The sequence below is a fragment of the Cajanus cajan genome, chromosome 1 (assembly GCF_000230855.2).
Source record: "Cajanus cajan strain Asha chromosome 1, NIPB_CcT2T_4, whole genome shotgun sequence".
Classification (NCBI taxonomy): Eukaryota; Viridiplantae; Streptophyta; class Magnoliopsida; order Fabales; family Fabaceae; genus Cajanus; species Cajanus cajan.
In genome coordinates, this window is record NC_138517.1 from 22,341,780 (window position 1) to 22,413,868 (window position 72,089).

The 72,089-nt window shown below is 34.6% G+C and overlaps 3 protein-coding genes across 7 annotated transcripts; 2 read left to right on the plus strand and 1 right to left on the minus strand.

Annotated features, from left to right (window-relative positions):
• The first annotated feature begins 21,987 nt into the window (after positions 1-21,987).
• Positions 21,988-25,818, plus strand: LOC109805462 (co-chaperone protein p23-1). Of its 2 annotated transcripts, none has more exons than XM_020367543.3 (6): positions 21,988-22,147; positions 23,892-24,078; positions 24,159-24,327; positions 24,406-24,443; positions 24,536-24,593; positions 25,307-25,818. In XM_020367543.3, the coding sequence occupies exons 1-6, from the start codon at positions 22,143-22,145 to the stop codon at positions 25,423-25,425; spliced, it is 576 nt and encodes a 191-aa protein (XP_020223132.1). In that variant the 5' UTR covers positions 21,988-22,142; the 3' UTR covers positions 25,426-25,818. The 2 variants fall into 2 exon arrangements, with proteins under 2 accessions (XP_020223132.1, XP_020223131.1); XM_020367542.3 differs by lacking the exon at positions 21,988-22,147 and adding an exon at positions 22,191-22,228.
• Positions 25,819-39,825: 14,007 nt separating this feature from the next.
• LOC109806483 (MA3 domain-containing protein) lies at positions 39,826-45,192 on the plus strand. 4 transcript variants are annotated; one of them, XM_020368904.3, is made up of 6 exons: positions 39,828-40,046; positions 40,536-40,767; positions 41,397-41,858; positions 42,327-42,421; positions 42,558-44,397; positions 44,808-45,192. In XM_020368904.3, the coding sequence occupies exons 3-5, from the start codon at positions 41,600-41,602 to the stop codon at positions 44,388-44,390; spliced, it is 2,187 nt and encodes a 728-aa protein (XP_020224493.1). In that variant the 5' UTR covers positions 39,828-40,046; positions 40,536-40,767; positions 41,397-41,599; the 3' UTR covers positions 44,391-44,397; positions 44,808-45,192. The 4 variants fall into 4 exon arrangements, with proteins under 4 accessions (XP_029128622.1, XP_029128621.1, XP_020224493.1 ...); XM_029272789.2 differs by lacking the exon at positions 40,536-40,767 and having other exon boundaries at positions 39,826-40,046; positions 41,397-41,786; XM_029272788.2 differs by lacking the exon at positions 40,536-40,767 and having other exon boundaries at positions 39,827-40,046; positions 44,873-45,192.
• A 2,641-nt stretch (positions 45,193-47,833) lies between these two features.
• LOC109805465 (WD repeat protein) lies at positions 47,834-52,391 on the minus strand. Its single transcript, XM_020367550.3, has 2 exons — positions 51,877-52,391; positions 47,834-48,320 (listed from the first exon to the last, which is right to left on the minus strand). Exons 1-2 carry the CDS (start codon positions 52,237-52,239, stop codon positions 48,108-48,110), a joined length of 576 nt encoding a protein of 191 aa, XP_020223139.1. The 5' UTR covers positions 52,240-52,391; the 3' UTR covers positions 47,834-48,107.
• Positions 52,392-72,089: the final 19,698 nt, after the last annotated feature.

Genomic DNA, 72,089 nt, shown 5'->3' on the forward strand with positions numbered 1-72,089 from the left:
ATGTATTTTGGCTGTCATACATAGATTTAAAGACCTTGAAACCTTTTTCTGCTGGGGTCGAAAGGATTTCTTCAATTGGACCACAAAAGTCCCACCATTGGAGGAACCAGTTTGGGAACTTGTACTGAACATTTCTTTTGAAATAGATAAGCCATGAGTGGCGATTGGTTTTATTTTGATACCAGAACGTTTTAGTCTAAGCGTCAATATAATCCTAATAATTGTACCCAATAGGGTCAAAAAGCATTGAAAATTTCCGAGTATTATTCGGGTTTTGGCCAAACTGGCTAGGAGTTAAAACTTTTAATATTTGGAAGGTTGTATAGGTTATATTAGAAGGATCTTTTGGATCCTTATAATGTTTGATTGCTACAAAATCTATATCAATCAAAATAAACTCAGAACTTTCTCATTTTATTGAGGGCAAGAGGTTTAAAATGAAAACCCTCAGGAAAATTTTTTTGGGGAATTTCGTTGGGGTTTTTATCCCAAAATTCAGGTTCCATTTGAATAATAACTTAAATCTTATTTTTTGGGACATAATGAGATTGAGAAGTTTGGGGCTTTGTTGCTTGAGTTAAAGTCTGGTTTTGAGGAATTGTTTGGGCTTGTTTTTCTGGTAATTTACCAATGAGAAGATCCATAGCTCTATCTTCTCCTTCTTCTTCTTCTTCTTCTAACATTAGGTCAGCCCAAGTCTTGGTTGGAATAGAGTTTAGACTTTGAAGATTTAGTAGGGTTGAAATTGGGATTGGGATGGCATAATCTACCTTGGTTTGTTTTTGTGTTTGGTGGAGGGTTTATTGAGTAGATGTCTCAACCATTTGACTTGGTTGGGGTTGACTCAATGACTCAATTAATTCAAGGTTTTGTTTGATGGAGTAGATGACTCCGCAGATTGGATTGGCCCTGTTAAGGCCAAATGATTACCTCTGCCTCTGCCTCTGGTTGAGGCCAGTATTGCTTTCTTAGGCATCATACGGTGTCCCCTGTAAGTATTCATGAGTAAGATAATCAAGGAGAGAATTTGAGGTTCCTTTGAGATACTCAATGTCAAAATCAAAAACATTTAAAATTGTTTGCCATTTAGCAAAAATTTGTTTTGATGCAAGGTTCTTGACATCTTTTTGCAAAATTTCTTTGGTTGATTTGCAATCAACCCTAATTAAAAAATTTTGATTTAAAAGGTCATATTGAAATTTTGAAACACAAAGAACAATTGCTAAAACTTCTTTTTTAATAGTTGAATAATTTTGCTGTGCAGGGTTCCAATATTTGGAAGTATAAGCCACGATATTCTTTTTATCTCCTAACTTTTGCTTGAGGATACCCCCATATCCAAGGTCAGAAGCATCAATTTCAACGATTTTGAAAGCTTGGGGAATAGGTAAAGAGAGACAAGGAAGGTTTTTAACCAATTGCTTAACATGTTTGACAGAAGTGGTATGACTATCACTCCAAGAGGGAGGATTTTTCTTTAAACGATCATGTAGGGGTTTGATAATATTGTTTAAATTGGGAATAAAGTCTGCTACATAATTTAAACAACCCAAAAATCTTTAAAGTTGAGTTTTTTTCAATAATTTGGTTGGGGAATTTATCAGCAAATTCAATGGATCTGCTAATAGGTGTGATTTTCCCCTGATGGATGATATGGCCAAGGATCGGATCTTAGTCTGGAAGAGACTTATTTTTTAGCTTGACACAGCTAAACCATTTTGTCTGATAATTTTTCACAAAAATGTTAACATGTTTGAAGTGTTGGTCTATATATTGGGAAAAAATTAAGACATCATCAATATATACAATGACAAAGCTAGTATAGGAATTGAAAATGTCATTCATAATTTTCTGAAATTCTGAGGGAGTATTTTTTAAGCCAAAGGGCATTACGTTCCATTCGTATTGCCCAAAAGGAACAGTAAAGGTTGTTTTATACCATTCTTCTTCTTGAATTTGTATCTGCCAATAACCATATTTCATATCAAATTTTGAAAAGATTTTTACCGAGTAAAGACGGTTAAGAAGATCCTTTTTGTTAGGAATAGGATATATGATCCATCGAAGGGCTTGATTGAGAGGTTTATAGTTTATAACTAATATCGGAGTTCCCCTCTCAAGCTCGGCTTGTTTATTGACATAAAAGGCTGCACAAGAGCATGGGCTTTTGCTAGGTCGGATGAGGTTTTTGCTTAAGAGATCTTTTATCTCCTTTTGGCAATAATGGAGAAGTTGTTCATTCATTTGGATTGGTCTAGCTTTGGTTGGAATTTGATTTTCCTTGAAATCTTTTTCATAATAATGTGTTGTTTTCTATTCCAAAAAGCATGAGAAATGTCAGAAAAAACAGAGTTTTGGATTGTAAGCAAAAGATCTTTGATCTTGTTTTGGATATGGGTTTGATCAAGCTGTTGTTGAATAGACTTAAAGAAAATCTCTTCTTTCAGATAGTTAATCTGGTTGGATTTCTGTTCTATCAGGTTGATAGTCTTATTAATGGGTTTCTTAATAGATTTATCACCCTTTTGAGTAGATATAGCTTCATCATTTATTTCTAAGGGAAATAAGGCCCTAATAAAAGGAGTCCCTAGGATGACCTCGTTCCTAAGGTCCTTGACCAATAAAAAGGAGGTTTCAATTTGTTGACCTTGGTTTTCTATTGTGGCTTTGGAAAGTTTGTACTTAATCTGTAGTTTGGATCCATTAGCAGTGCTAAGTTTTTCGAAGGTTTTTTCAAAAATATTTGGTTGGAATAAGACCTTCTAGGATGCAATTCGAGTCTGCCCCAGTGTCAAAAAGGGATATGGTTTCTAGGATAAATCTTCAACGATAATCTTGATATTGATGAAGAATTTTTGAATGGTTAGACGGTTTATAAGACCCAAGAAATCACTCCAATCAACTTCATTATTCTCTAAATCGAGTTCAGAATGAGGTTCTTCTTGGTTAGAATCATCTTGTAGTTGGGAAAGAATACTTTGATGAAGGGCCTGTTGTTCCTTAATACTCCTAATTTCCCTTTTAAGATTGTTGATCTCAGCTTGAAGATCTTGGATAGTAACTGGTTTGGTGAAAGTTTTTTCTAACCTTTTGAGGATAAGATTTAAGTCATACTTATTGGTTATGACTAAATTGCTAGGTCTTTTTTCCAAAGTCTGTTTGAGTTTATTCAAAAAAACTCTCTTTTCCTCCGGGTCAGGAGTAGAACTGATTGCTTCAAACAAAAGATCTTGTTCTTTTGTTACAACATTTATGTTTGGGGTATCACTACTATCAGACGGTGAGACATCATCATCCTGCTGAACATTATGAATATCTTCACCAGAATAGTCATCCGTTGAATCTTCCTCAGAAGTTTCGACTAAAAGACTGCTAATTTGTTATTCTAATTCGGGTTCTAGATTGAGGTTGCTAATTTTCCTCTTGAGTCTACAGTACTTGCTGATATGACAAGGTCTTTTGTAGTTGTAACAAACTATTGATTTTTTCCCAGGTGGGTGTTTGGTTTCTCCTTTGGGTTCCCTTCTAGGATTCCTAAAACGTCGTTGATGTTTGTAATGAGTATTGCTAAGTTGGTCATGCCTAACCGTTTTCCTGGTTTTCTGTTTAGAACACCCAGGTAAACCAAATTGTTCACAAAAGGTACCTAAGTCTTTCCTATTTTGGTTCTTTTCTCTTGCTAATTGTAGACCCCTAAAATTGTCCGGGTCGGAAATAAGACTCGAAGACTCTCGAAGATCAAAGGAAAGTCACCCGGAAGGACTCCTGGAAGACCCTAGGATGACAATCTGTAGGTTTAGAGGTCTTAGAGTAGCAAAAAAATAAGAAAGTGGAGGGAATGAAGCCCAATACGGCCTCCCAGAAGTTCAATACGGCCGTATTGAAGTTTCTGAACTTCAATACGGCTGCATTGAACTCAATGCGGCTGCACTGAACTTCAATACGGCCGTATTGAGGTTTTTGAACTCAATACGGCTGCACTGAACTTCAATACGGCCGTATTGAGGTTTTTGAACTTCAATACGGCCGTATTGAATTCAATACGGCCGTATTGTAGTTCAAAACTTCAATACGGACCGTATTGACCCTCATAAACCGTATTGAGCCTCTTCCCTATAAATATGACGTCAATGGGACGTCATTCTACACTTTTGGACTGAGTTTTAACCCTCTTCTTGAGTATTCTGGGTTTTTTTTGAGCAGTGCTCTGCCTAGAAATCACTCGGAGAGTTGATCCGACGAAGTTTTTGAGTTCTGAGCATTTTGCTTGAGTCTCAAACTAAGTCGAAGGGAAATCCATCGGATTTCCAAGTCAAAAATTATTTTTTAGGAGGGAGCGAGCGGTCTTGTAGAGGGAGGGAACGCCAAAACGCTTCCCAATTTTTGTCAAGATATATAAGAAAGCACGCTTCAAAGGTTTATCTCTTTAAAATCCCTTCTTTTACCGCTTTCTGTGTGTACATATTTAAACTGTCATCATGTAGATAGTTAATTCATAATTGCTTAGAATAAATAGGGGTAATTTAGTAATTTCGCGCTATTATTTTTAAATAATCTGTCATAGGGAACCCGAAAGGGGCGCTGTGGGGTGCTAACACCTTCCCCACGCGTAACCGACTCCCTTACCCGACTCTGGTTGTAATGGCCGAAGTCGATTTTTGAATCGATTGCCTTAAAACTTCTTTTTCCAATGTTTTGAGTAAAACATTGGTGGCGACTCCATGAACCCTTCCTTTTTATGAAAACCGCTAATCCATGGAGGGTCCCGCTTGGGATTAACATGGATTGGTGAGCCTTTTAATAAAATTGCTCGTTTGACGAGGTCTCAGTTTGAGAATAAGTCATTCTAGCAATCCATATTTTTAAACAAATAAAAGAGTCCAACCATCCTTCGCGAATGCCGAAAGCCCGTTTCGGGCCGGTGGCGACAGATGGCGACTCCACTGGGGAAGCCTCGAGAGTCAGTCCCATTTAGTGACAGATTATTTTTAACAAATAATAGTTAAAATTACTTCATTACCCCTTTGCTTGTATAATAACACGTTTTACCTATTTGGCTTTAAATAACTGTTGTATGTTTAAATTTTTGCAATTGTTTGAAATAAAAACTGCACACAAACCTTTGCACACAACAGTTCCCTCTATACCCGGGGGCATGAGTGGTAAGCCATAGGGAGTGGATGTCAGTACGGCCGGTTGTCGAATGGGTCTATAGGTGCCCGTAGACCGTTGTCGGAAAGCATCACTCAAGGTGATAACCATGAACTCAAGTCCGACAGTGCGTTGGAGCTTTCCATCGACTTACGACGAGAGGAATTGGGTCCCTATAATGGGGGCACCTTGGGGGCCTCAGACCGGTGAGAACAGTTAGAACCACCTTGAATATGCACCTTTCTGCAGGATACCCCTACCTCGTGATTCGCTCGTGACTGTTCGTGGATGAGTGAATTGTTTGTGCATTGATTATGTGAAATTGTTTGAGCATACATTGCATTTCTTTAAACATACAACATTCTTTTTTAAAATAAGAATAAATAGGAATGAGAATCTTCCATTACATGGTGTTAACATCTACCTTCATCACATTCATATAGGTAGTTTCCCTTTTCACCCAAAAAATACAAAAAAACAAAATACCCAAAAAAAAGAAAAGAAGGGTTATTTATCCAAACCAAGCAATATCATGCATCATCTTAGGGACATCCTAAAAACATGATAATGCTTAGTTGAATAAACACAATGCATGCATATTCAACGCCATCATCTCATATCATGCATTCTTATCAAAGATCATGGAGGGATCTAGGTTTGCATTTCATACATCCCTCCCAATAAATCATTAATAAACATTAATAAAAAGAAAGAAATAATCGATGCGTATGTTCAAGATGGATCGCACGCCATTTGTTATTAAATGCAAGCCAACAACCGCGCCAAGCGAACACACGTCAACTCCGTTGTTGGTAATCAAGACAGACAAAGGGGAAGGTCCGACACCGTTAAGGATCACTGCTCCAAGACCTTTCCCCTACGAATCAAATAAGGCTGTGCCGTGGATATACGACATCCATTCTTCTGCCGACAGTGATATCTCCAACATCGCTGGACTTGGGGGCATGACTAGGAGTGGCAGGATCTACACTCCCGAAGATCTTCACGATAAAGCTCCCAAGAATAAAGGGAAAGAAAAGGAAGAGAAAACCGAGGAAGATAGAGAATCCGAGGAGGAGACTAATGAGCTGTTAAAGTATATCCGACAGAGCGAGTACTCCATCGTGGATCAACTTCATAAGACGCCAGCAAAGATTACGCTGTTGTCGTTGATCCTAAGCTCCGAACCGCATCGGCAAGCTCTGTTGAAAGTCTTGAACGAGGCATATGTGTCGCATACTATCTCCCAAGACAAATTTGAGGGGATTGTTAGTCACATCACGGCTAATGATCACCTCTCTTTCACCGATGAAGAGATCCCCGCTGAGGGACCGAACCACAACAAGCCCTTGCACATCTCTGTAAAGTGCAAGGAGTATCACATCGCAAAGGTCTTGGTGGATAATGGATCTTCCTTGAACGTAATGCCAAAGAGAACGTTCGATCAAGTGTCAATCAAGGGAGTCCAAATGCGCCCGAGCAACATGATCGTTCGAGCCTTCGACGGTTCTAAAAGAGAAGTGGTGGGAGAAGTCAATCTCCCAATCCAAATTGGGCCCACCATCTTCAACGTCGAATTCCAAGTGATGGATATTACTCTTGCATACAGCTGTCTCCTCGGCCGACCTTGGATTCATGATGCGAAAGCTGTACCCTCTACGCTCCACCAGAAAGTCAAGTTCATAGTGGGTGACAAACTGGTGACTGTACAAGCTGAAGACGATATACTCATCAGCAAGCCATCCACCATACCTTATGTGGATACAGCGGAGGAAGCTCTAGAAACCGCCTTCCAAGCATTGGAAATTGCCAATGTTGAAACGTTTCCCCGAGAAATGAAGAAGGTAGCCTCCATGCTCACCGAGAACGGATACTTGCCAGGACAAGGACTTGGCAAGGATTCCCAAGGAATTCCCAAGCTACCCGTTATCAAAGATAATCCGGGGAAACAAGGGTTAGGATACAACCCTGTTAAAGATCAAAGAACGAAGAGGAATCAAGATCCTTCTCGACGTTCTTTAAGCCAGATCTTTAGGAAGGCCGGTTCACAAGCATCAAGGCCGGTCGTCGTCATCAAGTGCTCTCCTCCTTCCGATAGGGATGTGTAAACCTGATGACTATTAGAGATTACTCCTCGGGGACAGCCCGACCCCCGAGCCTCGATAGGGCACATGTTTCCACTATGATTATAATAAAATCATTCTTCATTATTTCTTATTGCTTCTTTTCTTGCTTGCAATAAAAATTCTAAACCACATTATTTAACCCTGTTTGAATGAACATAAGTGAGGTTAAAATCGTCTTAATAAAAATAAACCCGCATCTTTTTATGTGGAAGTGTGTGACAACTTAGAGCACCTTTCCTTGGCCTCAATAAGTGCCATCATGGATAAAAAGAAATCCATTCAGGACAAAAATCCTAAAAATAAAAGAAAGCTCGGCAGGAAACCCAAAAAGGGGACTGCGCAAAAATAAGAGCAAAAGACCCGCTAGGAATCCCACAAGAGGGTGACCTAGGCAAAAATTAGGGTTACAAAATAATGAACAAAAACAAAAGCCCGCTAAAACTCCACAAATGGGTGTTTTAGGCAAAAGTTAGGGCAATCAAAAAACAGAATAAATCCATGATGGTACCACCAACTGAATTCAACAAAGGGGCTCAAGAAAAGCTATCCAAGTTGTCAAATCACAAATGTTAATAACCAAGACGTGCTTAACTTCATAAGTGTTTAATCAAACAAGCCTAAACACTTAAGCCTACCATTGGCCAAGCCATTCTTACAAAATCCATTTTTCAAAATAAAATTGAATCCCCTCTAAAACACAAACTTTCGAAAAAGAATATACCTTTCCTTTCTTTTCTCTCTTGTCCCAAACGATTTTTGAATAATCTAGTGGAAACATGGAGATATAGTGGTCAATAGGAGGGTTGACATATCTTTTAAAGGAAGGGAAGGATCATTTGGTTGATGACACCAAATCTCAATATAACACGCATCATTCCTCGGTTACATTAAATCGGCAGCACACAGCCCGTCTAGAGGAATGGCAAAAATCCAAACAGAGAAACGCATCGGTTAATTCTTTTGAAAAGTGAATCAAATAGAATTAGGTGCATCATACTGCATACATGCATACAGATGATAGGTGTAATGGAAGATCACTTATTCTCTGTTTATTGAAAAAAACAAAAAAAATATATAAACTTCAGAAAAACAATACGCCCGTATCATGTTCAGTACGCCCGTACCAAAATTAGGGTTATGAACAAATTTTCAATTCAATACGGGCATACTGAAATGGATATGGCCGTATTGGCCATAAAGAGATTTTCAAAGACCTCTTCATGAGGCAATTGCATAAAATAGAAAAATAGGAAAATTGCTTGTGTATGACAGCAGTCAACAAAAGCCGAAAACGAAAAAAGGCAAGGATACAAACAATACTCCTCAGTTTGTACAGAATAATTGAGCCTGGAGAGGCTTGCTGAAAAAATACTTCCTCAGAATAATTAAGCCTGGAGAGGCTTGCAGAAACAATACTCTCTCACCATACAGAATAACTGAGCCTGGAGAGGCTTGCCGAAATAATACTCCTTCAGAATAACTGAGCCTGGAGAGGCTTGCCGAAATAATACTCCTTCAGAATAACTGAGCCTGGAGAGGCTCGCCGAAATAATACTCTCTCAGAATAACTGAGCCTGGAGAGGCTCGCCGAAATAATACTCTCTCAGAATAACTGAGCCTGAAGAGGCTTGCCAAAATAATACTCCTCAGAGACATTTCTGTACAGAAAAAGCCAAAACCAACAAAAAAGGCAAAAATACAGAAAAAGCCAAAATCAACAAAAAATACAGCAAAAGCTGAAATCAACAAAAAAGGCAAAAACACAGAAAAAGCCAAAATCAACAAAAAGGCAAAATACAGAAAATCCAACAAATTATACAGAATAACTGAGCCTGGAGAGGCTTGCCAAAATAATACTCTCCAAAAAACATCTCAGCTTGCATTCTTGGGCTGAACAAGAAAAGCAATTCATCGTACAGAATAACTGAGCCTGGAGAGGCTTGCCGAAATAATACTCATACAGAATAACTGAGCCTGGAGAGGCTTGCCGAAATAATACTCCCACAGAATAACTGAGCCTGGAGAGGCTTGCTGAAATAATACTCCCACAAAATAACTGAGCCTGGAGAGGCTTGCTGAAATAATACTCCCACAAAATAATTAAGCCTGGAGAGGCTTGCCGAAATAATACTCTCCAAAAGACGTCTCAGCTCGCATTCTCGGGCTGAACAAAAATCCAATTCATCATACAGAATAATTGAGCCTGGAGAGGCTTGCTGAAATAATACTCCCCAACCGTACAGAATAAATGAGCCTGGAGAGGCTCGCCGAAATAATACTCTATCAGAATAATTGAGCCTGAAGAGGCTCGCAGAAATAATACTCCCCAGAGATATCTCAGCTTCCACTCACGGGCCAAATTCCCCAGTGAAAGCTATCAAACCAAGATCAGCAAAATTCCCCAAGGGAGGCTTGATCATCTAAACAGAATATCCAAGTCGAAAGGACTTAAACTTCCTCAGTGGAAGGTAGCTTTCCAAACGAAGAGTGAAGCTAAGCCTGAAGAGGCTTTCTAAATAATACTCTGGGATACATAAGAACTTCAAATCCCCAGTCGCCTACACAAGAGGCACTCCTTCAAAAAAAAAAAGGAAAATCAAAAATCCAAAATAATCATTCCCCAAGTGGAATCCGGCTCTCAGCCAATCACTGAATGTCAAGCTGATACGCCTAACAGAAGAGGCCAATTACAACCAATGACAAAATCCCCTAGCGGATAACAGCCTACACAGAGGCAACAAAATCCAAAAATCAAAAAGAGTCACCCGAATAAGGATAACCGGGATACTCCACCAACGTCGAAAGGACGTCAGCCAATCATAAGGCACCGCTTATCTCAGAAAGAGCATCTTCGTGTCTACACCCCAGGGAAACAGAAATTCCTCAATGGGCACCAACTATGCAAAAGAAAGTTGGGACACAAGAACCTATGAGTAACTGCACATCCCCTAGACGGATCCCTGCGTTATCCAGTCCTCAGTGGCACAAAAATCAAAAACAATCGTCAAAGCAGCATCGTGGACTGTGGAGACAAAATCATCACGACAAAATCCCCCAGCGAATAATAGCCTACACAGAGGCTACAAAAATCAGAAAATCAAAAGAGACACCCGAATAAAGACAACCGGGATACTCCACTTACGTCAAAAGGACGTCAGCCAAACATAAGGCATCGCTCAACTCAGAGAGAGAGCATCTGTGTCTACACCCCAAGGAGTCAGAAATTCCCCATGGGTACCAACAATGCAATGCAAGTTGGGGCACAGGAACCTATGAATGACTGCACATCCCCTAGACGGATCCCTGCGTTATCCAGCCCTCAGTGGCACAAAAATCAAAAACAATCGTCAAAGCAGCATCGTGGACTGTGGAGACAAAATCATCACGACAAAATCCCCCAGCGGATAATAGCCTACACAGAGGCTACAAAAATCAGAAAATCAAAAGAGACACCCGAATAAAGACAACCGGGATACTCCACTTACGTCAAAAGGACGTCAGCCAAACATAAGGCATCGCTCAACTCAGAGAGAGAGCATCTGTGTCTACACCCCAAGGAGTCAGAAATTCCCCATGGGTACCAACAATGCAATGCAAGTTGGGGCACAGGAACCTATGAATGACTGCACATCCCCTAGACGGATCCCTGCGTTATCCAGCCCTCAGTGGCACAAAATCAGAAAAAACGTCGAAGCAGCATCGTGGACTGTGGAGACAAAATCATCTCAAAAGCCTGGAGAGGCAATACTCAGCTACCCAGTTGTCGAGAGCACCGAGGTATGCACAAGCCTGGAGAGGCAATACTCAGCTACCCAGTTGTCGAGAGCACCGAGGTATGCACAAGCCTGGAGAGGCAATACTCAGCTACCCAGTTGTCGAGAGCACCGAGGTATGCACAAGCCTGGAGAGGCGGTACTCAGCTACCCAGTTGTCGAGAGCACCGAGGTATGCACAAGTCTGGAGAGACGGTACTCAAACAAAGTCTGGAGAGACGGTACTCAAAGTCTGGAGAGACGGTACTCAAAGAAAGTCTGGAGAGACGGTACTCAATCAAAGTCTGGAGAGACGGTACTCAATCAAAGTCTGGAGAGACGGTACTCAATCAAAGTCTGGAGAGACGGTACTCAAAGTCTGGAGAGACGGTACTCAAAGAAGGTCTGGAGAGACGGTACTCAAACAAGGTCTGGAGAGACGGTACTCAAACAAGGTCTGGAGAGACGGTACTCAAACAAAGTCTGGAGAGACGGTACTCAAACAAGGTCTGGAGAGACGGTACTCAAACAAGGTCTGGAGAGACGGTACTCAAACAAGGTCTGGAGAGACGGTACTCAAACAAGGTCTGGAGAGACGGTACTCAAACAAAGTCTGGAGAGACGGTACTCAAACAAGGTCTGGAGAGACGGTACTCAAACAAGGTCTGGAGAGACGGTACTCAAACAAGGTCTGGAGAGACGGTACTCAAACAAGGTCTGGAGAGACGGTACTCAAACAAAGTCTGGAGAGACGGTACTCAAACAAAGTCTGGAGAGACGGTACTCAAAGAAAGTCTGGAGAGACGGTACTCAATCAAAGTCTGGAGAGACGGTACTCAAGGTCTGGAGAGACAGTACTCAAGGTCTGGAGAGACAGTACTCAAAGTCTGGAGAGACGGTACTCAAGGTCTGGAGAGACAGTACTCAACCATCAGCGTCGTCAGAGGCACGTTGGTGTTCAACTTCCAGCTCGGGCGTCGAGTGAAGTTAACCCTGGAGAGGGCAAACTCAACTGCCTAGGATGTCAGAAGCACCGAAGCAGAGCCTGGAGAGGCGGTACTCACAGCTTCCAGCTTGGGCGGCAAGCGAAGCTAAGCCTGGAGAGGCGGTACTCACAACTTCCAGCTCGGGCGTCGAGTGAAGTTGAGCCTGGAGAGGCGGTACTCATGCTACCAGAGTGTTCAGAAGCACGGAGGTATGCAGCTTCCGGCTCGGGCGACGAGCGAAGCAAAGCCTGGAGAGGCTACTCAGCAATTTTCCACCGGAAGACACTACAAGTCGGAAGGATGGCCTTATTCCCCGGACAATTGGGTCAACTCCTTTACTTATCAACCGGTACACTAAAAGGTCGTTTGACTAAGTAAAGGGGGGGGCAGCTGTAGACCCCTAAAATTGTCCGGGTCGGAAATAAGACTCGAAGACTCTCGAAGATCAAAGGAAAGTCACCCGGAAGGACTCCTGGAAGACCCTAGGATGACAATCTGTAGGTTTAGAGGTCTTAGAGTAGCAAAAAAATAAGAAAGTGGAGGGAATGAAGCCCAATACGGCCTCCCAGAAGTTCAATACGGCCGTATTGAAGTTTCTGAACTTCAATACGGCTGCATTGAACTCAATGCGGCTGCACTGAACTTCAATACGGCCGTATTGAGGTTTTTGAACTCAATACGGCTGCACTGAACTTCAATACGGCCGTATTGAGGTTTTTGAACTTCAATACGGCCGTATTGAATTCAATACGGCCGTATTGTAGTTCAAAACTTCAATACGGACCGTATTGACCCTCATAAACCGTATTGAGCCTCTTCCCTATAAATATGACGTCAATGGGACGTCATTCTACACTTTTGGACTGAGTTTTAACCCTCTTCTTGAGTATTCTGGGTTTTTTTTGAGCAGTGCTCTGCCTAGAAATCACTCGGAGAGTTGATCCGACGAAGTTTTTGAGTTCTGAGCATTTTGCTTGAGTCTCAAACTAAGTCGAAGGGAAATCCATTAGATTTCCAAGTCAAAAATTATTTTTTAGGAGGGAGCGAGCGGTCTTGTAGAGGGAGGGAACGCCAAAACGCTTCCCAATTTCTGTCAAGATATATAAGAAAGCACGCTTCAAAGGTTTATCTCTTTAAAATCCCTTCTTTTACCGCTTTCTGTGTGTACATATTTAAACTGTCATCATGTAGATAGTTAATTCATAATTGCTTAGAATAAATAGGGGTAATTTAGTAATTTCGCGCTATTATTTTTAAATAATCTGTCATAGGGAACCCGAAAGGGGCGCTGTGGGGTGCTAACACCTTCCCCACGCGTAACCGACTCCCTTACCCGACTCTGGTTGTAATGGCCGAAGTCGATTTTTGAATCGATTGCCTTAAAACTTCTTTTTCCAATGTTTTGAGTAAAACATTGGTGGCGACTCCATGAACCCTTCCTTTTTATGAAAACCGCTAATCCATGGAGGGTCCCGCTTGGGATTAACATGGATTGGTGAGCCTTTTAATAAAATTGCTCGTTTGACGAGGTCTCAGTTTGAGAATAAGTCATTCTAGCAATCCATATTTTTAAACAAATAAAAGAGTCCAACCATCCTTCGCGAATGCCGAAAGCCCGTTTCGGGCCGGTGGCGACACTAATTACCTCTGAATCTTATCATTTTGGCAGATTTCTAAAGATGTTTTTTGTACAAAAGAAATTAATTGACCATAACTCAGATGGTCATAGGGGATAATATTATCAGGTGTTAAAGCCCTAATTTTATCCCTAACTTTGTCGCCTAAAGATCTAGGAAGACCGGCTAAAAATTTTTCTTTCCAAAAGGGTTGTTGACTATCTTCTCTGGTGAAAACTCTAGTGATGAAAGTATCCTTATACCACTTGAAGTCTCCTAAGGTTTTACACTTGAGGTTGGACAAAAAGTTCAGCAGATCTATCTTTCCATAAAGACGGATCTCCTATAAAATGTTGGGCTATGGTGAAAACTAAGGTATTCACAGCATCTGGAATGGCCTCTCCATTATGGAAGATTGGTTCGCCATTATCATCAATTTTGACAGCTGAAAAGATTCCTAATTTTTGTGCTTTAGTGAGATAATGATCCCACTAACCTTTAAGTTGCCATGTAAATCCTGATACTATAATATTAGCTACAGTTTCCTCAAAACTTTCGTGGGCTGTTTGGTAGGCAGTACAAACCATGGTCATATGTTGTAACATATGCATGATATTATATTCAGATTTTCCATCAATATTCCATTCGTAAACGCTGTTGGCATTGAAGCTACTATTATTAAGATCCCTATCTTCTATGGCCAAATCTAAGGCTGTAGAGGGATAAGGTTTAGTTAGACCTTTCCATTATTTTATGGAGGTGGTCATAATTGGATTAACCTGAAGAGATGGAGGATTGCTAGAATCAGAATCCTGATCCGATCCTTGGTTTAGAACACCTACAGTTCTTGTGGCCATCCTCATTTTAGGTCTAAAAGAGGCTTCTTCAGTAACTTGGGGAGTATCAGGGATGGTGGTAGCTTTAAGCAAATTATTAATTTTATTTAATAATTCACTAGCATCAGAATCAATATTGGATTTTGCCTTAGCCTTTTGCAAAGTCTGTTTTGCCTTTTGACTAAGCTTGAAAGGTTGAAATAGTGGTTTTTCTAAATGTTTTGAACTTGTAGCTTGGATAGATGGTGGCTGGCTTGATTCAGGTTTTTGGACAGCTAATTTGTCACCTAAAATCTGGAGGTACTTGTTTGTGTAATTTACCTATTCCATAAGACTTTTAATGTCTTTAGAGGTCAAATTTTCATCAACATCCTTGGTCTTAAAGGGTGCTGCCAGCACAGGATTGTTCCTGTCATCCCGAATTTGAAGGAGTTGATATTGGGTCTTGGGAGGAAGTTCAGATTGGATTTTTTCTCCATCTTTGAGGTGCCAAACAGTAACCAAATTTGTATAATGTTGTCCTATAAGGTCATGTTTGAAGGGATAATCTATGTTTTTCTTAATGGTATAAGCATGGAACCAATCAAGAAATGGTATATTGAGTTTAACACTATTGAGGAAATTATAGTAAATCTCCTGAATCTCAATTCACTTGAAACCTTGATAATTTTTCAAAAACCAAGATCTTTGGGGTTGGTTTTCCTCCAAAGAAAATTCTTTTCGGAGGGTTTCCTTATCAATTTTGAATTCAGATTGTATCCTAATGATCATTAAGGGAAGAGTAAGTTGGAGATTGGATAGACTTTTGGTCATCCTCCTCATTGTATTGGTAAATGGCTCTTGGGATGGCTGAATTTGTTTCTATTCCTCGAAGGTCAGTATTAGGAATAATTATTCTAGGAATAGCAGTTGTATTGGATTGTGATGCTACAGGAAAAGATCTTCTGGTAGAAGTGTATTCAGATCTCGTAGCTTCGATTCTTGAGAAAAAGGAATTTCTCCTATCAAAAATAATCTCTATCTTTCCTGATTTAGACTGCCTAATTTCTTGGAATTCAGGTGTTTATCTAGGTAAGGTAGGGGTTGCTCTTTCTAATTGCCACGAGATTGGAAGTTCTACCTCATCCCACTTTATGAGTTTAGGGACGGCCACATTTGCTTTTGTCATGTCAGTAACAAACAGGATAGTTTCCCTATCATTTGTTTTGAGCAGAACTCTTGAATTACAAGTGTTCATGACTTTGTATTGGATTCTATACAGAAGGGCTGCAGGGATAGATCCTTCTTTCATATTTAATCCATGTAATCTAATATTTAAAAATAATGAATCTAAGACATTCCTATCTAAAAGACTCACTGTTTTATTCAGGAAACAATTAAAGTACACAGGACCATGTCCTAGACTTGTTTTTACGGTTCCTATAAGGGAATCCTGAAAATCATTGTGCCTAATATCTCTAAGACACATTAAGATTGAAGCATTTAGTCCTTCCCTGATTAAGGGTTTAACAACTACTTGAACACAACCTATATGGAGGTATTTATACTTCCTAGCATGCTCAGCAACAGATTGTTTTGTAAGAAGGTGGAACTCCTCACCAGCTTGTGGGTTAAGAGGTATATTGTTTTCTGCAGTCTTAATTATGTGATCAGAACTGCGGACATGTTTGGTTTCATCTGGGATGTATAACTCATCCAGGGGTATTTTGGGAATTTCCTAATTATCAATGGCTTGGTTGATATCTTCAAAGCAAACTTCTTTTTCAAAGATATTGTTTTTGGGGAAACAATATCAGGGAAGGACTAAATGATGACTCCGCATTATAAACTCTAAACCCTAAACCCTAAACCTTAAACATATATATATTATCTTGATGTAAATGCCCTGAAAAATTGTGTAACTAAAGTAACATGCATTAAAGGTTGATATTTTATGAAGAGTATCATTAAATGACGCTAAAAATAATTGAATTTGTTTATATTTGAGAACCAAATTAAAGTATTTGTTTTTTTTTTCATAAAAATGTTTTTTTTTTCAGAGACGTATATGCTTAAGTACTATTAGAGAGAACAACATATAAAAATCAAAAATAATTTTATCATATTGGGTCAAACATATAGAAATCAAACATGATTGTTTACAAAATTGGAATATTTATACTCAATTTATTAACGCTAAAAATCAACTCGTTGATGTATTTAAAAAACTTCTCCTAAAGATAAACTTATTCATATTTGAGATTATCTTGGTATGAAGTTTATAAAAGATTGAATACTTAATTATTCGGATGTATTAGCAGTCATTAGACATTCATGTTTTGCTTAAAGCATGCATCCAAACACATGTTCATGTTTTCCAAAAAAAAAATTGTTCTTTAAAGTTATTTCTTTAATTGAAATACACCAATAATGTAAATATTTTATTCTTTAAAATTATTTATTTAATTTAAATACACCAATAATGTAAATATTTTTTTTTACATTTTCATCATGATCATTTTTTATTATAATGTTAATTAGTAAATAATCCTTGCAAATGCACGGATTGTTATTGGTTTGAGTATTATTTTCTTTATATCCTATAAAATAAGTATTTATATAAAACATTTATGTTTAATGAGAACAAAAGAATATTATTCTTTGTCTACCTTATCAAAATTGAAAAATCTTAAGTAGGTATAGTGGAGGGGAGGATCAAAAGGACAAAATTAAAATTGTGCATGAATATTCAACATGGATGAAACAACTGCATATAGTAAATAAGGTTTATCCAAAAAAAAATTCTTTGTGGTCAAACTTCGATCCTACATGAACATATTTAATCCTATTTTAAAAAAATAAAATAAAAACTTATCAAAATATGTGACAATAAATACTATTTCTAACAATATCTCCCACTAATAAAAGAATTATGGAAAATTATAAAATCAAGAGAAGGATTCATTAAATAAAATCTATGACTTACATTTTTTTATAATTTTTAATAAATTTTAATTAATAAAAAATACGTTAAATAGTGTCCTCTAACATTTTTCTTTGAAAAACTACAATAGATTTACTTTTATTAATTGAGAATGCATGAAAACTAAACTGAAAAGAAAAATAAAACTTTATCAACCTCTTTATTTTTCATTTGTACTTTTTTGAATGATTTTTGTAATAAATAATATGTACACTAACATTTTAAATAATGTTTGCATTATTATTCAGTTACAAATTATTTCATACGATAAAGTTATTAACTTTTATAGTGATTATCTTAGTGTAGAGTGTAAAAGTGCATATTGTTTTGCACTTTTTTTCAGTTTGCCTAAATATTTATTTATTATTATATAAAGCATTTCATATTTACAAGTATGAATCTTTAGTTATTTAATGCTTATTTTACACGGCTACACAGACTAACTTAGGTAGCAAGATAAGTAGTGATCATTAGGGTTAGTCTAATGGTTGGGTAGGAAGGGGTTGGGATAGTTAGAAACATGAAGACTTAGGTTCAATTCTCATTGCGATCATCTTTATAATCTTTCTTATCTTAAAAAAAAAAGGTAGCAAGATGAGTAAACTACATTTTATATGAATTATATTAATAATAATTATAATGATGATAATAAAATTTTAAATTTAAAATATTACACACATATATATATATAATTTTAACTCTTATTATTAGATTAATTTTAATTGTTAATAAACTATCATTTGTAACACACTATATCATATTAGTTTCTAAATTAAGAATTTTAAAATTTTCTTAAATTTTTCAATGGTTTTATTTAAGTCTTTAAACTTAAGTTACACTTTTATTTTGGTCCTTAAACACACATTGATATTATTATTTAAGTAATACATTTTTTAATTTTTTATTTAGGTGATTGGTGGATTATACTTTTTTTAAGAATTTATTTAAAATTTTCTTAATTTCAAAATAATATTGTGACATGTAATATTGCAAGTTTTAGAGTTGATGTTTTTAAGTAATTTATGTGTTGTTATGATGTTTTGTGTTGAGTGACTTTGAGATCCGAGAATGTCTTATGAATTTATGTGATTTTAAGAATTTCTCTAGACAAACGTCCAAATTGATTTTGAGGGACAAGGTTTATCAGGTTTCTATTCGGGGTACTACCTCATAAGTTCAAGTTCTTATAATTTTAGAGAAAGAAAATTCTAGAGATAGACCACGGTCTATGGACTCTTTCTCCCTTGAATATGCTTTTCTATGAAAATTCTTCTCTTTCTTAGCTGATTTTAGGTTGTTTGTTGTGATTTAGGTTGTGAAAATCTTTAATCTAAATCATGAAGTGTGTAAAACCTCATTTTCCTCCTCTTTTACCTTGGTTCCATGCTACCTCGAGGTACGTAAGGGAAGTTGGAATTCTTGTGTTAATGGATTTGTTGAGTTGTTAATTGGATTATGAGTTGAATGTTGTTAGAATCTCTGAGATTCATAGCTTTAGGGATTGATTTTGATGTGGGTTGCATGTTGAAATTTGAGGTTTTGGTGTTCTTGATGAAAAGTTAAGAAATTGATGATTTCCTTGAGGTGTTGTTGATGCACGTTTCTTTTCCTTTGATATTTGAGTTGCATGTTGTTATAATTAAAATATTTTGAGGTTGTATGCATGGATTATTGCATAAGTAGAGAAATTTTGGAGATTGGGCGATATTCATAGTTGTTGGGATGTTCTTCATATATGTAGAAATTTATGGGTTGGTAAGCCTAAGCATAGGTTTTCACTCTTAGTGTAAGAACTCGGGTGTGCCTTTAGAAAACTGAGGCTAAGCGTGAGTTTCATACTTAGTGTAAGAAAATGAAAATTTCTTATATAACTCTTCGAAAACCTAATGCTTAGTGTGAGATTTCACACTCAACATGAAAAATAAGTCAACTATTTTCTTTTTTAATTGAGTTGGTTGCTTACTTGATGAATAAGTTATATGTTGAACATTTGTTGTTTGAGTTGTTTTATTGCTAAATGATGATGAATAAGTTGTATGGATGATGTGTATGATAATAAAATATATATGTTGAAAGTTAATATGTTGTATGCTGATGATCATGTTGTGAGTTGCTAATTGAAAGTTGGGTTGAGTTGTGTAGGTCGTGTTGCTGTGTAGTTGAGATGATGAATGCTGATAATGCTTTAGTCATGGTGTTGAAAGTTGAACTTTGTTGATCAACTTAAGACTAAAGGAGAAAATGCTTTTAAAAGTTACATATTCCATTGTGTGTATATCGTGTTGTGGTACTCCGAGAATCCAATTTATTGAAAACCCTTCTTAGAAAGTTGACCCTTGAAGAGGATAACTGAATCTTCTCTAGGACCTTAGTTGGTACCGTATGTGGGTTAGGTTGAACCATATGTGTATAAATTGACCAAGTAAGTAAAGTACAAATTTGGGAACTTAGTTCCTAATTGAGTATCAGAAAGGTATAATATTTGGAGGTAATCGGTGGACTAATCCTATAGTAGGCTTAGTTAAGCTAGCTAATACCATGGTAGGCTCATACTTAGCTATTCTATCCCGATAATAGTACTAGACTTTCTTGTTTAAGTGGCAACATTTGAGAAACCAAGTTGTTGTGTTTTGGATTGATATTGTTGATCTAGCAAGTCAAAAAGATCACATTGTATTGTTGGTTCGGTAGGATCAAACCACTTAAAATATTCACCTTGTATTGTAAGGAGATCTCCTAGTAGAAATGCATGATGTCACATATAGTTGTTGCATTGTGCTTATGATGTGTTGTTTAAACCATTGTTCATATGTAATATTTATCTACAATGAACCATGTTTAGGCGTTGAATTATGAGACAATGTGTGCTGCTTGTGTTGACCTTGGGTTACTATATACTAAGTTGGTTGTGTTGTGATATTATATGTTAATAGTGTTGGAGTTGATATTGTTGACTCTAAGAGGTGATGAAGTACTATATTGTTTATAAATTATTTTCTGTATGTTGACTTTTGAGTTATAGCTTACCTTTGCGTGTTTCCATGTGGTTTGGACTCTAATAATTATACATGATATGAGAACAGAGCAGGGATAAGTTTCACAGGAAGTTGTTTTGGAGGCTAGTTTGGGATTAGCAATGCTGATGTTTTGTGATACCTTAGAGTAACTAGTTGGTAGTAAGGGTTGTTTGACCGACAACTTAAGTTGTACAATTTACTTTTATTAGATTATTGCATTTATATCATAGATGTTTATATAGTTATTTTTTTTTATTTCATATGTATGATAATAGTACATGTCTAGATATCAGTAAACTTATAATTTTAAGTTATTAGTTATTATCTGCATAAGAACAATGACAGATTGTTACATGACTTCGATGAATAAAATGGTGATTAATTCTAAATTAGTATTTTAGTCATTATAATATACATATTAAATATTAATTATATGCAACTAAAAATTATAATAAACTATATATAAATAAATATTATATTTGAAATTTGTATAAATATATATTTTAAAATATATAAATTACATTTTAAATTTATGACAACTAATTTATACTATGATATAAAATTATTTTAATTATTGATAATTTTTTTAATATTAAGATTTAATTATAAATAATTATAATAAATAAAAATTAAATTAAATAATAAATTAAAAAATATTAAAAGCATCATGATTTTAAAACTTAAAAGTACTTCTATTAAAAAATCATAAAAATGTTATTATCTAATATAACCTTTTATGTTTAATAATTTTTTAATAATTATTAATACAAAATATTCGCTCTATTTATGACTACTATTAGTCGGGTGAACATCACTTTCACTTTTTATATTTAATTTATAACAATATAAAAGCGATTTATCACTTTTGTATACAAATTTTAATATATTTTATTCTTTATTTATTATGATAATTGTACCATTCTTTTTTTTAATGAATGATAACTCAATAATTTTATTTAAGTAATTTAAATAAAAAATATTTTCTAAAAATAAAGTGCAATATAACCAATTTTCACGTCCCACGTCTCACAATACTAACAAGTCACAAAGTATGTTTTTTTTATTGATACGTATATAATAAGCTTAAATATGTTTTTAGTCTCTCAAATTTAGGATAATTTTATTTTTAGTCACTCAAATTTAAAATTGTTATTTTTAGTCCTTGTAATTTCAAAAAATTTTATTTTAATTTTTATATTCAAATTTTGTTAAGAAATTTATCAAATATTATTGCATAAAATCTACTTATTAATATTCCTATTAGTAAAAATATCACATTAAATCTAATTAATATTACATAACTGTCTTAATTAGTTACTTTTAAATATATTATTGATGATCTAAGAGACTAAAATAATAATTTTAAAATTATAGAAACTAAAAATAATAATTTTAAATTTGAAGAACAAAAAATAAATTTATCTTAAATTTAAAAGATTAAAAAGATATTTAAGGTTGTAGAATTATTGATTTTGTTTCTATTTTTATGTATTATAAAACCTCAGTAATTATAAAGTGCACACGTTGCGAGGAAACGAGGAATACAATAAAAATAAATTAAACTACTCTGAAGACTGAATTTAAATAAGAGACGGAACAAAATCATTCACCATCCGGTGGCCGAACGCTGAAGCAGAGAAAACAAAACAAAAAATCGATACTCTTCAGAAATTTTCAGAGATAAAAATATTCTAAGATGAGGTTCGCCTTTTCAACATATGCATTTTTATTTCTTAGCAACTGTTCGTCTTCTGATCACATGGTTCAACACAGAACTTTAGAGTACACCCATACTGATACTGTGTTTATCTCTTTGCTTTCGCGAATTTTAGTATTTTTTTAATTTGGATAAATTTCTTAGTACTTTGTTGTTGTGGATTTATTACTACTTCATGTTCTCCGTTTTTTTTTTGTCTGTTAAGGTTTTAGATAAAATTAATTAGGGTTATAGCATTTAAATTTTCCTTGAAATAATAATTTTGTTATATACTGATATTGTTTCTTGATCTTTATACGGTTTGTTACATATAGGTTATTTCGTAGCCTTTTTTTAAATTTTTTTTCACCTTTCTTCTTTTAAATAGGGTTTAGGTTATTGCTACTTGCTCCTTATTTTATTTTATTTTTTTCTTATTTCATTGTTAAATTGGGATCACTCTGAGTTGGTTTTTCTTTGCTATTAGTGAGAAATAGAGTAAGCAGCTAGCTCGATTTTATTTTATTTTTCATTTTGTTGCTATTCAAATTCGGAACCGTCTCTGTTGTGGTGCCCTGTTCATCCATGATCTCTATGACAAGATTATATTTGGTGTCTGAAATGTAGTTTCATTCTTAAACATATCTGTCACTTAATGATCATGGATGCAAATCATGCAATTGATGGGGATCTCCTGACATCTATTATCATGTATCTGGAATGACTCATTTTAGCTGTCTGGTGTATGGATTAATAAAACATTTTTCATATGATTTAAGCTTCCACGTGAAAAGAAAGAAATCAATGTTTTATTGAGGAACATTTAATGAAGGAAAATTTGTTTTGTAGGTAAAAGTTTCAGGTAGTAAATAAATTGTTTTAGTATTGATATCTAAGTTTGGTGGTCTGAAACGTATTCTATCAAAGTGTTTATATTTTAAATTAATTGAAGCCAAGAAATTGCATGGAAGTAGGTCAGTAATTAATTCCTTTCTTTTTTTTCACTTTTTTTTTTTTTTTTTTTTTAAATTTGTTGGGTAGATATTTGATGGGTTATCTTCTAATTTTTAGATACTTTTAGATTAATCATTTGCATGTAGATGAAGAATTAGAAAATAAAATTTCTGAATTTGGTAATAACTAATAACAATCGCATCCTTTTAGGTTTGATAAACCACATGGATCGCTCAATGCTAATGAGCTTTATCAAGAACCAAAATGATTGTTTCCCACTTTTTCTTAATGTTTCATTGGTCTTTCATTACCGCATTTAAGACTCAATTTGATGAATTTATTAACTTAACATGGGCTTTTCCACTTCAATAAGAACTTATGAAGCATGTTAATCCTGTATGGATGAGTACTTAAAAGAGATTTTGAAACCCAAATAAGTTATTTTGGGTTCATTTCACAAGCTAGAATTTAAAGTCAACGAATCCAAGCCTTTATGAAAATTTGACGCAGAATTAGATGTTTTCATAACAATTGATGGCTAACTGAATTGTCAAAACTCCAAACTTGCATAAGTGCTTCTCAAGGTATAGCTTATTTTACATGCTCTATTTGAATTAGTGCATATATTTAAACTTGGATATAATCAGTTTATTTTGCATCCAAAAACACTTTTCTTATTTGGGCTTCTGTTAATCTTCTTCTCACATCACCAAACACTTATTGGAAAGTCTACCATTATCTATTCCTCAAAAGTGCTTCTCTAACTTTCTCCTGATATATTTGATTATAATGCAGCCGCCATCCTCCTGTCAAATGGGCCCAGAGGTCTGATGTACTCTACATAACAGTTGAGTTGCCTGATGCCCAGGATGTTAAGCTCAAACTGGAGCCAGAAGGAAAATTTTATTTCTCTGCAACTGCTGGTGCAGAGAAGATTCCTTATGAAGTTGACATTGATCTGTTTGACAAGATTGATGTAAATGTAAGAGCAGCCAGCTGATGGTTTGTTAACCAAATCTTTTCCATATATCTTGTAATTGGTGTGTTACTATGTCTTCTCAGAATAGCAAAGCCAGTGCTGGTTCAAGAAATATCTGCTACTTTGTGAAAAAGGCTGAGAGCAAGTGGTGGGACAGATTGTTGAAGCAGGGAGGGAAGACTCCAATCTTCCTGAAAGTGGATTGGGATAAATGGGTTGATGAAGATGAGGAGCAAGAGCAAGATAATAAACGTTAGTGATTTTAAAAAATATTCTGAATTTAAGGTTTCATTTCCATTATTTCGTCTCATTTCCATTTTTCCTTTTCAGCTACATCTGAGATGGACTTTGGTGACATTGATTTTTCTGTAAGTACCATAGCTCAAACAATATAGTTTTACATTGGTGTTTGTTAATGTGGAACTCTCGAGTCTTGACCATAAATTCATTTTCTATGCAGAAGTTGAACATGGGAGGGGGTGAAGGATTGAATTTTGATGCTGCAAGCAATGATGATGGTGAGTATATCCAAATTTTGTCCATGCATGATATAAATGGGATAGAGCATGATCAATTTTTTCTTTTCTCATATATTTGGTTTAATTATCCCCTTGATCTTTATAGTTTCATAAACTTTACTTTTTAATCTTTATTGTTAAAAATGTCTTATTTTAATCTCTACACATACTTTTTTTTTACTTCATGTCGTTTATTGTTATAAGAACTAAATGATAAAGTTTATGAAACTATAAGTTTGTAAAAAAGAACAAAAAGGCATGTATCTGTATACTATTATCTTCTATAGTATTAATAAAAGGGATGTCTTTTTCCTGAACACTTTTGTTTTCTACCATTTTGCCGCTGAAATTTCTAAAGCCTCTCCTTTAAGATTTTTGTTTAGTTTCTTTCTTTTCTACTTTCCCGTGATTTTTTTAAGCTTTTCACATTTTCTAATTAACTACTCAACCTTTCATACACTCTAATTGTTAATGGCTCACTCATACAATTTCAATTACTTTTATCATTTATTTTTTTAACAAAATACACGGAGGCGTAAAGTGTCTTTTTATGCTAGTAGGGACTAAAATGAAATGAAATAGGTCAAGTTTTTGAAACTATAAGGAGAAATTGAGTAAAAGGGTAATTTAACCTTTATATTTCAATCCCTTTATGAACGAGTGTTCATTTTGCTCTAGATGTAGTTTACTAGTTTCTTGGTCTTTTTGTTCAGATGATGAGAGTGACACAGACGATGAAGTTACAGCAGAAGCATCATCTAGTAATGAACTAGTAGATATAAATGACCCGGGGGGCAGAGATCCAAGTGATGCACCTGATGCTAAAGCATAGAAGAATTAAGAATCGTGAACCGAAACACAGCCTTGACTGTGCAAGAAAAATCGATTCCTGAAAGCTTGCTTACAGAAAACCTTCGCAGGGTTAACTGGTGGTTCGGTGCTGTCGTGTTCAGTTATTTTCAGCTATGTGACCCGGGATTTTTGACAAGCTAGACATATATGCGTTGGCCATACATAATACTGTTTAAGAATGTTGTCTTTGTTTCTCTTAGAATGCAGTGAACAATGAGTTATGAGATCTATACTTTTCTGTGAAATTACCCTTGCTCTGAGCAATGACAAACTTACATGTAATGTTCATTTTAGCATGTGTTTGGAGCAGTTGGACGTGAACTAAACATGAAACAGCCACTTACAAAAGAATGCAAAACAGGTTTGGTTATAATTTCGGGATGATTATTTAACCAGCGTTGGTTTTAAGTCTTTAATATGATTTTAGTTTCAATAAAATTGTCAATATTTTGTTTTGAACATTTAATTTTTCTATTGTTGTGGTTTTTTGTCTTAAATATTTTTAAAAAATTTTAAAAAATAGTATTTAACGTGTAATTAGATATATTATGTCACGTGTTAGGACATTGCTAAATGATTATGTAAATTATTTTAAAACAAATTTATAAGGATTATAATTGCGATTTTATAAAAAATAATACAGAAATAAAATAAAATGAATTGTAGGCATTAATGTATACTCAATTCTTGTTTTTAATGCCAAATTATATACTTTTCAATTAAATAACTAACATTAAATTATAAGCAATGAATTCAAGTAAAATTTGAAACTAGCTTAAAATGTTGTATATTTGGGAAAGTAAAACATAATACATAAAATAATATCAATGCATACGTACTTCATAGGTAAATTTTATTAACAGGTTTTATATTTTTTCGGAGGGTTAGTTTCATATTTTTTCAGATGCAGAGACATCCTTGTGTCTAACCGTCTAGTATTTTAAAACTGAATTTCTCATCAAATCAGTGAGAATATTAGATTAGTGGATCGGATGGGTGAGTTACTAATTGAATTGAATTGTTATAATTAATATAATATTAATAAAATAACTAAATTATAGATTATTGGATCAGTAAATTAAATATAACTTTATATTTAAAATATATTATATAAATTATTAAATTTAATTGTATAATAACAAACAATAATACATGTTAAAGAGCATGCATAACTGATTGAACTCTCGGCTTGAATAGATAACCTGACTGAGTCCCGGTCGGATCGGTTCGACCGTCACTACGAGCTAAGTTTTAAAACAATGGTCTTATCTCACATCTTAAAGAGCATTTAAAAAAATCTCAATGTGTAACGTAGCAAGTTGTTTCAAAAGGTCCAAAAGTTCAGTATAGGTGATTCAGTAGTCCAGAACGGGCCATTCCCAAACTGGAAACGGGTTGTTCTAAACTATGACCTATAAAACATAGTTGAGAACGGGCCGTTCTGGAGGGAGGACGGGCCGTTCCAAACACTAAAACGGGCCATTTTGGAGGGAGTACGGGCCATTCTAGATGGAGAACGGGTCGTTCTGGATGAGTCCCAGAACAGGCCATTCTGATTTCAGAACGGGCCATTCTGCATGTGATTTTTTTAACGTGATGAAGGGGTGCAAAACGGGTCGTTCCAGATTCGGAACAGGCCGTTCTGACCATTCCGGAACTTCTATAAATAGGGATTGTGTGGTTAAGGAGAAAGTTAAGTATTTAGAGAGAAGGACTTTGGGTCTGTGAGCTCTTTTCTCTCCCAAATTTTTCTGTATGATTCCTTTTCTCCTCTACATCACTAATGCCTTCTGTCTTTTCTTGAAATTCAGATTAAGAAGCTTACTTTGGGAGGATTGAAGTTCCAGGTTGAGCTTCGGAAGGAAATTCTACTTTTTCTCAGTTATTGGCTATTTTGAGTCAATCTTCAGGTGAGAGAAGCTAGAATGCTTGTTGTTTAGGTTGCATGTGAGTTTAGAAACTCAATTGATGCATGAATGTTGAGAATCCATAAATGGATTGAAGAAAATCTCATTTTTGGGGTTTTGAGAAAAATGAGGATTTTGATGATTTTGATGCATAAGTTGGATGCATGTGAGATCTAAGTTTATTTAAGTTGTATGGAGCCTATGCATTGTGTTTTTGTGTTTGCATGTGACTGGATTTGTTGGTTTGGATGAGAGTTTTTGAACTCTCTGACTGGGATTTAGGCCAGGCGCAGGTTGAGCTCGCCGAGCGTGGAAGAGCTTAGAGTTCTCGGGTTGGTGTTAGACCAGGCGCGAGCTGACTGCGCCGAGCATGAATATGTTTATAAATAATTGATTTTAATTTATGCTTATGCATGTTTAAAGTTGAAGTTTTAGATCATGTATGTATGATATATGATGTATGGTGAGGTGTGATTCATATGTATGCTTTGTGATGATATGTATGAATGTGTGAATATGATATGACATGTGTATATGTTCATATGGGTATGTTTATTGATCATGATGGTGGGTAGACCATGTATGATGTATGATGCATTATTGCATGTGATGTCTTATGATATGTGTATGATTGTTGATTATGATGGTGGGCAAACCATGTATGATGTTTGATGCATAATTGCATGTGATGCCTTATGGCATGAGTCTAGCCTAGGACTTGAGGAGAGAAAAAATATTTTCAAACGGGAAGAACTCACATAGAGTCTCTTGAGAGTGGTGCTTGGATAGGCCACTAATATATGAGAGTGGTGCTCAGGTAGGCCACTGGATTTAGGAGAGTGGTGCTCAGATAGGCCACTAGGTTGGGTGAGTCTCCTCTAAGTCCTTAGCTAGTTTTGGAGCGGGGTATGAGGTCGAGGGTTATTCCCTTAACTAAGTACTCGGGAAGGTGAGTGGATCCTTGCCGATAGTCGGTGGGCGAACTCCACAATTGACTTGGTTATGCATGCCAAGGTCGTGGTAAGCCCGTACCCAGCTGTGCTATACCTGATGGTGGATCTGGACTTCCAATTGTGTAAGTGACATCATCCGAGTAAACCCGAGTAAGGATTATATCCTGTTTAGCTGTGACCGAGCGGGCGCATTGGGTGTGAAAACGGTTGGGGTAGTTTCGGTAGGATGGAATGTCACTTATACAGCTCTGTTGTTAGGGAGATCTCCTAGTTGTATGTGTGACGACGCATTAGATGATTGATATGCATTGATATCTATCATGAGATGCATTTATTGCATGATTATTAATATGATGAAGTGTGGTGTTTGACTTCATGATTGGTGGATTGTATTTTATGCATGAGTAGTATTGGATAGAGTGTATGGTGTGACTCTATGAATATGATTGATAGTTAGATGATTGTGTAGTATAGATTATTGTTCTATACTTGTATGATTAATTTTTGAACTCTAGCTTACCCTTCTGTTTCCATGTGGATGGACTGCGATGATCATATCTTGTATGGGAGCAGGTCAGGGCTAGCTTGGAGTTGGGGTGACCGCTGCGAGACGGGGAGTTTGATCCTCGTGTTAGAGTTACCATTTTGGGTAACGGTTTCATCTGTGCTTGACCGGCACTAGAGTCATATTATTTTTGGGATGACTGTATATATATGGTGTTCTATTTTACAACCAGAAACTTAGTTATTTTCATTCTTATTTATACCTGTATGTATGAGTTATCCAACTTAATATTTCTCTTAGTTCACTAGTAGTAGTGCGATTCCACTAAGTGTAGAAATCATGGCGGGTCGTTACACAATCTGTGTAAAGAGGAAAAATTAAATAGGTCATTATATATATATATATATATATATATATATATATATATATATATATAGTTAAGAGATTAAATGATTTCAAAAGTAATTTTTGGTAAAGTTATTTTAGTCAATAACTCATTGAGTATATTGATTTTTAACAATTTAATCGTTAAATTAAAAATTCTTAATACATACATCAAATATATAAATTTTAAAAAATTTAAAAATTATTTGATACTTCGTTTCATTAATTTAAATTAACGAATAAAAAAGGGAAGCATTTTATATGTTGATTTGAGTATATATATGTATGTATGTATATGTATATGCATATGCATATATATATATATATATATATATATATATATATATATATATATATAAGGGTTATAATAATATCAACATAATTTTTACTAAGTATTACACCACTCAATAACTTTATATTAAATGTGAATTTTGTAAATTCAACCATTAGATTGCAAGTTCTTTACTCTTAGATCATATATACAAAATTTTATATTAATTCAAGATAATTTGATACTTCAATCTTATAAAACAAAATTAACATAATATATACATTTCAAAATATACTAAAATATGAACACTTTGATTACCTTCAAGTTGTTGTTCAATTTTAACAAAATTTGATATAAACATATAAAGTGATATGATTTTTCAATCTAACAGTTGAATTTACAAAATTAACATTTAATATAAAATTATTGAGCGGTGTAATACTTAGTAAAAGTTACACCAATGTTATGATAACCCTCTTCATATATATATATAACACACACACACACACAGAGAAAGATATATATATATATATATATATATATATATATATATATATATATGTATGTATGTATATAATGAGCCATAAAAAAAGGAAATAGGTCCTTTTGATTTTATAGCCATCCAATTCTATGTTTACAATTTTGCAACCTCAACTATGATCTGCCATAATGATACACTTTGTTTGAAACAATTTTCCATCTTCCAATCAACCACTTACTTGTCTACTACGGGAGTAAACATGAAAGGGAAAGTGGTAGGTGGCTTTCAAAACAATCCCACTAGTGATGGAAGCTAGGAGGAGGAAAAAGCTTGATTCCTTCTCCAATGGCTCCACAGATCCAAGTAGCTTGGCTTGAGGTCTTTTGCTGCAACTTGACTGAATGATATGGAGGAAAATGTGGCTAGAATGTGAAGGTGAAGAGGAATTGGCGTGAAGCTCTTCTAGTGAAGAAGAAGCAACTTGTTGTGACCAAATCCACAAGGAAAGTTTCCTTGTGGAAAATGCTTAAGGAAGAGTGTTCTCCTTGATGACCCTTGAGAGAGAGAAGAGAGATTTCTAAACATGAAAACTCATATATGCTCAAAAGTGTTTACAAAATGGAGGGAAGGCTAGAAGTGGAGGGAAACTCTAGCATCTAGAATTGAATTTGAAATTTGAAATTCAAATTCAATTCCACATGGTCATGTAGTTCCCTTCATTTCACGCCATTCTTCTCATTCAAATCTGAAACGAATGTGATTTAGGGTTCATTTGCATCTAATTTAGTCATGCATGGAAAGCATGACTCAAAATAGATAGAAATGAATTCTAAATTGCATTTCATTTCAAATCAAAACCCACCTAACCTTAAAACTCCTACACTAAGAAACCTATGTATGCAAGGTCTAAAATTCATATACAATCATTTCTAAAATAGAAAAGACAAAGAAAATAAGACCAATATTGGTCATATAAAGCCCAAAGCCCATGTAGCCCCACAACTAGGTCCAACTTGGCAATTGGCACAAAACCCTAATCTAGGAAACCAAAAATACAAGGCTAAAATATACAATCAACATACATGATTTATATACATAAAAATGAACCACATGTGTGCCTCATGATAACGCCCAAGTAAATACAAGCTTGGGCCCACCACCCTCTGAACTGGCCCACTCTTCATGCATCCAGCCATAACTCTAGTCGTGAATCCCTTAACTGGACTTTTTCCATCAACTGGTAGGATCTCAACGTTCTTCTTCGCAAGGTTTTTAGAGGAATACAAGGAGTCAAATATGTGGAAAGTATTTCAGAGGTTAGGTAAAGCATGGGAGGTTTTCACTATAAATGAAAGGAACATATGGCACCAAAGATTTGGATTTGTAGGTTTCTCAACATACAAGATGGCAATGCTTTAGCATGATAACTTGACAAAATACATTTTGGCATCATAAAGATGCACATCAATACTCTAAAGTATAAGAGCGATGTATGAAAAATCTATGCTGAAAGGCCATAAAAACACAAATTTCTGGGTGGAAAGAAAACTCTATTACAAGAGAGGGGAGCAATCCGAAGGTAGATATCCTACTTATGCCCAAGCATTGCACTATAGTCAAAAGAGTGTAAAGACAAAGTGGCATGTTAAACAAAATACATTGTTATTTGATATAGGAGGTGGGAAAGGTGAATGGAATGGGCCTAAAATTAATATCCAAGAGAAAAACTTGGAATGGTTGCAAAAGAGTTAGGTGGGCAGATTGTGACACTTATCTATGTTTGACAAGCTACAAGAAGTTTTTCTTCTACAAGATATGAATGAGATTAAAATGAGGTATGGCATAGAGTTGATAACCTGAGTGGATCAAAATTTAATTCATAAAATATGACAGAAAAAGGTGAAAAAGGTATATGGTCTATGTTTCATTTGTTTGAAAAATGGAGCCCAAAGGTTTCAACCAGAAATAGGCTTGTTTGGGTGCAGTGTGGTAGCATCCCGCTCCACTTGTGGCGAGAAAAGTGTTTTCCAATGTTGCTGGTTTCTTTGGAACATTCATATCCATTAATAAGGAAACATCTTCCTTCAGTAGACTAGACTCTGCTTGCATCCTCATTAAAACTACTACAACCCAGCTAATCTTTTTTCATAATAAGATTAACTTTGTGGCATGGTTTGTCATGTGAGGGCCATAGAGGGAAGTGGCATTTTCTATTAATGATTGTAAATGTTGGATGTGATGTGGGCAACGTGCCTCTAACTCTCATTCTTCAGTGGAAAGTGACATTGCTTTTGATATTCAATAATCTTCATTAAAATGCTTGCTAAAGTTGGAAAGGGATAATGCAAACACTTAAGAGGGGATGGTGTATATTCGATAAAGGGGTTTGTCGGAGGATACGGTGTGTTATCCAAAGGGTAATAGCCAAGAGATAAAAACTCTAGACATTGACCAATCATTGGCCAATATGCATGGAAATGAGGATCAAGGTATGTATGGGACAAAGGGATAAAAGGACAAACATATAAAGGTCATCCTTAGTAGGTTGTCTAAAAGTGTAGCATCAAATACACATGCTAGTAAAACTCCTCCCTAAAAAGGGTCACATGAAAAACTTATAACAAGGATGAAAGGTACTCCAATTGGGCCAAATCAACTATTGTCTTTATCTAGAAACAAATAAGTGGACAAAAGGCCCAACTTAACTTCACCACATCCTTATGTGTAATTGAGTATACATAACTATGTTTGATTCCTTAATTGGGCCAAATATGCCCATTTGGCCCAAATTGAGTCATTCCAAGTGCGAGTTTTCAGGGTCAGGAAAAAGGAAGCCACAAATGCAACCCTCGATGAGAAAAGCATGCACCCTTTCCCTTGATAAAGGGTTTAGATTAAAGCTATCAAGATGGGCTATACTACAAAAAATATGCAATTTAGCGACCACCAAAATCGGTCGCTAAATTGCAAAAATCGGTCGCTATTTACCTTAACGACCGAATTTAATCAGTTGCTAAAACCCTGGTCGCTAAGGTATTTAGCGACTGAAAAACTTTCGGTCGCTATTTAGCGATCGAAAATTTTGGTCGCTAAATGGTTGAAATGATTTTGGTCGCTAAAGTATATGGGACCAAATTAGTGACCGAATAAATCGGTCGTTAAATATTTATTTTTTATTTTATTAAATTTTATAGACGTCGCAAATTTGGTCGCTATGAACCACTCATATTTGGCCTCTTAAGGATTTTATTTCACAATACTTAAGATTATAGCATGTTTTGTCCTCAATTACACAATTTTTGGAAACTTCCTAGAAGGTCACTCATCCCTGCATTACTCCAAGTCAAGCACACTTAACTGTGAAGTTCTTATGAGATAAGCTACCGAAAAGCAAATGCGTGTTGTTAGTATAAGTAGTACAAATTAATTCATTTAAGTCATCCTCAACTATCCAATCTCATACTTATATTATTTTTGGATCCTTATCATTTTGGTATATCCGGACCGTTATAAATATATAATAATATATACAATAATTATATTACTAATAATAATAATTATATTATATTTAATTAATCTTTATTTATATATATACTTACTTTTATAATTAACAATCTACTTATTTCTATTTAAAATTAATTTTATGATAAAATTTAAATTTTATTATAAATTTAAAAGTTTAAGTAATAATTTATATATTTTAAAATGAGAAGGGTTATAATAATACTGGTATAACTTTTACTAAGTATTACATCGCTCAATAAATTTATATTAAATGTGAATTTTGTAAATCCAACCGATAGATTGAAAGTTCATATCACTTTATATGTTTATATCAATTTTTGTTAAAATTAAACAACAACTTAAAAGTAATCAAAGTGCTCATTTTTTATTTGAAATGTATATATTACGTCAATTTTATTTTACAAGAATGAAGTATCAAATCATCTTGAATTCATGTAAGATTCTGTATATATGATCTAAGAGTAAAAAACTTTCAATCTAACGTTTGAATTTATAAAATTCACATTTAATATAAAGTTATTGAGCGATGTAATACTTAGTAAAAGTTACACCGATGTTATTATAACCATTCTCTTTTAAAATATTATTTTTATAAATTAAATTTTAACATTTTAAATAAATTATTAATTAACTTAATATATTTATTCATCTTAAATCTAAGATATAAAATTAAAAAAATGTATTTATCTTTGTTTTATTTTCTAATTATCAACCGTTAATAAAATACTAATTTAAAATTTTAAATATAAAAATTTATTTAAAAATAAAGTTATCATAAGTTATAAATATATATTATAAATATGGATCAAAATAAATAAGACATTTTAAAATTCATATACTCTAATTAAAAAACTTCCTAAAAATCTAATCGTAAAAAAAACTCTAAATATTTTTTCACATAAATAACTATTGGTATTAATTATGTAGGAGTGCATATAAATATTTTTTTAATATAAATTAATGTCTTGCTCTTACAAAAAAAAAGAAAATGGGATTGATACTCAACAAAAAATATTATCATCACTTTTAATTAAGCAATTTATAAATTTTTTTAAGTTTTACTTAGTGACCCAATAGAATTTTGTTGCTAATTTTAACTAATATTTAGCGACCGAATAGAATTTCGTTGCTAATTTTAACTAATATTTAGCAACTGAATAGAATTACATCGCTAATTGTAACTAATATTTAGCGATTGAATTTAATTCTGTCGCTAAAAAATCAAAATTTCTGATTTAGAGACCGAATTCAATTTCATCACTAATTTTAACTAATATTTAGCGACCGAATTTAATTTCGTCGCTAAAAAAATCAAAATTTCTGATTTAGCGACCGAATTAAATTTTGTCGCTAAATTTAACTACTATTTAGCCGCCGAATTCAATTCCGTCGCTAATTTAACTAATATTTAGCGACCGAATTCAATTTCATCACTAAAAAAAATCAAAACTTCTAATTTAGCGACCGAAATAGCGACCGAATTCAATTCATTCGTTAATTTTAACTAATATTTAGCAATCGAATTAAATTTCGTCACTAAATTTAACTACTATTTAGCGACCGAATTCAATTTTGTCGCTAATTTTAACTATTATTTAGCGACCGAATTAAATTTCTTCGCTAAAAAAATCAAAATTTATAATTTAGCGACCGAAATAGAGACCGAATTTAATTTCGTCGCTAAAAAAATCAAAATTTATAATTTAGCGACAGAAATAGCGATCGAATTTAATTCCGTCGCTAAAAAATCAATTTCTTATTTAGCGACCGAAATAGCGACCAATTTTCTAGCGACGACTTATTTTGGTCGCTAAATCGGTCGCTATTTTGATTTTTCATAATCGGTCGCTAAATCAGTCGCTAAATAGCGACTGATAAATTTTGGTCGCTAATTTTGGTCGCTATTTTGCAATTTTCTAGTAGTGGGCCCAACTCTCAACAAGTTTAAGCTAAGTTGGGCCAAAAAAATTTGATCTGTTTCAGTTATAAAAAAAATTGACTCAACTCACTAACAATTCGACTCACCACGAGCCAACCCATTATGAACAAGGTTGGCTCATGGGTTAACTCACCTAGTATATTTTTTTATTTTTTAGGTTCCCAAATGTTAATTTTTGTGACTATACATTTATATTATTGACTAAATTTTATACATACTAGTTGTAAATTATGATAACTAATGACAATGTGATATCATTTGTCAATATTTTATGCAAAAACTTTGATTTTATAAGTTGATTAAGTTAGTTATGGATGAATTCTATTTTTGTTTTTACATTTTATTTGTCTTATTTGTTAACATTGTTATAACTTTAAAATATCATATTATAATATATATTTTTTACATTTAAGTGACTCAATCCATGATGGGTCGAGCCAGGTTGATTATTTTTAAGCTCATCTAAAGGTGAGTTGAGTTGAGTTGGTCTGCCTATTGTGCAACCCATGGTGGGTAAGGTCAGACTGAATTACCCACCTTGACAACTCTAGTTTAGATGGTGTTGTCGCCATCACTTCCAATTTGGTTCATTTTTTCCAATGAGTCCTAGATCCTTTTGACATCTTCAAGGGTCGAGAAATAAATGCAAAATGAATGGTGTAATGGCAGTGTGGTAGACATTGTGCACAAGGTTGGAGAGGAAGGTGGCAAGGCAATGAACTATGACAAGGTTTTTGGTGATTGACATTACTCATGTGGGTGACGATACATTTAATGAGAGTGACGTTTAGGGTGTTTTGACAAAGGCACTAAATTCACCTCTCATTTTCACCAACGTTGTAAAGACTCTTATACCTTCTAACATGGCATGATATTTATTGATTGGAAAGGGTTATGGGGTGGAAAACCTAGCACAAGTGGTCCATTTAGGAAATATGAATGGCGCATCAAGGAAGAAGGTAAGGCTCACCTTACATTCTTTTTTTCTAATTCTCTCTCGAATAGTGACATAAGAAACTGCAACAAGATCTTTTGGTAAAATAAGAGGTTATAGAGGCTAAGACTTGGCTTCTCGTGCCATAAAATGTGGTATATTATTTTGCTAGTGGGTGTTGGTCAATTATACTGGGTTGTGTTATTGTTTTGGAGTTTAGTGTGGATGGTTGATTGTATATCTGTCATGTTGACTATCATGAAGTGAGGGTTGGTCTTATATTTTGTTTGTTATAAATATCACTATAATTAGAGGGTCGTTAAATATAATGTGTAAAGTGTTTGCTTATTTGTTCCTATATGTTTAGGTGATCCTATTCATAATTAGTTTTAACCAGGTGTCATAGTATAATAGCTTTCTCTTGTATATGAGTTTATGGTACTCCTTGTATCTTTATTAATACTAGAGGGACCGAGGTACTTCGTACCTCTAATAATTATATATAGACAAATATTAAAAATTGTAGAACATATAAGATTTTTTTATTTTTTATTTTACATTCATAAAAGTCTACTAAAAAGTGGAAACCAAAAGGATGGTTACTAAAATATATCCCCTTTATAATAGGTATAGATAAATTTTCTATTGGTTGATCCATATATATACAAGAGGGATCCATTTATTCTAAGAGTAAGTATACTTAGACTTACTTCATTCAATAACTCGTGTTTTACATCAGATTTCAATGATTTTACCATTAAATTAAAAAAATTTAATGCATAGATCAAGTCTACAAATTTTTTTAAAAAAATTGAAAACTATTTGATACTTTGCTTCATTAATTCAAATCAATGTATAAAATATTTTTATGATTATCCATCAATTTGAATTAATAAAACAAAGTATCAAATGATTTTCAAATTTTTAAAAAATTTGCAGACTTAATCTATACATTAAGAACTTTAAATCCAACGATTGAATCATTAAAATTTGTTCTAGAATATGAGTTATTGAATGAAGTAATATGTTGAGGATCTTTAGATCAATCTACTGAAAAATTTCACTTTTAGTGTTAAAGGATCTTCTTGAGTAGATATGTCTACCAAAATAAGATTTTAAAGTGGTGTCAAACATGCAGAATGAGAAACACAATCTCGAACCAAATCCTAGACCATTTGTGTCAATCTATAATGACAAATTAATGATTTATATTTAAGCATATTTATGAATATATTTGAGCATATTTTAAATGAAGATATTAAATTTATATCTTGATGTTATATAATACACCGTGTAATAAATTAATCTAAAACTATAAACAATGATGTTGAGTAAAAATTTAAATTTATATATATAATTTACTCCGATTTTCAAAAGTGAGAAAAGCTTATCATTTTACGTTGATTATTATTTTTTGAATGCAAAAAAAGATGTAAAGTACTTAAAAATAATTTACACGAGAAAATTAAAGAGTCTTATAAACAAATTTTTATAACAAAGGTTATAACTCTTCTTTAATAAAAGTCAATTAGTTTTGCTTTAAATAAATTTTCTATAGAAAGCGTTTTCTAAAGAATCAAAATGAAACAATTATCTTATTAAGACAGTTAATTACACTCATAGTCTATACTAATATATAAATGAGATACTTTTTTCGGTAACTACCATGGTCTCTACTTTTTATTTTATTTTTATCATTATACTTTTTTATTTTGAAAAATTAGAAAAAATATTTTTTAATTAAATTTAAGAACTTGAAACTAATGAATCTATACTAATATATAAAAGAGATATCACTTTCAATAACTATTTTTGATTTTCATTTTTACATGAAGCATTTTATTATTTGTTTATTTTTCAATAACTATTATTCTTATGAGTAACTTCTCATTTTTTTCTTATTTATTTATTTTTAATATAATACAGGTACAGAGTGCCTTTTTCCTGCTAGTATTCCATAAGGTTATTTAACTTTAATTTTACTTGGGATATGTTTTTTTTATAAATATTATTAATGTAAAATATTTACTAATTTTATCAATTATTAATAATTGTTTAGGGTTTAGCATTTAAAACATTTTTTAAACATTTTTTAATGTAAAAATTATTAATAATTGTCGATAAAATTAATTAAATACTTTATTGTAGTGTTTTCTCTTAATCATTTTTTAAAATACAAAACTTGAACTCAAAATATTTTATTTAAAAGACCCAAACTCTCATTTCTACTCAAACCAATAATATGTTGATACTTGAGATATTTTAGAATACTCTTATATAAATGACAATATTAATATCAATTTTTAGAGAAAAAATTTACTTTTTCTAAGAATAAGCCTTGGTTGATTTATCCTATCTAATAATTCATGATCTACATTGAATTTTAATGATCTAATTGTTAAATTAAAAATTCTTAATGAGTAAATGAGGTCTACAAAATTTTGCAAAATTTGAAAATTATATGAAACTATATAATATAAATTCAAATTAATATATAAAATATTTTTATAAATATTTATCACTTTGAATTAATATGACAAAATATCAAATAATTTTCAAATTTTATAAATTTTATCTATTCGTTAAGAATGTTATTAGAAGTAGATCCATCCGAATTATTCTTAAAGTGTTCCCCAACTTTTAATGTACATATTTATTAACTTATTTTATCATCGACATTTTTTTGTCTATCCGAATTTTAATGATAGATTAAAATTCAAATCATAAATATTTTATACATTACTTTAATAGTCATCACTAGACCAAACTTAGTGGATCATCAACTTATATTTACTTTAATATCCACATTTTCAATTTCAGATTCATTTTTTAATTAATTGCTTTTATTCTCTCCATCTAACAAAAAAGAAATTAAAAAAAAAAAACTGACAGACAAACACATCGTTAACAGTATTGCAATTTAATCCTTCAATAAAACCGTGCACCATTTTATTTGAACATGGATAAATCCTTGCCTCCTTGGGCTGTCCCTATCTCATTTTATCTATTGTGTGAATTAAAAACTAGCAGGAAAAAGGTGCTCTGTGCCTGTATTATATTAAAAATAAATAAATAAATAAAAATGAAAAGTTACTCATAAAAATAATAGTTATTGAAAACTAAACAAATAATAAAATGTTTCATGTAGAAATGAAATCAAAAATAATTATTGAAAGTGATATCTCTTTTATATATTAGTATAAATTCATTACTTTTAAGTTCTTAAATTTAATTAAAAAATATTTTTTCTAATTTTTTAAAATAAAATATTATAATAGTAAAAAAAAGTAAAAAATACTGTGGTTATCGAAAAGACTCCTTTATATATTAGTATAGATAATGTATTTAATTTGTTTATGTTACTTGGTCTCCTTGGCTTTTTCCTCTCCCGTTTCTATAGGCAAAGTTTGCGAAGGTGTAGCATCCTAGACGTGACAAACTTGTTCAACATCCGTGTTCATTTCCAACCACACACCCAAACACCTAAAACTTTGCAACCACCCCTTTCAACACTCTATTCTCTTTGCATTACTACCAAAAACACAAAAGGAGAAACAAAAACCTGTCACTAACTGCTACTTCCAACTTAAAAAAAAAAACTAAATAATAAACGTTACTTTCAATCCACACACATTTTACACTGTACAATCTCAAAGCCATACCCGGTCAAGGCATCATCATCTCTTCCAACCAATAACTAAGGTGATCTTGTACCATTTTCCTCCAAATTTTGATGGGAAATAGTGTTCAATTTTGATTATTTGATATGTTTATGAGGTCTCAATACAATACACATTAATTTGGAGTGCATCTATGTGTAATGAGGATTTTCATGAATCTAATGTGGGTAATGTCTAATCTGATTTTTGTGTCTTGTTAAAAGGTGTGTCATGGTACCTATAAAATATCTTGTATTTCAATATCTATAATTGAATTGATGGGACAATAGTGTTTTCTCGGAAAACTCTTCTTTCTCTAACAAAAATGTAAATTTTTTGTTTAACAGGTTCTGTGAGTGTCGTAAATTTCTTTGATACTGCGTTCAATTCTCATGGATTAAAAAAAAAAAATCAAACGTAAATTTTGTAACTATTTACATCTAATTTAATAATATTTTATAGTTATTCAACTGCATTTCACGTATTGCATTTTTAGTTGAATAATGTGATTTGCTGCATTATTGTGGAGTAGAAGTTTTGTTTGTCACGAATCGCGATGGAGATGGCTTCGCTTGTAATGAATCTGAACTTGGTCCAAATGCTTGAAAAGTCTTTGAGGCCTGACTTCTAAGATGCTCTAAGAATAACCATCAAAATCAAGAAACGAAGTGACAAGAAATACCACATCAACTTGTAACGTTCGGATTTCGAGTATTACCTTCTGTAGGCACTACTAATTTGGAGTGTAAATGTTTCTTTCAGAGGTTGACGCTTCTTAATCCACTGTAGTTTCTGTACATATTCCCCTTTATGATATTGTTTAGCCTGTATTATATATGATTTACGTGCAATGTATTTAGGGTTTCACAAGGAAGGTATGATAATTAGGCTTATCCATAATATTTCCGATACAATCTTTGAGCATTTTACTTTTAAGCATATAAAAAGGGATGATGGAGACAGTAAAGTATATTCTAAGCAGATGTTTCTTAAGAGGGCATTGTATTAAGTATTAAATAATGGAATCAAATTGGTTCAGTGGATTTCCAATCAAAATTGTTAGGGATAGTTAGTTACATGCATTTCACTTATGCTTGTAAGTTGTTGATCATGTGCACGGGCACATGAGAAAGCGTGTGTACTTGGTTCTAACCTTAGATAAGAAGGTCCATTTCTCTTCACTTTCATATTTTCTTCAATTTGATTTCTATATCATGTTTTGATGGGTTGCTACTTGATACCGCAATTCATGATATCAAAAGCACTGATGAAAGGCCCCTTGTGTATTAGCCCCCAAAAAAGGCATTGATGATTTTGTAATAATAATATTGAGCATTCTGATTAATTTGCTTCATTTGTGTACATGCAAATTTATGCCCCATGTTTGGTGCAGTGGTTGTAGGACAGAAGCGAAATGTATCATAGTCTACAGATAATGCAAAGAAGAGAAGAAAGACTTAAGCTGCAAATCAGAGATTGAAGTCTTTTCTATGGTGCATCATTGACTGGAGTGGCTGATTTATTCTGAAGCTGACATTCTTTTCTGAGCATATATGACTTCTGTGATTGTACAGTGGAAGTTTTGATTTAATCATAATGGATTTCAGTGAGGGTTATGTATCAAATGAACATCGAGAGCTTCATCGATCTGCAACAGAAAGTGCAGATCCATTATCTGTTAGTCCATTGCAACTTTCTACCAAGTCAACAAGATCTCCTAAATCTCCAAGGTCCCCTAAATCTCCCAGGTCTCCAAAATCTCCAAGGTCCCCAAAGGTGCAAGGCAAGTGCAGCAATCTAACTCCAAGGAATAATAGACCATCATATTTCCAAAATGATGGACGTCCAAAGAAAGGTTTAGTTTTCATTGCTAGTTTCCTCTTTCAAACACTTGATAACTTCATTTAGTCTTAGGAAACTCATAAAATGTGTGAGAAGAGAAGTGATGACCAGAGACTTGTGTTGATACATTCCCTCATTTAGTCTTAGGAGACTCATGATAATTGGACTTCTTAAATTTTTAAATACTTGGAATAACTATTCGTAGAACATTTGAATATGAGGCAGATAAAAATGTCATGGTTCTCATGAGTGATACTCATTATCAACAGAAGGATATTTAACTTTTCATATTGTTATTATCTAAGTACTTGGAATAGGAGAATATTCATTTAATGTTTAGCTTTGCCTTTTGGTCACTGACTCAGACAATGAGGATTGGTCTAGCCTTGGTATTTTATGACTAATCAAATCATGTAAAAAGCATTATTTGCATTCCTTAAATTCACAGAAGCAACCTGTTTATCCTAATCTCATTGTGCAGGTGGTTCTGGGGGAAAAGGTACTTGGGGTGGATTGCTTGATACAGATGACTCGAATGTTCTTGATCCTAATGATCCAAACTATGACAGCACTGAGGTAAGGGGTTAAGATTTTATCAATATATTATAATAGTGACTTATATTACATGGATCAAATCTTTGGTCTCTTATTTTGTTCTAAAAGTGTTTGCTTTGCTTCATTAACAACCATGAAAGTATATATGGTTTTGTAGGAATATGACCATTCAAATGAAAAGAAACCGACAACAGAACTCGAGGACTACAAGAAAAAAGCTATAGTAATAGTGGAGGAATACTTTGCCACTGATGATGTTGTTGCAACAATGAATGAAGTTAAAGAATTGGGAAAACCAGAGTATGGCTACTATTTTGTCAAAAAACTTGTCTCTATGTCCATGGACAGACATGACAAAGAAAAAGAAATGGCTGCTATTCTGTTATCTGCACTTTATGCTGACATATTTGATCCTTCACAAGTTTACAAAGGTTTCGGCAAATTAGTTGAATCAGCAGATGACTTGATTGTAGATATACCAGATACAGTTGAAGTTCTAGCACTTTTCATAGCCCGAGCCGTGGTTGATGACATTCTTCCTCCAGCATTTTTGAAGAAACAAATGGCCCATTTACCCAAAGATTCAAAAGGGGTTGAGGTCTTGAAAAAAACTGAGAAAAGCTATCTAGCAGCCCCTCTTCATGCAGAAATCATAGAGAGATGCTGGGGAGGTAGTAAGAATACCACAGTTGATGATGTTAAAGCTAAGATAAACAATTTTTTGAAGGAGTATGTTGTAAGTGGTGACAAGAAAGAAGCCTTCAGATGCATCAAAGATCTCAAAGTTCCTTTCTTCCATCACGAAATAGTGAAACGGGCTCTTATAATGGCAATGGAGAGACGTCAAGCAGAACCTCCACTGTTGGACCTGTTGAAAGAGGCTGCCGAAGAAGGTTTCATCAACTCTAGCCAAATGTCTAAAGGGTTCGATAGGTTGATTGACACAGTTGATGACTTATCACTTGACATACCAAATGCACGTGGAATACTGCAGCAACTAATGTCTAAAGCAGCATCTGAAGGTTGGTTATGTGTTTCATCCTTGAAATCACTCTCAGTTGAGCCTGAAAGGAACACAATAGAAGATAGTGCTGCCAAAAATTTCAAGGTAAAGACTCAGTCCATCATCAAAGAGTACTTCTTATCAGGTGATATATTGGAGGTAAATAGCTGTCTAGAGCAAGAAAACAGCAACAACTGTGCTGCACTTAATGCAATCTTTGTCAAAAAACTGATAACTCTTGCAATGGATAGGAAGAATCGGGAAAAGGAAATGGCTTCTGTGTTGCTGTCATCTCTGTGTTTCCCATCTGATGATGTTGTGAGTGGTTTTGTGATGTTGATAGAGTCGGCTGATGACACTGCTCTGGACAATCCGGTTGTTGTTGAGGATCTTGCAATGTTTCTAGCTAGAGCAGTAGTGGATGAAGTCCTAGCCCCACAACACCTTGAAGAGATTGGAACACAATGTTTGGGGCCAGACTCAGTTGGGAGCAAAGTTCTTCAAATGACAAAGTCATTGCTAAAGGCTAGACTCGCTGGCGAGCGAATCTTGAGGTGTTGGGGTGGTGGGGGCAGTAGCAAGCCTGGATGGGCGGTTGAGGATGTCAAGGACATGATTGGGAAGCTCTTGGAGGAGTATGAATCCGGTGGCGACATAAGAGAGGCATGTCGCTGCATGAAAGAGTTAGGAATGCCATTTTTCCACCATGAGGTTGTTAAGAAGGCTTTGGTAACAATCATTGAGAAGAAGAATGAGAGGCTATGGGGTCTACTCAAGGAGTGCTATGAATCAGGACTAATAACCATGAACCAAATGGTGAAGGGTTTTCAAAGGGTTGCCGAATCTCTTGATGACTTGGCCTTGGATGTCCCTGATGCTAAGACTCAGTTTGCGTGCTATGTTGAAAGAGCAAAGGCTAAAGGATGGTTGGACAGTTCATTTTGTTTCAACAAACAGGAACAAGCAACAGAGAATGGCACTCACTAATGATAATGTGGGTAATCATCATCAACAATACTAGTTTTGCTTTATCTCCTTTTTCCAAATATACATATGAATCAAATGCATACACATGCAGATATGCATTTGCATAACTACATAGCTAGCCTTGTAGAGAACTCAGAAATTTCTCTACGCTATTTCTGTTTGTTTTCTTCTCAGAAGACCCTTTATCACTGGAGCTTACAGGAGCTGAAGTTGCTTCATACTTACCACATTCCCAGAAAAAATTTAAATTCTAAATAAATACGCGCATGTGCATATATATATATATAGACATACATATATATATATATATACATATATATATATAAAATATAGTTTATAATATTTCAATACAGTATACTTGTGTAGACAAATTCTTCAAAGTGTTACTTGTTCACCAGTCTCCATTCTTTGATATAGGCTTTTTCAAATAAGACCAACTTAGATGAATCCATAATATGGTCAATTCACACAATCGATCACAGGTGTTTCTATGTGACATACTGCTCTGAAGATGCAACAAGGTCAAAAAGAAAGATATCGAGACAAAAAGATGCAGAGGATAACTATACAAGAAAGTCAATTATGTGACATTGAATCCTATATATATATATATATGTATTTTTTTTTTTTTTTTAAGATTGGCATTGTTAAAATCATATATTTCTCTTTTCCTATTCTGTTTATATGGAGATGGGATGACGGAGGAGGCAGGATCATATGAATTTGTTGGAAAGAAGCATAAACAAGAGAACCTGTAATGTAATCCCTATCAATATACCATATTTTGCTCCTTTTATGCTTATACTCAAGTCATGCATTCTATTTGCTATGCTTTTTACAATTTTGTATACTAATTGCAGGGTATTCTAGCGGGGAATATTTTTATTTCGATTTTTTTTTTAATTATTGTACACTCTCTTGTACATGTATTATTTAATTATTGGAACCATACCCGGTAGATATTTGCTATAAAAAATATATATATATCCCTGATAGAGGGAAATTAAAGATGCCTCGATCTGATAATGAGTATTTACCTTAACAAATTCTAGGAATAAATGCCCGTAAGAATACTTTAATATTCGATTCACCTAATATCCACATGTTATTTAACAAAATAGTGTTTTTCAACAACTTAGAACATGTATGAAACATTGATAATATACGTAAGACATGTTTTTCAGGTCAAAATGAAAAAGAACGTGTATGAGCAACTTTCAATAACTTCTAACATGACGCGTATCTAGTAGTGCTGGATGAGGGAATTAAACACACCCCTATAACAATTTATTTAATAATGACTTTTTTTTCTACCTCTCTTTATCATGTCACTCACCATATCTTATATTTCTCTTTTCTCTCTCATTTTATACAATATTTGTACAAATAATATTTCTTTATTTAATATATTGATTTTAAAATAAAAAATAATATTAAACTCACAACCAAGTATCTTTTGGGTTATAACTATTAATCTTATCTTAATGACTTAATTCTTGTGTTAAAATTGAAAATCTCAACTCCCTGCCATCAACTTCTAACATCTTCATCTTGGTAAAATGGTAACTGTGTTGCAAAGTATTCTTCAAATTGGTTGGTCGAGAAGTATCGTTAGTTGGTTATCTAAGAATTAAGATCTAAACTGCCACTTTTATTTAACTAAAGTAAATGCATGTTTGAACTAGATTTAAAAACTTGGATCATAAATTCTCTCACCAAGCCTGAAATACAAAATACACAGAAGCAACAATGTATGTACAAAAACGCTCTAAAACTAATGAATCTGTTTGTATTTAAATGCTTGTACAAATCTGTCTTGTATAATTTATACTTCGATATTTCGTATGAAAAAATGTTATTAAACTCGAAATGAAACAAGAAGTTTAACCATTTTAAACGGAAACCAAACTCAACCTTATCGATCACCTTATTAGATTAGAAATGTGGTTAACTCGATGTTAATGTATTCAATTCAGTCGTAAACCAGTCACAATTGGTAAATTTATTTGATTAGGAACTTCCAACACAATCACTTAATACATATACAAAAAAATATATAATTTATATACAATAAATTAACTTTTATATATTAAACACGAAAAATTATATTGCATGACTTAGGTATTATTTTTCAAGAGTATTTTGAGAGATTCTTTTAACTTTCTATCTAATTCAATTTTTTTATAATATTTATTTATGAATTAAATTTTAATATTTTTAAATAAATTATCAATAATTAAAACAATATTTTTATAAATATAGAAAATATTACTAAAATTATGCTTATTTATCTTAAATTTTAAATATAATTTATATATTAAAATATAATATTTATTTATATATAATTTATTAATACTTCCATTCCTATTTGTAAGATCTAACATTAAACAAATGTTTGTTCTTTTATGTAAGATTCAATTCATATCGTTTATATATTACTTATTTTTAGACTAAAATACCTCTAATTTAAGTATATTACTTAATTTGATGAAATTAATTAATTATAAATTCTTAAAAGAACATATATAAATTCTCTATTTCTTTAAGAGAAAGATAAACATTAATTAGAAGAATAAAATAATATATACATGTATACTACCTTATATCTGTATTTTTTAAAATAAAAAATATGTTATTTGAACCCATCTCAGTCCCTTAAACAACACATTATGTTTGCTTTCACTTCCAATAAGAAATCTTATAAAATATTTGAACCAATAAGAAATAAAAACAATAGAAGTCATAAAATAGTGAATGGTTTATAAAAAGAAATGAAGGACTTGAGAGTAGTTATGAGAATAAAAATGACATTAAAAAAACAATACGTTTACTATTGCTATATTCACTTGCAATAATAAAAAAGTGAAGAACACATTCGAAGTTACTGCAGTTCAAGGCTCTTGAAGATGAACTAAATTTTCAGTTCTTATGCAGCAATATTCCAATTTTATTCCCTCTTGATTTATTTTGAGGGATCATTTCTGTAATTAAGGATCACGATTGCCGTTTATTCACACGTCATACTTTTAACTAATAATTTATGTCAATCACCATGACCAACTTGATATCATTAGGGGAAAGGGATGAGGGTGAGTGAAAATTTTCAATTGGCAAGTATAAACTATATCAACATCAATACTTCTTGATGATTATTAAAAGAATATTTATTGGACACCCGATATGCTAATATTAATATACACCTGGAAAAAGAAATTAAATAAAAGAAAGAAATGGTAGATGTAATTGGTATACGATATGATAGGAAGTGAGAGATAGAGAGAAATGTGATGTCACCCGAGTGTTTGAAATACTTGGAACTCTAAATATTATTACTCTTATTAAAATATAAATTGTTACCAAATAAACCGTATGTACTCGCCATGAAAATTAGATAACGATATAATATTAGCTATCTCAGAAGATTCCCAATGCAAGCTAGGGCATGATATAAAACTATTTCCTTCCACTCTAATCAGTAATCACATTTGGACAGCAACAAAAGGAAAAAAGATAAATGTATCATCTATGCAGATAGATAGCCTATACTCGCTGATCAAGAACATCTATGTATCCATCAAACGTAATATCACTTATTATTAACCTATAAATTTATGATGATATAATTAATCAACAAAAACTATGTCAGTTTGAACAAAAGTTGCAAGTGTATAGAGAAATGCATAAAACCCTACCAGAGAAGCGTCAATAAAAGTTCATTCACCAACCACGACTCTTCAGAAAATCTTTGGTTCTCTTCCTCATGCGGGTGAAGACAATGACTACACAAGCCAAGATCCATGGAGGGAAGTTCACACCAGAAACGTTTAATTTCTTCAACCAATCCGGAGTATCCCTTGAAACCAGTGTTATCATAAGGGTTATTAAAGCAACCCCAATCAAAATCCTGGTCACTGGTTTAACTAGTGAGTCCTGCAAAAGAGAACTCTCAGCTAATGACAATATTACATGAACTGCATATATGTTTTTATTAGGATTACATGCCCTGCATATCATAGTCAGATATATAATAACATGACAATGGCAATCATATTGGGAGTATTTCTACTTTAAAACTCATAAAAGAAAAAACAAAATCTATATGATATAAAATACTTTATCAGTGACATGTCCGTCGAGATTTTATATTTTGATACAAAAAAAATAATCTAGGAATTAAATGATGCTTGATAGTCTGCAAATCAACAAGCCTTGTTGCGTTGAAAGCAAAAGCTTTCACAAAATTCAGTTAATTAAGAGGCGTGACAAACATGATTTAGAGAGAATCAACAAAACCATTATTATAATAACATTCATAAAATTCTCACCGCAAAGCATTATGAACCTCAAAAAATATTCAATTTTACAACCAAGAAATTTATGATATCACCAAAATATTTAAGCATATCCAATAAATATATTAAAAATAAATAAATAAATAAAAACTCTAAAAGAGGGAGCAATAGGCTAAAGCTGAGCCAAATAAGTAACTCAATCCTTCCTGGACCATACAGCCTAACTAGGGCAACACCCAACACACATGCTCCTAAATCATGAATCACTGCCTAGTGCTTTGATAAACTTTAGGAAACCTTCAATTAAGAAGGTTTATGTTAAACAGGAAGTGGGTCACAGGGGAATTAAAACCAGTGAATTGTAAGAGAATAATTAAAGGGAGATTTGTTGGTTTAGGATAGTAGGACAGGATATCAATAGAAGTGGTAGTTAGAGGGAGAGACGACGGGTTAATCAGTTTGTATTAGGAGAGTCCAGGTTCCTCGAATTCTGGAGGATTCTTTCATTCATTTCTTTCAATAAAGTTCCCTTACTTTCTCCCCTCCTGAACCAGTTTGTCATGCTTGCTAACCTAACAAACCAAGCCAAGAAGCAGCTTGAACATGTAACCTCAAGATTAGAAACATACTGGCCAGTCATAAGTGTAAAATAGTTCTAATAGAAGATTTCCAATCAATGCCAATCATGAATTAGGGTCTGTTACGCAATCCAGCAATCAAACACCCCATACAAAGACCAAACAAACTTCAGAGGATAAGTATGATTGCAGCTCTCTAAACTGCATTGATACTCAACCTTTAGACAGCCAATAACTTATTATTGGAGTGTATTTTGTATGCACATCCACCGTCACGGATTCTCAACCTTTGGATACTCAGGCATCATAGAGCTGGTGGTAGACCACTCTCTCAGACAGAGAATGGAACTATCCCATAGCAGGTGTTAGGACAAGAGGTGCTTATTAAAAATTCAAACAATTTCAAGCAAATTAGACATCATCCAAGTGTACAAAGCACACTTCTAAAAAGCCTTGCATTCTTGATCCCTCCCAAAATCTGAAAAAAAAAAAAAAAAAAAAAAAAAAAGCCAAAGCTTCTCCCTCTTTATTTTCAATTAGAAGAATTTACTGAATACTTGTTCCTGTCAGAATTTCTAGTTTTCTATCCTTCATTCATTGTGATCTCCGCCATAGATATTTTACAGACACATTTACAACCATAAATAATACTAATACACAATTATTCTAATTCCTATAATTGGGCAATCTAACTATATACAATAAATGAGAAGACTACAAATCCTAATATATATGTGAAGAGGAATTCACATACTTTAAAAGTAGATCTAGGTAAACTTACTCTATTCAATTACTCATGTTTTACATCAAATTTTAATGATTCAACTATTAAATTAAAAGTTCTTAATGTATAAATAAAGTCTGCAAATTTTTTAAAAATTTAAAAATTATATGATAATTTGTTATATATATATATAGATTCAAATAAAAATATATTAAGAACTTTTAATTTAACATTTGAATTGTTAAAATTTAATGTAAAACATTTATTATTTAGTGGAGTAAGTATACTAAAACTTATTCTTGGAGTAAATGGATCCTTCCTCTCTCTCTCTCTCTCTCACTCTCTCTCTCTCTCTCTCTCTCTCTAGGAAATATATTAATGACAAAATCTTTATTGACAGTTTGTTCCTCCACTCCCACTTAGAAACCATTTTTACATTAAGTTCAACTGGTTTTATGGTTATGCATCATCAAATCCTCTACACGGCCAGTTTATATGAAGCAAATATTGATGCATCTTTGCTCAACTGCAAGCAAGCAGAGTATACAAGAACATTTTGTCACCATGACCTCTCAAAAATGAAATAATTTTCAGCCCTCACATATGCATTACTGCTCACTGACGCCTCTAGTAATGCTCATGCAATATACATCAACAATTATAATGCTTCAACATTTTCCTGTAACATGCCATTATCCATGAGAAATTTCCCAAAGATGACCCTACCCCTCCCCCCCCCCCCCCTTTCTTTGACGTATAGACGAAATCATTTTAGAATGTTGTCAGACAACAATGTTTGGCATTCTTCTCATTGTGGCATCCAATTTAACTCAAGAAAATTGAAATTTATCCTCAAAGCCAACCCAAACATAATCTGCAGTTTTCTTTCCACCCACTAACTTTTATTTTTTACAGAATCCACATAATATTCACAAATTAATTGCATGTTCTTTACTTATCCATAACATGGTATTCAAAACTAACACCTACATAGAATATTCCCCTTCCTAATTCACAGTACATCAAAACCTTAGCTTCACTAAACCAGACCATTTGATGCATTCTTTTCTTCCTATTACAAAAAGCTATTTAACTCAAACCATTAAACTTCCTCACTTTCCACAATCTTTATCTGGCACGCAATCTCAAATCCCTTGCTTTTCATTCAGCTTCTATCATCCTAAAACCCACTCATCCAAACAAAAACACACACCTTCGCTCCATTTGGCACAGCAAAATGAAAATGACAGGTGGAGAGAAAATTTCAAAGCTAAATTGAAGAAAACGTTAAAAAAAATATAAAAAAAAATCAAAAGTCAATTTTACTCTCCAGTCTCCATCACCTGTCTTCTCTATTTTCCCCCTTTTCTTCCATACATACTGTTAACCTACACCCACATGATCAAGTCCCAGTACCAAAACAACCAAAACCCAACCCATCTGGCCACCTTGATAACAGATCCCCCCCCCCCCCCCACCCTCAACCCAGCAACGATTTAAAAAAACACTCGATTCATCAAAAACTCAAAAAAGGTTTTTTTTTTTTAAGACAAAACTTATATACAGTTCAGCATTTGATCATAATTAGAATTTCACCTCATTAATCTCTAATTTAACCTTTAATGGAACCTTTTACTAAGCAAGTTACCAGTTAAAACCCCAATTCTAAAGAGAGTATCACACTTAAAAGCATCTATTCAACTATATACAACTTAAGAATCGCTAGTTACACACTCTTTTAAACACAGTCCTCTATCGTGATTTTGTAATTTTCAACAAACCTTAACTAACAGTAAAGACTGTGTTCCTAACACTCCTGAGTCCTCATACAAGTTTGAACTAATTTCTACGCTGAAGCAATTGAATTGACTTAAACAAAATCAAAAGCAGACCTTGGGTTCTCCATCAAGGTAAACCACAGCCCCATCTCTATAGGTCAAGACGGACCTCCCGTTCCGGGGGTTGAACCGAACCGGCACGCCGCGCGCCCCGTCACGCCGATTGAACGCGTAAACGGACTTGAGACCGTGGGATTCGAGGATGTCTCGGACCTCGAGCTGGTCCTGCTCCCAGCCGCCCAGCGCCGTCTTGAACACCGCGACGGGGCCCTTGCCCTGGCGGAAGAGGTGGATCTCCGCCTCCGGGACCTTCGTCCGCACGTGCTTCTCCCTCTCGCTCGTGTCGTGGGGCGCGGCCTCGGGAGCCGCGTCCACTTCCTCGATTTCTCCGACCAGGGGCGTCTTCTCGTCCTCCATGATCGCTGCGAGGACGCGGGTTGTGGATCTGCAGTGCGGAGGAACAGAGGAGTGTTGGCGGAGTTATATATGCTTTGTTCGTTGCGGCGGAGTCAAGTTTTGTTGATTTGGGAATTGGGATAAGGAATTGTAAGGGGAAATGTAATGTAATGGTACTAAAGTTTGAAAGGAATAAATATGTGTTTTTAGTTCATCAATATTTGTCAAAATAAAAATAAAAATCTCTCTATAAATTTTATTTAATTTTAGTTTTGAAACTTTTTTTATGAACGAAAGAATTTAACTTTGGGAATCAAAATGTTAACGGGAGAAAAAATTTAAAGAAGAAAAGTGAAAGTTGAAAAAACTTTAGAGAATAAAATAAGAAAAAAAATTATTTAGAAACTAGAAAAAAAATTTCAATGAGAGTTCAAGGAGTAAAATCATATATAATCCATATTAAAAGGTTTAATTTTGATAACATTTTCTCACATTAAACATTTTTTTTACTTATAAATGTAACAATTCAAGTTTTCTAAAAAACTAGAGGATTTTTTTAATTAATAAAAAGTGTTTTATAGATAATATGATGGATTTTAAAATAATTAAGTGTGTTTTTATTTAATTAAGGAAGGTTTTGTGAAATTATATGATATTATGTGAGTTATTTGGATAAATATGTGTTTTATATTTATTTTAATTAAAATAAGACAAGGTTAATTTTAAGAAGGGGCTAGGGCGACTGATATATTCTTTTATGCTTCTCTTTTTTTTGCTCTTAAACATGAAAGCCCTCGCCTGTTGGAACGCATGTCAGAGACCCTTGTCCTTCACCTAACATCTATCAAGGTAAAAGGGGAGTGTTCTAGGAGGTGGGATATCTATTGGATAGCGAGATTGGCCTTCAATTTTGTTAATTGTTTTTCTATGTTGTGGGAAAAATCCCAATTCGATATGTACAATGAGAATTAGTGTTTTGTATGATTTGTACGTGCTCTATGATTGATCTTTGTGTTATATATGACATGAATTGTGCTTAGACGAGATTAATTATGAATTTTTGAGATCCTGTAATTTTCATACGAAACCCTTATTTATAGAGCAGGTTCTTGTAGGAAACTAAATGTGACACCCTTACTACCCCAACACATATACTGTAACTTTACAAATAAATGTTTAAATTTTGGTAAAAGGATTCACATGAGAAACTTCAAAAATAGTTCTTCAATAACCACAATAATAAAGATTTAAAAAATGAAACACAAGAGTTTACAAATTGTTTTCAAATGATATTTTACAATTCCAAATCCATATAAAAATTTTGTTCTAAAAGTCCTCTGCCCCGATGTCACAATATCAGAGCATACCCCTAATTTAACTGTTGGCATTCTAGATGCCACTCGCAGCCGGATCTTCCTTACCTAAAACATCCACAAAATTGTACGGTGAGAAAAGGAAACAACTATATGTAAAGTACATACAAACACACAACATATCATCTTATTATAACTCGATACTTAACAAAATATTCATAAACATCTCAATGTATCATAACTTTATCAATCGCGCCTCATCATCACATCACAATTTGCAATCACAACAATCATCACAAATCTTGCAATCAACCCTATGCCAAGGTCACGTCTATAGAATCTCTTGTCCAAGGTCGTGCCACTCCCGACATAAGTATTAATTGCCTCACATATCCCACACCATGACAAGGGTACGCTCGTCCTTGTAGCATCACTTACCCAAGGTTCGTATCATCCCTGACCACAATCACATCACAATCACATCACAATCAATCCTTCACAATCCACATAAATCTTACAATTAACACTATGTCAAGGTCACGCCACAACTGACATAAGTGATACGGGTTAATTGTCTCACTCATCCCACATCATGTCAGGATCACGCCCTCCTTGTAGCATCACTTACCCAGGGGCCGTGCCATCCCTAGTCATTGATGTGAGGAACCACAATCACATCACAATCCACACAATCTCTTGCAATTAACTCTATGTCAGGGCTACCATATTTGACATAAGTGATGCGTGTTATTTGTCTCACTCATCTCATACCATGCCAGGGGCACGCTCGTCCCTGGAGCATCACCTCCCAGGGTTCGTCTCATCCCTGGTCATTAGTGTGAGGTACCACAGTCACAATCATAATCATATCCACACAACATCTCATATCACAATTCCATACTACATACTGATAAGTTCACACAATGCAACGATTCACATACCTATCAAGCAATTCACCAAGAATACTCATTATAACAATATTATAACAATAATATAAAACTCAATTAACTCACCAGTTTAATACAATGTTTAATACAATGTTAAATCAATAGAATTACCAATTTAATATAATTTTAACATAAACGGTAAAACCCCCAATTATTCCAAAACCTAGCTCACAGGCACTTTTCTACAATTTTGTTCTCTCTTCCAGATCATCATTCTTACAAATTAAATATATATTTCTAATCCTCAACACATACAGAATCTAATGGGATCATCAATTTCTCAAACAGAAATAATCCAATTTTTCCAAAACCTAACTTACAGGCACTTTTCTATAATTTCGTCCTCTCTCCCAAAGCATCATTTTTACAAATAAAATATATATTCATAATCCTAAATTCATACAGAATCACATAAAACCAATAATTCTCCAAACACAAATAATTATAAAATTACTCATAACCCTAAGGGCTCTTCCTCTACCCAATTCCCTCATGTAACTCTACATATAAATAATCATTTTTTCCCCCGTACCTGGATAAACAGCAGTTGAACTAAAACAGGAATCTCTTGGTCTCTTCCTCTAAATGCCCCTTGGTCTTCAGAGAAAAGAAGAGGGAAAGAAGAGAGAACAGAAGAGAATAGGAAGAGAGAATGAGAGATGTGTCAAAATGAGAGGTGAGGGACGCTATTTATAAGATTTCAGGCTCACCTACTGGAACGGCCCGTTCCAAAAGTGGAACGGCCGTTCTGGACCCTTCGAAACTACGCAAAGTTCTCAATTGGAACGGCTCGTTCCAAAACCAGAACGGCTCGTTCTCAATCCCAGCAGAACGGCCCGTTCTCCCACCAGAACGACCCATTCTCCAAACCAGAACGGCCCGTTCTGCTTCTCCAATTTTGGGCATTTTTCTTATTCCGGAACGGCCCGTTTCACTTTTGAAACGGCCCGTTCCGGGCAATCATTTGGGCCTCAGGCCCAGCGATTTTGGGCTATTACAATACTCTCCTTCTTTATGAAATTTCGTCCCCAAAATTTTTGCAATAGTAGACTCTTCGCTTCTTACTTTCTAATTCTAATGCAACCTCACTACCTTATTGATGTACAACTCTATCAATTTCACCAAAGGATATCTAAGGGTAAGACAAGTAAACTTGGCGAGCCTATCCACTAAAACACAAATAGAATCATCCTCGTAAGCGTCTCAAACAAACCTACAATTAATGCCTATCCACTCATCATCTTACTTCCAAAATGGGACGTCTAAGTGCTACAAAAATTCCTAAAGACTTCTAGCATACTAAACACGAGTATACAATTTCTCTACTCTTCTCTTCACCTTAGGCCACCATGCTTCCGCTGCACCACTCTGATACATCCTTCTAAGGTCCCGATACATCCCATTAGCTCCTAAATATATGTTAAGAGTACTGTTATGTCCTTCCTCTAAAATCATCTTTCTTAATTCAAGGTTACTAAGCACCCAAGTTTGTTCTTGCCCTCAAAACAACGTCGATTTCTACTCAGAAATGATTATCTATACTTCTACCAATCTTCTCCACTTGGTTCCCTAAAAATGGACCTGACTCCTAGGCTTCTCTAATCTCATCCATTAATTCACTAGTCACTTTCAACATAATCAATTCAATGCTCCTAAGGATAATCTCACACACCAAGCATAAGTCTTTAAATTCTTCAATCAAATCTAACCCTTAAATCATCAAAAATGATATATCAAAGGTCATCATAATCAAGGCACCTGCCAGAATATTGGTTTTACTTCTATGATCATTTCTAAAGATCAAGCACCTAAGCGTAAGTTCACTAGGTATATATATCAGATCTCTAATTTCACCACTCCATCTACACCCAAGTCAAACTCTTATCCATCACCTTATTCTATAGCCTCATATCTTGTCACCAAAATTATGCTTCTCCAATTTCCTTCAACAATCCATTTGTTACTCAAGTCATACTTAGTCTCACACTACTAAGGGTAACCTTAGAAGTCAAACTTAAATCTCAAATTTGAGCCAAAAGGATTCATCTCTCTAATCATAAGGGAAGATAAATATAAAGGTTTCTTACACAAAACATCGGTCACCACAATGGCTTTACTCAAATAACAACTAAGTTTGAAATATTAGTCCTCTAGAAATTAAACTACCTCTTTTGTCACATAATTAACTCCTTCAGTCAACAGATAATTAAGGCTCTAACGATCAATAAATACCTCAAGCTTAGAATCATATAGGCAGTGTCTCTAAGTGTCTTTAAATATTACAACTGCTAACTTAAAATCATAGGTAAGGTAATTCCTCTCATGAATTTTCAATTACCTAGACACATAAGCTACTACCCTTCCTTCTTACATCCATACTCCAACCAACCCATCTTAGAAGCATCACTATATACCACATAATACTTACTAAAATACGGTAGTATTAACACTAGTCAATCTTGCCTTAAGAGTTTGAAAACTACTCTCACATTTGTTATCCCATACAAAGGCAACTCTTTCCTAGTCAATCCAGTCAAAGGTAATAGTAAGCGACCTAGAGAAGTAAGCGACGAAATGCTTTGGGGAGTTAAAAAAGATAAGCATAGGTCTAGGAATTCCCGATATAAATTAACCTTTCGAACTACTGCTGAATCCATGGGTAGGCAAGAGACAACCTAGTGAACTGAAACATCTTAATAACCAGAGGAAAAGAAAGCAACAGCAATTCCCGTAGTAGCGACGAGAGAAACGAGAGCAGCCTAAACCGTGAACCGCTATCTTAAAATTTACTCAATAAATTTCCTATTAACTATCCCAATAAAACTCCTAACCTCACTAATTGACTTTTGGTATCTCCCACTTAAGCACAACTTATACCATAGGTAGATCTACGTTATATCCGCGCAAGAAATTACAGGGCCTAGAACACTCACCTCATACAATCAAAAATCATACTTAGATAAGTTAGCCTAAATCTATCTTGGATATATCTTCAGAATTAACTCTAATATGATGATATCACATCTTAAGGTCAATCTCACTAAACACAGAACCATTCACAAATTAATCCATAAGGTCATCTATCCTCATATCCACATACATGCATGTCAAATCATATTAGAATACCTATTTAAACCTTCATATATATCCTTCCCAATCATATATATGAATCTATCACTATTTTACACCATATAGCACGTGCATGAACTTATCTTTACCACATAGCATCATACAACCTTGAACAACCTTACAATCCACATGACAATACCTCAGAACATCATAACAAAATCATTTTTATCCTTGCATTGCCTAGTAACTCAAAAACATCATGATAGCATACATATCCCATCAATAACTGTCAAGGAAAATGATACCTAGAGAGTTACACTTGTCCAATGATTTCAATCCTATCTCAAAAGAAAGATAAAAGAATAAGCTATAACTCTTATGAAGACATGAGATTCTGAATAGATCCTCTTCTTAGCTAACAATTCAAAAATCACAACAGATATATTTAACGCTTACAACTAGCCTCTGATAACTATAACTGGAGTTCTAAACCTTCATTTTACCTGATTCCAGTGCCATTGAAAAGATCACTCCCAAGACTACAACTTTCATGAAGACCACAAAATCTAATTCTATCAATACGGTACTTCTACTGGCATAACAAAACTACAGCAAAAACATCTCCTACACTAGACAACAATAGTGCACTAACATCCTACAGAATACCTCAACCCTACCAAACTTACTTCTTTCTACCTTAAACTCATATCCAAGCTTTCAACTACAATCTCTAAACGAAAATAACTCACCTATTCCACAAAAGACTTAGAGCTGAAATAAAATCCTCCTGCAACCTAACCCTTAACAAGATTAATATGCAAGCACCAAAACTTAAGGAAATCACCAACACTTTGACCTTTCATCAAGAACACTTAAAGCTCTAATGCTTGACACATAACCTCTTGAATTCAATCACAACAACTATAGCTTTCAGAAATGCCACCAATCGTAAACTCTTAATACATTCGATAAGTCAATATCTCACCCACATCCAAGGTTTCACTACTTCTAGTTGGTTAGCAAGATAACTTGTCTTCTACCACTACTTGCACCTATGCTCGCAACACGAGCGATGCCACCCAACCACTACTTCTTACATAAGCAAGTACCAAAACAATTAAGCAATCATGAGAATAACAAAGAGCAATCAAAAATAGCATCATCAAGTTATATCATGTCTATCAGACAAATCCTGAGAACACAATGCACACAAATAAATAAACAACAACATAACCAATCATAACATTAGTACATCAATAAGTTCAACAATCAACTCATCACATTATTAATCTACCAAACAAGCATAGTAGACTCATAACTCACGGCCGATTGGATCGACCTGCTCTGATACCACTAAATGTGACACCCTTACTACCCTAACACATATACTGTAACTTTACAAATAAATGTTTAAATTTCAGTAAAAGGGTTCACATGAGAAACTTCAAAAATAGTTCTTCAATAACCACAATAATAAAGATTTAAAAAATGAAACACAAGAGTTTACAAATTATTTTCAAATGATATTTACAATTCCAAATCCATATAAAAATTCTGTTCTAAAAGTCCTCTGCCCCGATTTCACAATATCAGAGCATACCCCTAATTTAACTGTTGGCATTCTAGATGCCACTCGCAGCCGGATCTTCCTCACCTAAAACATCCACAAAATTGTACGGTGAAAAAAGGAAACATCTATATGTAAAGTACATACAAACACACAACATATCATCTCATTATAACTCGATACTTAACAAAATATTCATAAACATTTCAATGTATCATAACTTTATCAATCGCGCCTCATCATCACATCACAATTTGCAATCACAACAATCATCACAAATCTTGCAATCAACCCTATGCCAAGGTCACGCCTATAGCATCTGTTGCCCAAGGTCGTGCCACCCCCGACATAAGTATTAATTGCCTCACATATCCCACACCATGACAGGGGTACGCTCGTCCGTGTAGCATCACTTACCCAAGATTCGTATCATCCCTGACCACAATCACATCACAATCAATCCATCACAATCCACATAAATCTTACAATAAACGCTATGCCAAGGCCACGCCACAACTGACATAAGTGATACGGGTTAATTGCCTCACTCATCCCACACCATGCCAGGGTCACGCCCTCCCTATAGCATCACTTACCCAGGGGCCATGCCATCCCTAGTCATTGATGTGAGGAACCACAATCACATCACAATCCACACAATCTCTTGCAATTAACTCTATGTCAGGGCTGCTATATTTGACATAAGTGATGCGTGTTAATTGTCTCACTCATCTCACACCATGCTAGGGGCACGCTCGTCCCTGGAGCATCACCTCCCAGGGTTCGTCTCATCCCTGGTCATTAGTGTGAGGTACCACAGTCACAATCATAATCATATCCACACAACATCTCATATCACAATTCCATACTACATACTGATAAGTTCACACAATGCAACGATTCACATACCTATCAAGCAATTCACCATGAATACTCATTATAACAATAATATAACAATAATATAAAACTCAATCAATTCACCAGTTTAATAAAATGTTTAATACAATGTTAAATCAATAGAATTACCAATTTAATATAATTTTAACATAAAAGGTAAAACCCCCAATTATTCCAAAACCTAGCTCACAGGCACTTTTCTACAATTTCGTTCTCTCTCCCAGATCATCATTCTTACAAATTAAATATATATTTCTAATCCTCAACACATACAGAATCTAATAGGATCATCAATTTCTCAAACAGAAATAATCCAATTTTTCCAAAACCTAACTTACAGGCACTTTTCTATAATTTCGTTCTCTCTCCCAAACCATCATTTTTACAAATAAAATATATATTCATATTCCTAAATTCATACAGAATCACATAAAACCAATAATTCTCCAAACAGAAATAATTATAAAATTACTCATAACCCTAAGGGCTCTTCCTCTACCCAATTCCCTCATGTAACTCTACATATAAATAATCCTTTTTTCCCCCGTACCTGGATAAACAGCAGTTGAACTAAAACAAGAATCTCTTGGTCTCCTCCTCTAAATGCCCCTTGGTCTTCAGAGAAAAAGAGAGGGAAAGAAGAGAGAACAGAAGAGAATAGGAAGAGAGAATGAGAGATGTGTCAAAATGAGAGGAGGGGCGCTATTTTTAGGATTTTAGGCTCACCTACTGAAACGGCCCGTTTCAAAAGTGGAACGGCCGTTCTGGACCCTTCGAAACTACGCAAAATTCTCAATTGGAACGGCCCGTTCCAAAACCAGAACGGCCCGTTCTCAATCCCAGCAGAACGGCCCGTTCTCCCACCAGAACGACCCGTTCTCCAAACCAGAACAGCCCGTTCTGCTTCTCCAATTTTGGGCATTTTTCTTATTCCGGAACGGCCCATTCACTTTTGAAACGGCCCGTTCCGGGCAATCAGTTGGGCCTCAGGCCCAGCGATTTTGGGCTGTTACACTATTGATTTATAAATAGGTTGAAGATTGATGTTAATTGATGATCTTTGTGAAATTGATGTTGGATTTGAATAATTGATGGTCAAATGGTGTAGTTGTAGGCAATAATTGTGATTTCTATCAATTAGATTGAAGTTTTTGAGCTTTTGTGTATTTTTTCTGAGATTTTTTATGAATATACCTTAGTATTTCCATGATTTCTCTCTTTGTGATTGATTAATTTGAGTTTCGTTTATTGATTTGGAAAGTATGTATTTGGGGCTACAATTTAGACTCAAGAATCACAGAAAAATGTTAAGAAATGATCGAGTTATGTGAATGAAAAGATGAACCTCATATTTTGTACGTGAAATGTAAACCTACATACGTTGTAAGTCTTTCGAGGAGACTTATATGGCTGAATTAAGTTTTATGATCTTCATAAGAGTTATAGTCTTGTATATTTATTATCTTTCCAATGATATTGGAATCACCTTAAAAGGAGGTCTAGAATTCAATATATGATCAAATTAGTTAGTGAAGGTCAAACTGTCATATTTTAGCTCAAACGTTATGGTTTTGTATTTTTTAAGAATAGTAGATGTTAAAACTAACCATTGGAGTAAACATAGAATTTGTAGATAATGATTTTATATTTTAAATAAAGTTGAGATTAACTTGATATCATAAGTATAACTTCGAATATCGCATTTAGACCCCACAATGTCATAAAATTTTAAGATAAAAAAAGATAATTATGAGTTATAATATTGAGTGTTAGAAACTATAAGCAAACTAAGAGAGACTTAGTCTTATGACTTATTGTATGAAAGTTTAAAGAGTAATTATAATATGCACATGAGAAGTGTTAATCACTAAAGCTATGTGTTTGGGATGTGGTGTGATAAACTATTGTGCTACGAGTTGTTATGTGTGTTTGAGGTGTTTGTGATTGTGAACTATATGTTTGACTAAGCCATGTATGTCATAGAAGATGATGATGTGTGATATGAGATTGACATGATTATGATGTGTATGCATGAGATTGATGTGATGATGATAATGATGTGTATGCATGAGATTGACATAAAGATGATGTGTTATGTGAATGACATGAGTATGTGATGAGTCCATGAAATAGAGTCTTGTATGTGTGACATGTATTATGTTTATACAATGTTATATAATCGTACATGAGTATTAGCCTAAGAGCACCTATACATGAGTATCGGCCTTCAGATAATGGCACATGAGTATTGACTTTTGGGCAACCACAAATGAGTACCTTTGGGAAAGCACACATGAGTATGCCTAATGGTAATTGTACAAAGTATTGATCTTTGGGAAACTTCACATGAGTATTAGCCTAAGGGTAATTGTACATGAGTATTAGCCTTTGACACATTAGCATTGACCTTCAAGCAACCTAGTATTGGCCTTCAGGCAACCACACATGAGTTTAGCCTAAGCGTAACTATACATAAGTATTGGCCTTTGGACAACCGCACATGGGTGTTGACTTTCAAATAATTGCACATGAGTATTAACGTAAGAGCAACTATACATGAATATTGACTAAAATAGCCTAGACACATCGAAATGAGAGGAATCCAAAGATTGTACAAGTATGAGATTATATAGTTAAGGATGACTTAAAGAAATTAATTTATATTACCTATACCAACAAGATGCATCTACTTTTTAGTAGTTTATCCCATAAGAACTCCACAATTAAGTGCGCTTGACTTGGAGTAATTTAAGGATGATATGAGTGACCTTTAGGGAAGTTTCTCAAAAAGTGTGTGAGTAAGGACAAAGCATGCTAAAAAGTCTAGTGTTGGTTTATGGGGCTAGTCATTGATCCTAAAAGTAGATAGACATCTCAGAAATGACTATCCACGAAGGGTTCTGACCAATGAAGGGTTCTAACCAATGAGAAGTTGTGTGAAGTTTCACTATGTGAAAATGTCATGGAATGGAGTCGCTAAGACATCAAATTTGAGGGGTGTTACATTGACCTTTTGGAAATTACATATAAGTATTGGCCTTCAGACAACCACACATGAGTAATGGCTTTTGGGCAATCGTACGAGTATTAGCTTTTCGACAACCCTACATGAGTATTAATCTTTGGGCCACCGTACATGAGTTTTATTAAGGATGGCAAAATGGACTCGAACCCGCATGAGGGGCAGGTAAATACTCACTTGTATGGGGATAGGAACGAGGTGGGTATAGACCCACAAAATTTAGTGGATACGGGTGCGAGTACGTGTACTATGGTACCCAACCTGCCCTACCCCATAGTTATATATATATATATATATATAAATTACTTAATAATGATTTATTTATTTAAAATAATTATGATATTATATGGTAGCTTATCTTCAATTGAAATTAATAATATAAAGAAATTATCTTACTCATTATTTGAAGAGTATCAAACTAAAGCTAAGGAAATAGTGAAAAGTTCAATTTCACGAGCAAATTTTCATTGAGTCAAATTTGGATAATCTAAATATTAATAATTTTCTTAGTGATTATGACTCATTTGAGAAAGACACAATTGAAATACAAACAAAGTTTGAAATAGAGTTCTACTTGGAAGAAAAAGTTTTGCCTATGAGTGTTACTTTTGACATTCTTAGATGGTGAAAAACAAATGGATCAAATATCCAATTTTACAACAAATTGCTAAGGATATTTTGGCAACCCCAATTTCAACCGTAATTTTAGAATATTCATTTAGTACGAAAGGTATATTTTTTAGTACTCATTGTTCTAGGTTCAATGAATTTACTCTAGAGGCATTTATGTGTGTACAAAGTTTGTTGAAACACAAACAATAAGGTAATAAATAATTAAACTTTATTTATTTAATAAAAGTTGTTTTATTTTTTATTTTTTATTTTTTTGTTTTTGGTTTTAATTATTAATTTAAATTGTCTAATCATTCATTTTCTTGTCATGTAGTTCCTATTGGTATAATTGGACCAAAATAATATATAGACTTGGAAGACAAGTGTTTGCAAAAATATGGAAAAGTTAATTCCGATGATAAAGTCAAATGTTTACATATTTGTTTTTTGAAATTTGCAGTATATAATTTAATTTATAATTTTAATCTAACTAATTTCTGTATAATTTTTCCATAAATCTTGGAGAATGTTGTTAATATATGATCATGATGTTGGAAGTTTAATTACAACTTTTATTATGTTGAATTTTTTTAAAAGTTTATTTACAAGAATTAAATGTTTTATAATCTTTATTTGTAAAAATTGTTATGCTATATTTTTATAATGTTAAAGACGTGACAAATTAATATTATATTTGTTTGTGTGAAATGTTATCTTTTTTATTAATTTATTTACTTTATACATAGGTAAAATGCAGGTCATAGGTGCAAGTATGGGTACATAGTACGAGGATAGGAATTAAAATTGCTACTCACAAGGGTAAGGGATTGGTACGAGTATTATTTTTAAACGTGGGTATGGGGACAGGTATTATAGAACCCTATTCATTGTCATCCCTAAGTTTTATTAGCACCACATGCATGTAGATCTAGATAATTTTATGTCCATTACATTAAGTGCATGAGTTGTGAATGTTTATGAATTGAGTGATATGATATTATTATTACCTATAATTATATTGTGCTGCTTACATTCTTAATATCATTTGTGTATGTTGTATGACCTATGAATGCAAATGAATGTGCTTGATATGTGAGTTACTATTTAAACTATTGAGATTATAATTATGTAATTGATATTATATCCCTTAGTATGTGTTTATGTATGTGACTACTCCACCTTATCTTACATTGGGAGCCAAAGTGAGACATATCTCACCCTTTTATTTTATGTTGATTGTTTTTGTTATGTATTTTGCAAGTAAAGGTCATGATCTAAGGATACAAGGAACAAAGTTGTAAACAATGCTTCCACCTACGATGAATGATCCAATGAACTAAAATAACATTAGAAATTGCATCCAACACTAACTCAGAGTCACACTCTAGCCAAAGATTATGCCAACCCCTTCAATGTGCTTGCTTGATAACATGTATATCTACCATAATTTATGCAAAGAAAGTTAATTCAATACCAATAAAAGAGGAAAAACCTCCAAGAAAAGCTCTAGTGCTATCACAAAAAAAGATCTTTACACGCCAAGTGCCTAGGAGATCCTCTAGCACCACTATTAGTATTACACTTAATGAAACCACTAGCAGATAGATACTAATCAACCTATTTGACTATTAAAGGCCTAAGCGGGCAAGGTTGTGAGAAAAATCTACACATTATACACGCATCTTGCCAAGCATACGAGAGACGCCCAGAAGAAAGAATGTTAGATAATGAAACTACCTCCACCACCAAAGAAAAAGCACGAAGAAGCATCGGACTTTGATTCTTGAAACATAAACTATTCCTAGCTAACCAAATAGTCCAAATAACATGTATTAAAGCTAAAACTAATAATTCCTTGACTTGCCCAATCCACTATAGATCAAAAATAGCAAACAAAGAACGCATATCTATTAGATCTAATGGTTATTGGAATATCTCTTGTATTTATTACCATAAAGAAACTGTGAACGAGCACTGAAGAAACAATTGAGACAAATCATCTTCCTAGTTTTCGCACAAACTACACATTGAAACAACCATCATCTTATGAATCCTAAGATTTTAATCTGTTGGAATTTTATTATGCAGCAACCTCTAACTAACAGGATCAAGATGGTGGAATATGGGGAGCCCAAATGTGTTTAGACCATGTAGTAGGAGGTATGGAAGTAGTTACAAATGTAAAAGCTTCCTTTAAAGAAATAGTTCCACTATCTACAAGCTTCTATACAACACAATGAACTTTCATGGGAATCCCAAGAGCATCCACTATAAAGGTATCAAGGCACCAAACATCATTCTAAAAGTTAGCCAACTCACCGCTATGTAATATCCAATGAGTATTGTCCATGATGGAAGACCAATGTCAAAAAATAGTTAACCAAATGGACAAGGATTTGAAGTCAAACATAGGAACACCATGCAAAAAGTGAGCACGCATAAGAGAAGCCCATTGAAATTCTGAACGGAAAAGTTCTAAGCTAGCTTGAGAGTTGTTGCATAATTGATAGACAAGACTGATTTGAGACCTAAATCTTCTTTCTATAATGGTTTACAAACTTTTTTCCAAGCAACTATGACATGCTTTCTAATTGCCATGCCTCTTAACCAAAGGAAATTCTGAATCAGACAATCTAGTTGCTTTAGTAGTGATTTAGGCCACAAATAAAAATGGAAGCTATATAATAACATTCTTGATATCACTAAGTTCACCAACTACACTCTACCCATTATAGATAATAGGGAACCCTTCCAAGTCAGCAATTTACTCTTGATTTTATCCAACACCCCCTATAGATGACACACGTGTGGTTTACCCTTAAAAATTGGCACCCCAAGATAGGTAAAGGGAAGACAACCAGATCCAAAACCTAAAATTTCCTTCACTTTAGCCATTCTAGAAGAAACTATAACCCCTATGAAAAAAAATTACATTTCTCGTGACTAATACATTGACTTGAGACCTCTCCATATAATTGAAGGGATGCATGAGATTCTTCAAATTATTAAGCCTACCCCTGCAAAAAATCATAATATCATTAGCATTCAAGGCATGCGAAGACATGGAAAAACCTTTTGGACTAGTTATAGCCAGAAACCTATTTTGAGCCATTAGAGTAGAAATTCCTCTACTCAAAACATCCTCTGCTAGATAAAAGAGTGGAGGAGAGAAAGGGTCTCCCTAACTAAATCCTCACCTACATGCCAAAAAACCATACAACAAACCATGAATATTGAAAGATAACCTGGTTGATTCCAAAATCATGCGAATCCATACACAATTTTTCATGAAATCCAAAAGCTTTTAACACCAAAATAAGAAAATTCCAATCCAAAGTATCAAAATCTTTTTGAATGTCTAGCTTAATAGCCAAATTACCACCAAATGAACGTCAACCAAGCATATTTATGGCCTTAGAAGCAACACAAACACAATCCAAAATTTGTATTCCACGAAGAAATCCCTTATAAGGAATAGCCAGGGATTAGGATTTTGATGTTGTAGGGATCCAAGCTCCTTCCAAAGTATAAGTCTTCTACTATATGAGGTTGCACTATAAACTGTCGCAAAGTAATAGGTTCGACCATTAATAATCAAAGGAAAAACAACCAACTGACTAGAGCTCGATAAAACCAAAGGAGAAACATTAGACAAACTGAGCACAAGAGGTTAGGCTGCATCAAGCTCCTTTGGTTGAGAGAAAAATGATATAGACCCAATCTTAACCAAAACAGAGCAAGAGTCTTCTCCTAAGCTACCCAAGGTTTTGAGAGCAACACAGTATCGGGTTTGTATGACTTGCAAATATTAGCGAGAAAATCACGTGTACCCATATTGGCAATCCCGCTAGCATTTCGGAAGATGATCTTCAATAAGACAGATTACTAGGGTTGCCTCTCGAACAAGGCTAAAAGGAAATTGTTTTTAGCTTCTATTTGATTTTTTATGATGAGTTCTTGAGATCACTTCAATAAAAGGAGTAATATCATTTGTTTCTAATGGAGAAACAACCTATTCATCCACTATATCCCCCATTGTAAAACCTTATTTTTCAAAAATACTATTATTATTATTATTATTATTATTATTATTATTATTATTATTATTATTATGGTATTTTATCATAATTTTTTTTATTATTATAGGAAAATATTATTTTATATATTTTAAATAATTATTTTGTACGTATTAAATAAGTATTTTTATTATTATTTTAAATAACTATTTATATTTTAAAGGATAATTAAGTATTCAAGATGAGATACAACTTCCTATATTTTTATAATTAAATTAATTATATATTTTATTATAAAATTTAAAAGGTTGATTTTATAGAATATTTTGATATTAAAATTATACTATTATATTTTGGGTCAAAAATATTTATTATTATTGGGAAAAAGTATTTTGTATTATATTTATTTATTTTAGGGGGAAAAAGAGAAGCGGGTCAGGAAGTGAAATGAGTTGGGTTGACCTGGCCCGAGGAAATGTTAAGAAAGGGTTAGCAAATTAAACCTTATTTTGAGATTTTTCAATTGGTATTATGAAGGCGTGAGAAAAGAGGAGAGGAAAAACAAGAGCTCTGAGGAGGAGTGCTCAGAAAGTGATTCACATTGCATCAGAACTAGTTGGATTTACACAACCAGGCACGAGGGAAAAACGGATCTTCGTATACGTAGTCATGGGAGGGAATGGGTGGAGGAAGAGTTTCCTAGGATTCTTAGAAATTTTGTAATTATTTCTATTTGCATGTTTAATAATTCTAATGATTTTGTGTTGATTTATACTGGTATTTCTGGTGTTAGTTACTATAATTTCTATTCTGGATGATGGATTGGATTGATTGAAATCTGCTTGTGAATTAGGGTTCCTACGGGATTCGGGATTCTGGAATTGATGCATGTTTCTATGAAATTGATGTGTTATGATGTGTTTTCAAGTAAATGTGATGAGTTCTGACCGATTAGAATATGAAAATAGTGTTGTTTGATGATTGAAAAATTATGAGATGTTTGTTCGCATTTTTAGAATTACAAAAAGTCGTGTTGGCGCCAGGCTTAGTTTCTTGTGCCGAGCACAAATTCATGGAGATGAAAATGGTCTCTACTAGGCCTTAGCATTAGACGAGATTTCTTGACGTCAGGCATAGGTGATAACAAAAGCTCTCAGGTTAAGCTTGGTGCCGAGCGAAATTGTAATGTGCTAGATGACCTATGTGTTGTTATATGTGTGTTTGTGTGTGTGTGTGTGTATATATATATATATATATATATATATATATATATATATATATATATATATATATATATGGTGGTATGGGCTGAAATGGAATGGATTTGAATGTGAATTATGAATTAAGATGTATGAGAATTGTTCTTACCGGAGATTGGTGGTAGGAACGATCTGCTGGTAAGGTCGGTGAGCCTCCTTCACTAGTACGTTGGATGTTCCAAGATGGGGGTGGTACCTGCAAAAGAGACTCCGATGCTAAAGTTAGGGTTTATATGAGAATGAGTCTCGTATAAGTAATGCACGTACCTTGGTGTGGATTAGGGTTGCGTTGGGCCTTGGGCCCGAGATCAGTTATGATCTGATTAGATAGCGGATCTCGCGTAGACTGAGATCTCTAGCGCGTGCCCGAGGTCATTCTGCGCTGCGATGCCGAGCTCGAGCTCGGCATAGTGGTACGGTTAGTACACTAGCCCCCCGAGCTCCGAAGACCGTGGGTCGAGGAGTTAAGGCCGAGCTCTTCAGGGGGTGGTGACTCTTCGTGTGTGCTTGTCTGTCAGGGTGCCATGTATCGTAACTAACACCTCGTTCTCGAAAATGTACAAGCGGCGTGTTAATGGAAGTGACGGTTATGCAATGATGGTTTGCATTCGTCATAATGGGCTTCCATTAATGTGTCGTCAGGTGCACCCCCTGACTGACACGTGTCATGTCGTTTTGAATTTTGGAAAAACCCTTTTCTTTCTCTCGCGCCTATTCCCCTTTCACTTTGCTCATTTCACTTCCCTGCTTCTTGACTTCTCGCGTACTCTGCCGGTTTTCCACCTTCATCTTCTCTATCTCCGTCGCTGTTTCCGGCAACTGGGTTCTTCTCCTTTCTGTCTTTTCATTTATCAAAGGAGTACCAGGTACTTCGATTTCTCGATCTTCTTCCTCTTCTGGGTTTTCTTTCTCCTTCTTTTCGAACCTTCTGTCCCCTAGTCTTTCTATTTCTCAATGGCTGGAGGTAGTGGTGTTGGTTCTTCTGCGCCTGCTAGAGGTAGGGGCAAGGCGCGTGGTAAGGTAGTGGCTGCCGGGGGGCCCGCTGCTGAAAAGAAGAACCCGAACCCGCCTAAGGACCTCGTTCCAGGCATTCCTGGGTACGACTGGGTCCGGCGTGAAGTGGGGGAGACCCAAAGTGTGTTTCGGTCATTTCTTGAGGTCAATGCGGTCTGGAAAACACACTGCATTTGTGACTCTTGCATTTCCCGGATGATCCGGCTTGAACCCTGTCAGGCCGACGAGGGTGTGTACATGGGGAGGTCTACTGACCTTCCCCATTTCTATGTCTACCAGTGTTTCTTCAGGGACCTGGGTGTCTGTCTTCCTTTCACTCAGTTCGAGTGTGATTTTTTGAATCTCATCAACTCGGCTCCTTGCCAGTTTCATCCCAATAGCTGGGTTTTTTGAGGGCGTTTCAAGTCCTGTGTTCAGTCCTAGGGATAGAGGTGTCCCTTCATGTTTTTCTTCATTTTTATCAGCTGAAATTAGGTGTTCCGCCTTATGGCTTACTGTCTCTGAATGGGAGTAGGGATGGGGTTTTATTCACCCTTTACTCCCAGTCGTATAAAAATTTCAAGCAAGAGTTTTTCCGGGTTGCATTAGTGGATGTTGACCCGTTGGAAGATGAGGCCTTTTATTTCGGCGGGCTGCCAAAGTTTCCTTTCTATTGGTGCTCCGCCCCGTCTAGGTTCCACGGGGTGGGGACGTTGGAATTGATGGCTTCGGAGGCGGCCACCATTGAGAACCTTTCAGCGCTTTCTCGCACGCTGGATTGCAAGCTCGTCCTGTCGCTTGCAAACTCAGCGCATAGGGAGAGGGGCTTAGAGAGTGAGTATCTCGTATTTCTGTAGCTTGTTAGGGTTTGTAGAATCCTCCTTTGCTGACGCGTTTGATTTTCTATGTTTGCAGGCATAATGGGCAAAAACAAGTGGCGTGAGCTGAAGCACCGCTACAATATTGCCGAGATCGAGGTCCCCGAGCCTCAGGAGGAGGAAGTTGCCCCCTGAAGGTAAACCGAAAAAGAAAGAGGGGCGAGAAAGAGGTCGGGGGGACCTCGACCCCTCGTAGTGCTGACGAGGTGACCTCGAGGGCTGCTGACGCCGAGGCGGTCGATCTCACCGGGAGTCCTCCACCGGTTGGGGAGGTTCCTCAAATGGCCCTTGAGGAGATGGCTCAGGCTGCTGAGCAGGTTGCTGAGCCTGCCGAGGTGGTGAGTACTTTGTCTTTTTGGCTTTTCTACTGTCTTTTATTGTGCTCTTCTACCTTCTGACATAGGGTCGTCTTCTACAGGCAGGGGATGCTGCCGAGATAGTGACTCAGGCTGCTGGGCAGGCCGCCTAGGCTACCGAGGTGGCGACTCCGACTACTGAGCAAGCCACCCAAGCTGCTGAGGTAAGTTGTGTACCATGTGGCCTTCCTTTGATGTCTTGTTCTTCTGTTTGACTTTTGTCTTAAAAGGGTTTTTTTTTGTAGGCGAGGGATGTTGCTGGGTCCTCGGTACCTCCTGTGTCTGCCACCTCCAACCAGCGCAGGGAGGGGCCAAGCTCCGAGGTCCCAACATCTGCCACGGCGACGAAGGGCCCTCCGAAGCGTCTGTATCTCGCGCACTGCTACGGAAAAGAGGGCTCGCAGGTGCAGTTGGAGCACTTGAGTGCTTTGGAGGAGATCGACTCACTGTGGAGCGCTGCGGTGACTCTAGAGAAGTTCTTCCTGAAGGGCTCGCTGAGCACGGCTGATCAAGCTCTGATCGATTCGGCCGGGCCAGTGGGAGGCCTTGAGGCTGCGGAGGTGTTCCTGCAGAGGGGCACGACCATCTTGGACTACTGGAAGCACAAGTGGTCCAAGCAGCAAGAGGAACTGGCGAAGTTGAGGGGCTGAGTTCAGCCTTTGAGGGAGGAGAACAAAGCCCTAAAAGAGGAGAACAAAGTTCTAGGTGCTGCCCTTGGTGAAGCGAAGATGCAGGGGGGCGAGCTTGGAGCTGCGAGGGGCGACCTCGCGAGGGTTCAAAAGTCTCTGGAGATCGCCTTGCGGTTGAATGAGGCTTATGCTGCCCAAGTGGGTGAGTTATAGGAGCTCGCTGCCTCATCCCGAGGTCGGGTGCGCCTTTTGGAGGATGAGGTGGCGTCTTCCCATGGCCAGGTGCGCTCTTTGGAGGATGAGGTGACCTCCC

Bases quoted from the DNA above. Each gene is read 5' to 3' on its own strand.
- LOC109805465 (XM_020367550.3), bottom strand. From the start codon at position 52,239: ATGGAGGACGAGAAGACGCCCCTGGTCGGAGAAATCGAGGAAGTGGAC. The intron at 48,321-51,876 runs GTCTGCTTTTGA...TCTCTTTTGCAG, and splicing joins ACCTTGATGGAGAACCCAAG to GACTCACTAGTTAAACCAGT.
- LOC109806483 (XM_029272788.2), top strand. From the start codon at position 41,600: ATGGATTTCAGTGAGGGTTATGTATCAAATGAACATCGAGAGCTTCAT. The intron at 41,859-42,326 runs GTTTAGTTTTCA...CTCATTGTGCAG, and splicing joins TGATGGACGTCCAAAGAAAG to GTGGTTCTGGGGGAAAAGGT. The intron at 42,422-42,557 runs GTAAGGGGTTAA...ATGGTTTTGTAG, and splicing joins CAAACTATGACAGCACTGAG to GAATATGACCATTCAAATGA.
- LOC109805462 (XM_020367542.3), top strand. From the start codon at position 22,206: ATGGTTCAACACAGAACTTTAGA. The intron at 24,079-24,158 runs GTAAGAGCAGCC...ATGTCTTCTCAG, and splicing joins TTGACAAGATTGATGTAAAT to AATAGCAAAGCCAGTGCTGG. The intron at 24,594-25,306 runs GTGAGTATATCC...CTTTTTGTTCAG, and splicing joins TGCTGCAAGCAATGATGATG to ATGATGAGAGTGACACAGAC.